We start from the raw sequence: 60,948 nt of genomic DNA on the forward strand, positions 1-60,948 counted from the left end.
ATATCTATCTATCTATCTATCTATCTATTTATTTATAACATTTATATGCTGCCCTAATCACCCCGATGGGGACTAAGAGTGGCTTACAAGATATATATACATACAATATATTATATTACTAGCCGTCCCCTGCCATGTGTTGCTATGGCCCAGTCTGTGTATATGTGTTTTGTGTGTGTGTGTATGTATGTATATATTTGTGTTTATATATGTACATGCATATTGTGTATATGTGTGTGCTTGTCTATATGCATATTTGTGTGTATATATGCATGTATGTGGATATGTATATGTGTGTGCATGTGTATATGTATATATGTATGTGTGCATGTATATGTACATGTGTATATATATATGTGTGTGAATGTATATGTATGTGTGTATATTTGTGTGTGTTTGTGCATATATATACGTGTGTGTGGGTATGAATGTGTGCATGTGCATATGTATATGAGTGCATGTGTATATGTATATATGGTGTATTTTTTGGGTTTTTAAGTCTGTTCTGCTAGGGTTTTGTGTGTGTGTGTGCGTTTATGTGTGATGGACACTCGTTGGACTGTTAGGTGCATTGTGTCCAAATTCCGTGTCAATTCGTTCAGTGGTTTTTGAGTTATGTTAATCCCACAAACGAACATTACATTTTTATTTATAGAGATTAACATAGTACAATATCAGTATTAAATATTACTATATTGTACTATACCATTGTATTGTAATGTTGATTTAATTACATTTAATCAACTACCAAACTCACAAATTTTGTATTTTGTCTGTTTGTTTGCTTTGTTCTGTTAGAAATGTAATATAACTGACTGGTTGCCCTGACACGACAAATAAATAAATTGTAGTGTAACATTATTAGTAATATTACATGTAATATAAATATATAATTATAATATAAAAGTATAAAATTATATATACATAATATATTATAATCTAATATAATTAAAATATATAACATATCTATCTATTTATATACACAGAGAGATAAATATAGACATAGCAAAATAAACTGGATTCTTTTGTAGGGATGGATCCTCCTGTCTTGTCCAGACAGGCAAAAGAAAAAGGAGGAAAGAGAAAGAGATGGATCCCTGCCCAGCAAAATGGCTGTCTCTAGGACCAAGAGACAAAAAGGCAGGGAGGAGAAAGAGAGGAAAGAGGCTGGGATCTCCTATTGAACCCAGATTCAGCCTCCTGCTGCTTTTCAGAGAGACCAACGCCTGAGATTCCCCCAGGGCTGGATCCCTCTGGGTTGGGGATAATGGGCAATGCAATCCTTTCCAGGCTGAGCAAAGCCTCCCTTTCCCTCTGCAGGGATTCTCTGGCTTTAAAATGGCGGTCTTTAGGACCAGGGAGGCGGCGGCTGCTGCTGCTGCTTGGCTGCAAAGAGCCCTGCAAGGAAGGGCCAGGTTCAGGGTGCATAGCTTCTACATCAGGTCAATACTTTTCCCAGGAAAGAGAAGGAGAGGAATCCCCGTCCGCCTTAGGAAATCTTGCCCCCCAGTTGCCTTTATTTCCCATTTTCTCTTACCTTCCTTTTCCTTTGTCTATTGGCTCTGCCTTTCTTCTGCCTCTCCATCGCAACTGGCGGGCGCTAGGACCCAGAAGGATTAATTCAGAATCCAATCCATGGTTTATTGCCAGGCGAAAGAGAAGAGCTCCTTGTCCAAATGGAACCCCGGGAGAGCTAAAGAAAGGGGCTGAATAAAAGGAGGGGAAGGGATTGAAGGACGGACCGGAAGTGTGGCAAAATCCCCCCTCGAAGGAAGGGTTTCACGGCTGCACAAACCGGAAGTGTGGCATTGTTTCACTGATATAAGCCGGCCTGGGTAGGAATGAATGGGAGAATGTGTCAATGTAGGATTATAACAGCAACATTGTTATAGATTGAGCATCCTATTACAGAGCTGGAAGGAAAGCGGGCTGTAAATGGAATAAATAGATCAATAATCCAAAATTGTCCACAGGGCTGGCTTTCAAATATATAACTATCTTTTTACTTATATTATTATACTAATAACATAATATAGTATATTGCATATACATATAATATTTATAACATTATAATGTAATACAATATAATACTAGTAATAATAATAATACAATATTATAATAATGATTATATATTTACTTTCAAATATTTAACTATCTTTTTACTTATATTATTATACTAATAATATTATATAGTATATTGTATATACACATAATATTTATAATATTATAATGTAATACAATATAATACTAGTAATAATAATACAATATTATAATTATATATTTACTGTCAAATATTTAGCTATCTTTTTACTTATATTATTATACTAATAATATAGTATATTGTATATGCATATAATATTTATGATATTATAATGTAATACAATATAATACTAGTAATAATAATACAATATTATAATTATATATTTACATTACATGTAATATTACTAATAATATTACAATATAATGGTATAGTGCAATATAGTAATATATAATACTGATATTTATTTATTTTATTTATTTCTCGTGTCAGAGCAGCCAGTCCATTATATTACATTTCTAACAGAACAAAGCAAACAAACAGAAAAATACACAACTTGTGAGTCTGGTAGCTGGTTAAATGTCCTTTGACCAGTATCTGGCCACTTGGAGTGCCTCTGGTGTTGCTATAAGAAGGCTCCATTGTGCATGCGGCAGGGCTCAGGTTGCATTGCAGCAGGTGGTCAGTGGTTTGTTCTTCTCCACACTCACATGTTGTGGATTCCACTTTGTATCCCCATTTCTTGAGGTTGGCTCTGCATCTCGTGGTGCCAGAGCGCAGTCTGTTCAGCGCCTTCCAAATCGCCCAGTCTTCTGTGTGCCCAGGAGGGAGTCTCTCATTTGGTATCAGCCATTGGTTGAGTTTCTGGGTTTGAGCCTGCCACTTTTGGACTCTCGCTTGCTGAGGTGTTCCAGCGAGTGTCTCTGTAGATCTTAGAAAACTATGTCTAGATTTAAGTCGTTGGCGTGCTGGCTGATACCCAAACAGGGGATGAGCTGGAGATGTCTCTGCCTTGGTCCTTTCACTATTGGCTGCTACTTCCCAGCGGATGTCAGGTGGTGCAATACTGGCTAAGCAGTGTAATTTCCCCAGTGGTGTAGGGCGCAGACACCCTGTGATAATGCGGCATGTCTCATTAAGAGCCACATCTACTGTTTTAGTGTGGTGAGATGTGTTCCACACTGGGCATGCATACTCAGCAGCAGAGTAGCCAAGCGCAAGGGCAGATGTTTTCACTGTGTCTGGTTGTGATCCCCAGGTTGTGCCAGTCAGCTTTCGTATGATGTTGTTTCTAGCGCCCACTTTTTGCTTGATGTTCAGGCAGTGCTTTTTGTAGGTCAGAGCACGGTCCAAAGTGACTCCCAGGTATTTGGGTGTGTTGCAATGCTCCAGTGGGATTCCTTCCCAGGTAATCCTCAGAGCTCAGGATGCTTGTCTGTTCTTAAGGTGAAAGGCGCATGTCTGTGTTTTAGATGGATTAGGGATCAGTTGGTTTTCCCTGTAATAGGCAGTAAGAGCACCTAGAGCTTTGAAGAGCTTCTTTTCAACCATCTCAAAGCTCCCTGCTTGAGCGGTAATGGCACGATCATCAGCATAGATGAAACTCTCTGTCCCTTCTGGCAGTGGCTGGTCATTTGTGTAGATGGTGAACATGGATGGAGCAAGCACGCTCCCCTGAGGTAGGCCGTTCTTCTGTTTCCGCCATCTGCTTCTCTGGCCCTGGAACTCAACAAAGAAGCTCCTGTTTTGTAGCAGGTTTCCTATGAGGCAGGTAAGGTGGTAGTCCTTTGTGATATTATACATTTTTCTCAGGAGGAGGTGGTGGTTCACAGTATCATAAGCCGCTGACAGTTCTATGAAGACAGCTCCTGTGATCTGCTGCCTTTCAAAGCCATCTTCTATGTGCTGAGTCAGGTTCAGCACTTGCGATGTGCAGCTTTTGCCTTTTCTGAAGCCAGCTTGCTGTGGGATCAGAAAGGGGTCTATAATATAATAATATAATATAATACTAGTATATTGTATATACATATAATATTTATAGTATTATAATGTAATACAATATAATACTAGTAATAATAATACAATATTATAATTCTATATTTACATTGCATGTAATATTATTAATAATATTAAAATATAATGGTATAGTGCAATATAGTAATATATAATACTGATATTGTACTATGTTAATAATATAATATATTTTATGAAAATATATATTGTAAGCCGCTCTGAGTCCCCTTCAGGGTGAGAAGGGTGTCATATAAATGCCGTAAATAAATAAATAACTTCTTACTTTTTCTCTCCCCGCGCCTTTTTTTTTTTTTGCATTGGTTATCTGTATGTATTCAGTTTATAATTAGATCTGTTTTTGAATCCAAAGCTTAATAAAAATTTATTTAAAAATATTTTAACTATCTTATCATTTATAGATAGATTACTTACTTCCTTACTTAGGCGATCCCTCATTGTCTGAGTAAGATTGTCCGTCAAGGTCGGTGTACTGGCGGTGGGTCCATAGGTGACTATGGAGCCCTATTTTTGACCTGCATGTTCTCCTGCAGTGAGGGCATCGGTTTCCAGGTGGAAGGTGGTCCCGGTCGGTGTTGGCTTCATGCGCCTTCCTCTTGGCATGTTTCTCTCTTTCGTCCTCCATTCGTGCCTCTTCAAATTCTACAGCACTGCTGATCACAGCTGACCTCCAGCTGAAGCGCTCAAGGGCCAGGGCTTCCCAATCCTCAGTATCTATGCCTGAGTTTTTAAGGTTGGCTTTGAGCCCATCTTTAAATCTCTTTTCCTGTCCTCTAACATTCCGTTTTCCATTCTTGAGTTCGGGGTAGAGCAACTACTTTGGAAGACGGTGGCCTCCGGACAATGTGGCCAGTCCAGCGGAGTTGATGGCGCAGGACCATCGCTTCAGTGCTGGTGGTTTTTGCTTCTTCCATTTGTCCACCTGTCTTCCCAAGAGATTTGCAGGATTTTTCGGAGGCAACGCTGATGGAATCGTTCTAGGAGTTGTATGTGATATCTATAGATAGTTCATGTTTCACGAGTTGGGAGGACAATAGCTTTATAAACAAGCACCTTGGTATCCTTACGGATGTCCTCAAACACTCTGGGCTTCATTTGGAAGAATGCTGCACATGCAGAGCTCAGGCAGTGTTGTATTTCAGTGTTAATGTTGACTTTTGTGGAGAGGTGGCTGCCAAGGTAGCGGAAATGGTCAACATTTTCTAATGTAACACCATTAAGCTGTATTTCTGGCATTGCAGACGGATTGGCTGGTGACTGCTGGAAGAGCACTTTAGTTTTCTCAATGTTCAATGAAAGACTGAGCTTCTCGCAAGCTTCTGTGAAGGTGTTTAGAGTGGCTTGTAGGTCTTCTTCTGAATGTGCACAGATGACTTTATCATCAGCATATTGGTTTTCTATAACAGATGTTGTAACTTGGTTTTGACTTTCAGCCTGCTGAGGTTGAATAGCTTGCCATCTGTCTGATAGATGATTTCCACTCTGGTGGGAAGCTTTCTATCAATAAGATGAAGTATCATAGCGTAAAATAAGGTTGGGGCAATAACACATCCCTGTTTGACAGCCGATTCCACCTTCAATGGGTCACTTTGGGAACCATTGCTGTCCAAGACTGTTGCCATCATGTCATCATGAAGAATGTTCACAAATTTGTCAGGGCACCCGATTTTTTGGAGGATGGTCCAGATAGCACTGCTATTTACTGTGTCGATAGATAGATAGATAGATAGATAGATAGATAGATAGATTAATTCTCTGTTTGTTTTGAGTGACGTCATAACTCAAAACCCACTGGACTACTTGCCTCCAAATTTGGCCACAAGACACCGACTAACCCAAGGAATAACTATAACTTAAAAATGATGTCATTTGGGAGTTGTAGTTGCTGGGATTTATAGTTTACCTACAATCAAAGAGCATTCTGAACTCCACCAACATTGGAATTGAACCAAACTTGGCACACAGAACTCCCATGGCCAACAGAAAATACTGGAAGCATTTGGTGGGCACTGACCTTGAGTTTTGGAGTTATAGTTCACTCACATCCAGAGAGCACTGTGGACTCAAACAATGAAGGATCAAGACCAAACTTGGCACGAATACTCCATATGCCCTTGATATTTGGCAGTTGTAGTTACTGGAATTTATAGTTCACCGACAATCAAAGAGCATTCTGAACACCACCATGACCAACAGAAAATACTGTCTTTTCTGGTGGTTTTTGGCGACCCTTCTGACATCCCCGCGTGACCCACCCACGGGTCCCGATAAATGCTGCCTTAAGGCCATCCAGTCCAACTCTCTTCACCAGAGCAAGAAAACATAATCAAAGCCCTCCTGACAAAGAGCCATCCAGCCATAGATATAGCTAGATATATATGATTCACACACATATATGTATATGACACATATAGTCTCATAGATTTGAAAGAGACCCCAAAAGAAGGACTTTTATATGTTGCATGTTCAAGAGTAAGTAAACCAGACGATGTCTACATCAACACTGACAAAGAAACAACAAGAAATACATACATATATTAGAAACCAACACTTTATCATTACTTTGTTTTCAAGATCACCAGACTGGGCCACAGCAACGCGTGGCAGGGGACGGCTAGTACTGAAATAAATAGCTCTACACCTATCGATATAAATGTTTGTTGTTCGGTCGTCTCCGACTCTTCGTGACCTCATGGACCAGCCCACGCCAGAGCTCCCTGTCGGCCGTCACCACCCCCAGCTCCTTCAAGGTCAGTCCAGTCACTTCAAGGATGCCATCCATCCATCTTGCCCTTGGTCGGCCCCTCTTCCTTTTGCCTTCCACTTTCCCCAGCATCATTGTCTTCTCTAGGCTTTGCTGTCTCCTCATGATGTGGCCAAAGTACTTCAACTTTGCCTCTAGTATCCTTCCCTCCAATGAGCAGTCGGGCTTTATTTCCTGGAGGATGGACTGGTTGGATCTTCTCGCAGTCCAAGGCACTCTCAGAACTTTCCTCCAACACCACAGCTCAAAAGCATCAATCTTCCTTCGCTCAGCCTTCCCTAAGGTCCAGCTCTCACATCCGTAGGTTACTACAGGGAATACCATGGCTTTGACTAGGCGGATCTTTGTTGCCAGTCTGATGTCTCTACTCTTCACTATTTTATCGAGACTGGACATTGCTCTCCTCCCAAGAAGGAAGCGTCTTCTGATTTCCTGGCCACAGTCTGCATCTGCAGTCATCTTTGCACCTAGAAATACAAAGTCTGTTACGGCCTCCACGTTTTCTCCCTCTATTTCCCAGTTGTCAATCATTCTTGTTGCCATAATCTTGGTTTTTTTTTTATGTTTAGCTGCAACCCGGCTTATAAATGTGCAATCTCCAAATCTCCAGAGGAAAAGCGTTTAGAAAGGGTGCGGAACTATACTTAGTGTGGAACTGTTGCTAGTGGGAAGAATATTTGGAGCGCTCCTTATGAGGCGATCATAGATTCACTCCAGTGGCTGTCAGTGTCCCTTATTGTTAGAACACAGCGGTGCCGCTCTAGCACTGGAGAACTCTATGGCGAATCGGCTCTATGTTTTGCATTGGGGAAAAGCAGTAGAGCAGTAGATCGGAAGTGCTGATAAAACATAGAGCTATACTAATAGAACGATTTCCGCTTTGAGTGAAAACAGGCTCCACGGGAAAAAATTGGCCCTCCAGGTGTTTTGGACTCCAACTCCCACAATTCCTAACAGCCTCAGGCCCTTTTCTTTTCCCCCTCAGCCGCTTAAGCGGCTGAGGGGGAAAAGAAAAGGGCCTGAGGCTGTTAGGAATTGTGGGAGTTGGAGGGGACCTCTTTGGGGCGTGACACCGGAAGTGAAGCCTCGTTGTGGCTGGAGGGGGAACGCTTTGGCGGGTGCGCATTTCCTGTTTCCTAGCAACAAAAGGAAGTATTTGTTGTTGCCCTGGTCTCTGGGACTTCTTCCAAGAGGGAGCCTCCTGCCTCGGAGAGGAAGGGCTTTGGGGGCCATTGAAGGCCCTCCTGGGAGTAGCAAGGGCCTGCTCGCTGCCTTGCCCTCCTTTGCCTCCAGCTGAGCGACCCCTTCTTCTCCAGGAAGAGAGCCGGTGTGTCTTCCCTCAAGAGGTGCCTCAGTCTCCCCTCTCTACCCCAGGGATGGAGCCTGAGTGGACTCTGGGGCTTCTTTCCCCAGGACTGGAGCCTCCCAGAAGTGGGACCACATGGCTTGAACTCTGAAGGAGACTTTGCTTTCCGTTTCTTCCTGAAGTCCATCGCTGCCCTACATCTACCTTGGATGGTTGTAGTCTGTCCTTGTGTCCATCTTCGTCTGCGTCCCTTCTGCATCTCTGACACCTCAGTGGAATACAGACACATCACAGACGATATCTGCTCCTTCTTAAGTTCATTTGGATCTCCAGGCCCCTTTCTTCCCCAGGACTGGAGCCCCTCAGAAGTGGAACCACATGGCTTGAACTCTGAAGGAGACTTTGCTTTCTGTTTCTTCCTGAAGTCCCATTGCTGCCCTACATCTACGTTGGATGGTCATAGTCTCTCTTTGTGTCCATCTTCGTCTGTGTCTGACACCTCAGTGGAATACAGACACATCTCAGACAATATCTGCCCCTTCTTAAGTTCCTTTGGATCTCCATGCCCCTTTCTTCCCCAGGACTGGAGCCTCCCAGAAGTGGGACCACATGGCTTGAACTCTAAAGGAGACTTTGCTTTCTGTTTCTTCCTGAAGTCCCATCGCTGCCCTACATCTACGTTGGATGGTCGTAGTCTCTCCTTGTGTCCATCTTCGTCTGTGTCTGACACCTCAGTGGAATACAGACACATCGCAGACAATATCTGCTCCTTCTTAAGTTCATTTGGATCTCCAACCCATCACAAAGCACTGCCTCTGCTGGAAGTCATGGTTCGAGCGCTTCCAAAATCATATTTTGATTTCTAAACCTGGGAACGTTGGTTTTTCAACTATCTCTTTTTCACAAAGTACCATTGATGGTCACTGCCTCTCCCTGACATCCAAATGTCTTTTGCATTGCTGGAGCCTCCCAGAAGTGGGACCACATGGCTTGAATTTTGAAGTAGACTTCGCTTTCTGTTTCTTACTGAAGTCCCATCGACGCCCTACATCTACCTTGGATGGTCATCTTCTCTCCTTGCACCCATTTTTGTTCAGGTTGCTTCTGCGTCTCGACACCTCAGTGGAGTACAGACAGATCACAGACAATACCTGCTCCTTCTTAAGTTCATTTGGCTCTCCAACCCATCACAAAGCACTGCCTCTGTTGGAAGTCACGGTTGGCGCTCCTACAAAATCATATTTTGATTTCTAAACCTGGAAACGCTGATTTTTCGACTTTCTCCTTTTCACGAAGTCCCATTGATGGTCACTGCCTCTCCCTGTGTCCTTCTACATCCAGTTGTCTTTTGCATTTCTGATACGTTCGTGGAAACATACACAGGTCACAGGTGATGCTTCCCAGATAATTTCGACCTCAAGTCCATCACAAAGCACTGCCTCTGTTGGAAGTCACAGTTTCTTATAACATCATATTTTGATTTCTACACTTGTGGGGCCTCCATTGCTTTCAACTGTTTGAGATGACAGTCTGGGTTTTCTACCTGTATTTTTAAGTTTTGTATTCAGGCCCATTGTGAAGCTTTGAAATCTGCCTTCCACTCTGCGCACTCAGGGATCTTGTGTGTTTTTCAGACTTGATTTTTTTAGACCATTACTTTTGTGACATTTTTGAACTGAAAGCGGAAAATTTTGGAGATCCTTTTTAAAATGGAAAATCCTGACTATGTTCACAATGACTTGAACTCTTGAAACTACCTGTTCAGATTTAGGACATTCACAATCCTCTGTTCCTCAATATATGTGTGTGTTACTAATGACTTCATATGCCTGCTTTTTGGAGAAGGAAATTTAAGTCAACTTCTGTTAGAGAAATTTTCTGTTTGCCAAGGATGCTCAGCATAATCTGAGAGGTAAGCAACCAACACTTCTTATAAATACCTTTAGAATCAAAAACCATAACCTCAGTGCTGTCTTTACCCATTTGTGCAGACACTGCTGGGTTTTTCCAACCCACCAAACAAATTCGTACAAAGAAAGGTAACATTAATTTCCAAATGCTTTGCTGGAATATTAGAAATGAAAAACAAACCCAGACCAAAATCACAAAGCCCTCTCCTCCTCTCATAAATGACAATAATGCTGTTAATCTTATCTCGGTTGTAGTAGTGTTAAAGTTGGCTATGTCTTCTGTTGTGCTAAAGTTCCCATCAGCCCTAGATAACATTGCAAACTTATTTATTTGCTGCATTTTTATACCACCCCTCTCAGCCCGCAGGCGACTCGAGGCAGTTCACAAGCAACAGTTCAATGCCAACAATATCATAAAAACATTTAAAAGCATTTACATATCAATTAAGACCATAACACATTAATAAAAGCAAATCATTTCGTCTCCAAGATAAAAACGTAATCCGATCTCATAGTCTGATTGTTCCATATTCCTATGTCCATTGCATTGCCATTTCAAACGCCTGCTCAAACAGCCAGGTTTTGACTTTTTTTTTGAAAGTCAAAAGGGAGGGAGCTGATCTAATGTCCCTAGGAAGGGCGTTCCATAGCCGAGAGGCCACCACTGAGAAGGCCCTGTCTCTCGTCCCCACCAGACCTATTTGTGACTCAGACGGAGTTGAGAGCAGGGCCTCCCCAGACGATCTTAACATCCTAGATGGTTCATAAGGGGAGTTGTGTTTGGACAAGTAAGTTGGACCAGAACCATTTAGGGCTTTATAGGCTAAAGCCAGCACTTTGAATTGTGCCCGGTAGCAAACTGGCAGCCAGTAGAGCTGGCACAACAGTGGAGTTGTATGCTCCCTGAGCGCCACTCCTGTTAGTAATCTGGCTGCCATCAGTTGGACCAATTGAAGCTTCTGAACAGTCTTCAAAGGTAACCCCATGTAGAGCACGTTGCAGTAGTCTATACGGGATGTAACCAGAGTGTAGACTACCGTGGCCAAGTCCCAAGGTATGGGCGCAGCTGGCGCACAAGTTTTAACTGTGCAAATGCTCCCCTAGTCACCGCCGAGACCTGGGGTTCCATGCTCAATGATGAGTCCAGGATCACATCCAAGCTGCAAACCTGTGTCTTCAGGGGGAGTGTAACCCCCATCCAACACAGGCTGTAACCCTATGCCCTGTTTGGCCTTGCGATTGACCAGGAGTACCTCTGTCTTGTCTGGATTCAATTTCAATTTGTTCTCCCTCATCTAGACAATCACAGTGGCCAAGCACCGGTTCAGGACCTGGACAGCCTCCTTAGTAGCAGGTGGGAAGGAGTGACAGAGTTGGACAAATGACAAGAAGTCATAGGAGTTGTCCAACAACATCTGGAGAGGCATAGATTGACTCCACCTAGTTGTAGGCATTAGAAAGAGAAACTTGTTAGAGAAATAGTGTTCACAAGGGTGATCTGTGAACTGATGACAGTCCTTTGGCTGCTGGACTGTAAGAGTTTTCAGAAAGGAAAGAGATGCCTGCTAATGCATCCCTTTACCAAGTCCTGGGCGTTTTTTTTGGGAATTGGTGGAATGCCATTCCCTCACACTGGAAAGTTTGAGGATTGCTGTGTTAGAGCACACTTAGGTAGAGATCAGACACACATGACTCCCAGTTGAAGATCTATCTAAATTTAGGCCCATTCTGGCCTACTCCCACTACACCATTAGACTAATTTCACCTCTCTCCTTCCAAAAGCATCTAAGCAAGTTAATATTGTCATCTTGTAGCAATGAATTCCATAATTTTGGTTGAATCTTGAGCAGCTTAATGAAGCACTAGCTGTGTCCTGCCACACGTTGCTGTGGCCTATAGTAAAACTTATCAAAGTTGAGGTAGATATCTGGACTATTATGAAAGAGAGGTCCCTACCTATTCTTTCCCCCTTTTCCTCCCCCTTTCTCTCCTTTCTTCCTTCTCTACCTCTTTCTTTCTTTCACTACTTGGTTTCATCCTTCTCTCTTTCCTTCATTCCCTCCCCCTTTCTTCCTTTGCCTTTCTTCCCTCCCTGTTTGCTTCCTTCTTTCACTTTTTATTTCCTTTTATTTTACCACCATCATAACAATAACAATAATGCAATGCATTGCCTCTGGGACCTGACACCTCTCCCATTCCCCCAGGGTCTCATAGGAACAATAGCATAATAATAATAGAAATAACCTTTACCCGTCACGTGTTGCTGTGGCCAATCTTCCCTCTTTCTCTCCTTCTTTCCCTCCTTCCTTCCTTCCTTCCCTCCCATCTTTCCTTCTCCTCTTCTTTCTCTATCTCTTTCCTTCCTTCCCCCTTTTTCTTTCTTTTCTGCTGTCTCTCTTTTCTTTCCCTCCATCTTTCCTTTTCTTTCCTTTTCTTCTTCCTTCTTTCTCTAACTTTCCTTCCTTCCCCCTTTTTCTTTACCTCCCTTTCTCTTTCTTCCTTCTTTCCTTCCTTCCTGTCTTTCCTAGATTTTGACAGGGCAGGAAGGGGCGGGGTGGGTTTTGGAGGTGGCGTGAAGTAAAAGGAGGTAAGATTGGGGCGGGGGAGTGATGGAGCATGGGGTTGCGTGTGTGTGTGCGGCGGCAGGGGGAGTGATGGAGCGTGGGGTTGCGTGTGTGTGTGCGGCGGCGGGGGGAGTGGGCTTGCGTGTGTGTGCGGCGGCGGGGGAGTGGGGTTGCATGTGTGCGTGCGGTGGCGGGGGGAGTGATGGAGCGTGGGGTTGCGTGTGTGTGTGCGGCGGCGGGGGGAGTGGGGTTGCATGTGTGCGTGCGGCAGCGGGGGAGTGATGGAGTGTGGGGTTGCGTGTGTGTGTGCGGCAGGGGGTGTGTGTGTGCGGGAAGCGGCGCAGCGGGGCTTGGAGTGGGCATGGTTTCCGCAGAGGGAACGTTGGCCGGAAGGCCATGTGCGCGCGTCAGGGAACTTGCGGCTGAGCGCCAATGCGCATGCTCAGTTGTTTTGCCGTTTTGTGAGTGTGTTGTTGTGTTGTTTTTCATTTTGAGTAGATATGTTTGTACCTTGTGGGTTGTGTTATGGGCATGGGAATTTTGGTTAAGTTTCGTTGGGGTTTTTTTGAGTTTTGTTTTTTTGCCGTTTTGAGTGTGTTGTTGTGTTGTTTTTCATTTTGAGTAGATATGTTTGTACCTTGTGGGTTGTGTTATGAGCATGGGAATTTTGGTTAAGTTTCGTTGGGGTTTTTTTGAGTTTTATTCTTTTGCCGTTTTGTGAGTGTGTTGTTGTGTTGTTTTTCATTTTGAGTAGATATGTTTGTACCTTGTGGGTTGTGTTATGAGCATGGGAATTTTGGTTAAGTTTCGTTGGGGTTTTTTTGAGTTTTGTTTTTTTACCGTTTTGAGTGTGTTGTTGTGTTGTTTTTCATTTTGAGTAGATATGTTTGTACCTTGTGGGTTGTGTTATGAGCATGGGAATTTTGGTTAAGTTTCGTTGGGGGTTTTTTGAGTTTTATTCTTTTGCCGTTTTGTGAGTGTGTTGTTGTGTTGTTTTTCATTTTGAGTAGATATGTTTATACCTTGTGGGTTGTGGTATGGACACGGGAATTTTGGTTAAGTTTTGTTGGGGGGTTTTTGAGTTTTGTTTCTTCGTTGGATGCCCCTAACAAATTTATATGTATAGATTGAACAAAGGTGCATCTAAGAAGCGTACAAGCAAGGCACAAAGTCAGTGGCATCTGCCCATTGTCCTTCTCCCCGAAAACAGCTAGTATTCATTGACATGCGGTGGTGGGAACACATGGCTCTCAAATTTTGTTTTGTTTTTGAACTGCAGTTCCCATAAACCCTAGTTAGCACAATCTGAGGTGAGGTGGAAATTAAGCAACATATGGAGACCACGTGTTCCCCACTTTTTGAAATTGTACACACCATTCATTTTAATAAAAGCCCTTTACTAAGAAGTTCAACTTCCACTTCTCTCATGGAGATTCGTTCTTGCAATGAGATCCATGGCAAGGCATATTTACAGAGTATCTATCCACACTGGGTCTATACTTGGAGCAGAGGCGGGTAGATTGAGCAAAACCAGAGTACCTTAGTGGCCTGTGTGTTTGCGAGGAGTGGGAATTTCATGAGCCTTACAGATATGGTCGGACTGTAACTCTCAGCCATTGTAGCCTGCAGAGCCTTTGATAAGGAATGCTGGGAGTTGCAGTTCAGCCACATCTGAAAGTCTACACAATTTCTGCACTTGATATAGGGCACTTTCTAGCTCAAATGTATATGCACAATCGCAGAACATAACCAATTCATATGTACTCTTGTGTGGAACAAGCAAAGCAAGCTAAAGGTCATAGAAGTTCAATCTGCAATGCATTTATACAGTCTTGAGTATTCTATGAGTCTCTAGTTTTTTGTTGTAATAGAGGAACACTGTTCTCTGAGAGATGTTACCATGAAATAAAGGTAAAGGTTTCCCCCTTGACATTAAATCTAGTCGTGTCCAATTCTGGGAGGTGGTGCTCATCTCCATTTCTCAGCCAAAGAGTCGGCGTTGTCCATAGGCACCTCTGAGGCCATGTGGCTGGCATGACTGCATTGAGCGCTGTTACCTTCCCACCGGAGCAGTACCTATTGATATACTCACATTTGCATGTTTTCGAACTGCTGGGTTGCAGAAGCTGGGGCTAATAGTGGGAGCTCACCCAGCTCCTGGATTCGAACCACCGACCTTTCGGTCAGCAAGTTCAGCAGCAGTTTTACCCAGGGGCTACATGGAAAAGATTGAGTATAATGCATAGAAGTCAGATGCTGAAATTTTACACAGTGAAAATCAGAAGTGAGCAGGTGGAACTGTGGATGGATGGGAGAAAAGAGCCTTTTGCAAGTGCTGTGTTCAAACCTGTCAAAAGAGTCATCTCTATTGTCTTAAGTCTGTTTGGCACGGAGGGAAAATGCCGAGAGACAGACGAGTTTGCTCCAGGCAATGTTTAACCCAATACACACAATCTATGTCAGTGGTTCCCAGTCTATGGTCCGTGGACCACCAGTGGTCCATAAGAACTAAAATATGGTCCGCGGCCTCACCATTACTACACTGTTGCAACGGGATCAACTGGTCTCGCAAAACCCTCTTATAGTGCCGAGGCTTATTAAATAAGGTTTCTGTGGGTAAGCAGATGATTACTACTGGGTGGAATATATTATATATCAAAAACTAGAACTGATGTGATCTATCCAATGCAGTTTTCTGAATCGGCAACCCAAATAACCAAAATGAATCTAAAGTTTACCAAAAACTGATCTGTAACACTTTTGGTGCTAATGTTGGAGAGTGGTCCCTGGGCAAAGTGGTTCCTGGTCAAATGGTCCCTGGTCAAAAAAAAGTTGGGAACCACTGATCTCCATGATAGATCCTCTCTTGAGGAAAGGGCTGTTGCTTCCCACACACCTCACTGATCCAGAGAGCCAGAGTCCAGGCACCCTATTTTGTCACATCATTTTCTGTCTGGTATTTTTTGATAGAGAGAGGCAGCATGGTTTGAGTGTTGGAACATGACTCTGGAGACCAGGGTTCAAATCACACCTTGGCTACAGAAACTTCCTGAATTATTTTGAAAAAGTCATATTCTCTCATGCTCAGAGGAAAATAAAAGGTAAAATGCCTCTGAACCAATCTTGTCAAGAAAATCTTGCCAAGAAAACCATCGCAGAGATTAAGATCCTCTGGGGAGGCCCTGCTTTCCGTCCCGCCATTGTCACAGGTGCGATTGGTGGGGACAAGAGACAGGGCCTTCTCTGTGATTGCTCCCTGCCTATGAAACTCCCTTCCTGGTGAGATCAGGTCGGCCCCCCTCTCTCCTGTCCTTTAGAAGGATAGTAAAAACTTGGTTGTGGGACCAAGCTTTCGGGACAGGGCAATAAAGCAGCAATAGGAAAGATTACCAGGCCAATTAGAATTGACGCTAATGACTAGGACAGTTTTAAATGGTGTATTTTAATATTGAGATAAATATTTTTAATGTTTATGTACGTGTATATGAATTTGTGTCCCGGCATTGAATGTTTGCCATATATATGCCGTGCTCCACCCTGAGTCCCCTTCGGAGTGAGAAGGGTGGAATATCAATGCTTTAAATAAATAAATAAATAAATCCCCGTGATAGGGTTGATATAAGGCAGATTTTTTTTTTATCGTGTCAGGAGCGTCCTGTTGTGAGAGAATTGGCTGTCTGCAAGTACGTTGCCCAGGGGACACCCGCATGATTTTGATGTTTTATCATCCTTGTTGGAGGCTTCTCTCATGTCCCCGCATGAGGAGCTGGAGCTGATAGAGGGAGCTCATCCGCCTCTCCCCGGATTCGAACCTGCGACCTGTTGGTCTTCAGTCCTGCCGGAACAGGGCTTTAACCCACTGCGCCACTGGGGGCTCCAAGGCAGAATTGACTTGAAGGCACACAACAACTAATTTAGGGGTATCAAACTCATTTTCACAGAGGGGCACACATATGGTCTAGTTTAAAAGCAAATTCATGGGCAGGACAGAGTTCTACCCATAGTGATACTCAGTCCTTCTATAAAACGTACTGATCTTTTTCTTTATTGTCCTTGTTTTGTGTCTGTAGGTCCTGCCATTAGAACATTTGCGGAAGAGGAAACAAGTGGGGTGGCATTCTGCCTCGGAATGACCCAAGCTTGCTCTTTGAAGAAGAGGGAGAGCAGAAAGGACATCTGATGTGAGCGATGGCCGAGGGGGACGCTGCCCTGGCCTCCGAACAGCCTGCTGGACAGGAGGAACGTCCCTACAAGTGTAAGCAGTGTCCACGCAGTTACCGCCATGCTGGGAGCCTGGTGAACCACAGGCACACCCATGAGGTGGGACTCTTCCACTGCCTGGTATGCCGTAAAGACTTCTCCAACCCCATGGCCCTCAAAAGCCATCTCCGCACCCATCTGGAGGAGAAGCGTCACAAATGTCTGGACTGTGGGCGGGGATTCCGGACTTCCTCCCAGCTGGCCAATCACCGCTGTTTGGCCCGTCTCAACCAGGAGCAGGAGGAGGAGGAAAGTAATGGAGACAGCTGTACCATCCAGAAGGTCCAGGACAAGTCTTCATCAGATGGCGACGCCTATTCTGGGATGGAAGGCAGCAGCAGAAGCCTGCTGACCAACCTGGAGAAGTACATTGCTGAGTCGGTGGTGCCTGCTGACTTTTCTCAGCTGGGATTTCCAATCAAGGTGGAAAAGGAGAAGGAGGAACAGCTCCCAGTGCACCAGAGTGAAGAAGAGGAGGCAGCCATGATTGGAGGGCTCAGAGCCACAGAGGAGGAACGGCGCTACAAATGCAACCAGTGTGACAAGGCATACAAGCATGCAGGCAGCCTGACCAATCACAAGCAGAGCCATACATTGGGCGTCTACCAGTGTGCCATGTGCTTCAAGGCCTTCTCCAACCTTATGGCACTCAAGAGTCACACTCGTCTCCATTCAGAGTATCGGCCCTACAAGTGTCGCTTTTGCCACAAGGCCTTCCGCCTCCCCTCGGAGCTGTTGAGCCACCAGAAGGCCCACAACCAGGATGAAAGCAAGATGACCGGCCTGCCAGCTTGGGAAGGCTCTGAACACAACATCTGGGAGGAGGACTCCATAGAGACCTTGGCCAAGCTGGACATTTATCAACCTCCCCCAGCAGGCACAAACCTAGGGGACAGTGCCCCATGCAGCCTCAAAGACACCTCCAAGGCAGGGGGTGGTGAACGCTGCAACCCAGATGGGGAGCTGTGTGTTCGCTGCGGTGGAACTTTTGCTGATGAGGAGGAGCTGAAGGAACATAGTTGTCTCTATCCAGAGGAGGCAGATGAAGAGGAGGAGGAAAGCAGTAGTCCCTCTCAACCAGCCCCTGGCTCCAATGGCACTTGGGAAGCAAGTCTGAAAGGAGAGGAAGGATATTCCTTATTGGAGGAGCGGCCATTCCGCTGTGAAGACTGTGGCAGGACTTACCGCCATGCTGGAAGTCTCATCAACCACAAAAAGAGCCACCAGATTGGAGTCTACAGTTGTACCGTCTGCTCGAAACAGCTCTACAACTTGGCTGCCTTGAAGAACCATTTGCGGGTCCACCTGAAGTCCAAGCTCAGCTCATCTACCATGGAGGAAGCATCCCAGCATCTTTCTGCTGTTTCAGACATGCATCAAGGTGAGGACAGCCCCGGAAATCACAGAGACTACTGTCCACAGCCACCAGATGTCTGGAGAGGAGTCTCCTGCCTGAAGGAAGAGGAGGAAAGAGACATTGAAGAGGAAGACCGGCCCTACAGGTGTGGGGATTGTGGCCGGAGTTACCGGCACCGCGGCAGTCTTGTGAACCACCGCCACACCCACCAGACAGGGATATTCCAGTGCTCCATCTGCCCCAAACAGTATTCCAACCTTATGGCGCTACGGAATCATGTGCGAGTACATTTGCGGGCTGCCCGTATGCGTGGCCGAGAACAAGGGGGCGGTCTCACATGCAGCAGATGTGGGGAGAGTTTTGAGGAGGAGGCTGAGTTCCAGCTCCATCAGCTGCGCCACCTGCCCTCAGCTGAGGACATGGAAGTGGCAACAGTTCCCAAACTCAGTGGCTTTCATCCACAAGAGGCAGATCTCCTCCAAGCTATCAAGCAGGATGTGGAAGCTCTAGAGAACGGAGAAGCTGTGGCCGAGGATGTCCTTCCTGACTCAAAGGTGGCCCATGTCTGCCACCAGTGTGGAATGACCTTTGCCAGTGCAGATGGCCTGCAGAGTCATGTCTTGCAGCATGGCAATGAAAGGGAACTGTCAGAAGGGATGGCTGAGAGGACTGAGTCCCCCAGTTCCCTCCAGCGGTTGTATGGTTGTGACCAGTGCGGCAAGTCTTATCGGCACTCAGGGAGTCTCATCAACCACAAACAGACACATCAGACAGGGGATTTCAGCTGCTCAGTTTGCGGTAAGCACTTCCAAAACGTAGCTTCACTTAAGAGCCACTTGCGTGGGCATCAGAGACCCAGGAGGACACAGTCTGAGACCACAATAGCTATGAACGAGGAAGAGGATGGTGAACTTGAAGATGGAGCTGCCTTCCCTGTGTTGCTGCCTTCAGGAGATGAGCTAAGTGACAGCTGTAATGTTTTGGAAGAAGATGCTGTCCCAAATGGTTGGCAGTCTCAAGCTCCCTCGCCTTTGTCAGGTGACACTGAAGTAACCCCCCATGTCTGTGACCAATGTGGGCTGGACTTTGACCAGGCCAGTAGTTTGGTGATCCATAAACAGACCCACCAACTTGGCATCTACCAGTGTTCCCTGTGCCCCAAAGAATATTCCAGTCTTACAGCTCTAAAAAACCATTTTCATGCGCATACCAGGGCCACGGCATCCTCTGAAGGCAGCCCCGGCATAGATGGCAGTGCCGAGGAGAAACCCTTCCTCTGCAGCTTCTGTGGCATGATATTTCCCAGCGAAGAGGACCTCCAGCAGCATCACAGTCTGTTGCATGAAGAGGGAGAAACCCAGGGAGATGAGCAGGATGTGGAGCTCAAAAAGGAGGCAGAGGAGCAGTTGGATGGTGGTGGGGAACGAGAAGAGGAGCAGCTCCTCTCACATATCTGTGGCTACTGTGGTCAGACATTCGATGATATGGCCAGCTTGGAGAAGCACAGCGAAGGACATCTGGAGGAGAAAGCTGCTGCCTTGGCCGACACTTCCATGCAGCTCCGACGAGCTTCCCGTGTAGAGGAGGACCAGCCACCACCACTTCCAGTGGAGGTGCCTGCTGCTCCCATGGAGCTCCTGGACAACCGGCCTTATGCCTGCAGCCAGTGTGGGAAAACCTACCGCCACGGTGGCAGCTTAGTCAACCATAAGAAAATCCACCAGATTGGAGATTACCAATGCAGTGTCTGTTGCCGTCCGTACCCCAACTTGTCAGCTTATAAGAACCACCTCCGCAACCATCCAAGATGCAAGCTAAGTGGCAGTGTGCCAATAAATCGGCAACCAGTCACTGTCGCAGCAGAAGACCCACCATTTTCTTATACAGTGCCTAAGGAAGAGCCTCTGGATCATAGGGTTACAGTGCTTCAAAACCAGGAAGATCTGCCGTACGCTAAGTCTCCAGTATTTCCTACTAGAGAGGAAAAATCAGGAAGACAACTGAAGGCTAGTCAGCCAGAGTGCAGGAAGGCCCAGCTGTTTGATATCTGTGGAGAGCTGTATGAGGGGAAAACAGTATTGGAAGCCCATTGGCCCCTGCATCTTGCTCAAGAAGACAAGAAGTTAGAAGAAGAGAAAGAAGTGATAGTTGGAGAAGAAAATTCCCCAGTTGCTGAAGAAGAGGACTCCTCGGAGCGCCCCTTCCAGTGTGATTTGTGTGAGCGCAGCTACAAGCATGCAGGCAGCCTGATCAACCACAAGCAGACCCACAAGACCGGCCTGTTCCATTGCAGCATCTGCCAGAAGCAGTTCTACAACCTCATGGCTCTGAAGAACCACAACCGCACTCACTATGAAACCAAACGCTACCGGTGTCCTGAGTGCCCCAAGGCCTTTCGGCTCCAGAAGCAGCTGGCCAGCCACCAGCGAGTGCACCGTGAGAGGAAGCGGGACTCCTCTGCCCATCCTTCCCGGAGATCTCTTCATGCCAAGCGGGCTGGGAAGACAGGGAATTCAGCCCAACCTCTAAATGCTGCCAAGCAATGCCCAGATCCCGAGGAGAGGCCTTACTGGTGCGGGGAGTGTGGGCGTACATACCGCCATGCTGGGAGCCTGCTCAATCACCAAAAGAGCCACAAGGTAGGACACTTCACCTGCTCCTTGTGCAGCAAAGCCTATCCCAACCTCATGTCCCTCAAAAACCACCAGCGGATCCACTATGAAGTCAAACGTCACCAGTGTCCGGATTGTGGCAAGAGCTTCAAGTGGCAACGGCAGCTACTGAAACACCAGCGCCGCCCCAATCCTTGTGGTGTTGGCAATAGCGGCAGCACCTCGCGGCAAGGATGGGACCGGAACAAATCCACTTCTGGAAGGGAGCAAGGGATCAGCTCCACGGAGGCTACGGCAGGCTCCTTTCCCTGCCATTTGTGCTCCAAACACTTTCCCAACCACATCGCTCTCAAGAACCACAGCCGCATACACTCAAAGAAACGCTACGAGTGCTCAGAGTGTGGTAAGAGTTACCGGGCCTCCAGGGATTTGATGCATCACCGGAGGAGGCATCAGAGGGAGGAGGCGGGTGACATTGCTGAGGAAGATGAGCTTTCCCCTCTTGGCACAGTCCCGACCAATCAGACACTGGAGGAGCGGCCTTACAAGTGTGACCGGTGCGAGCGGACATATCGCCACGCTGGTAGCCTCATCAACCACAAGCAGGCGCACGCCACTGGCCTCTACCGCTGCCCCACCTGCCAGAAGGAGTTCTACAACCGCCTGGCCCTTAAGAACCACCTTCATACCCACAAGGACAAGAAACGCCACCGGTGCCCCCATTGTAGCAGAATCTTCCGGACTGCCCGGCGCTTGGCTGCCCACACCAAGGCCTGCTGCAGGACGAAGGAGGAGGAGAACGCGACTTTAGTTTGCCCTGTGTGCTCCCAGACATTCTTTCAGCAGCTCAGCTTCCAGGAGCACCAGCTCTCGCATGCCAAGGACAATGGGCATCCAGTGGCTATGGAGTCAGGCAGCTGAGGGTTTTGGAGAGTGTATGCCAAGGATTGTCTGGCAGGGAGAGTAAACCCTAGGGAAATTTAGAATAGTTGAGTGGGGGGCCTTCTCCATGGAAAGAAATGTCCCTGCATTGGAAAAAAAGGAAGGGAAGGAGTATACATATAGGGGTCACGTGTGAGGCCAGGGGATATAAAGGGGCACAGCTTTGGGTGGAAATATGGGGAGGAAGGGGTAAAAGTATGGGGAAGATGGGAGTATGTGAACCTTCGTTCTCTATAGAACATTTGGTCAGTTAGTATTGGAGTGATTGAGCTCTTCCTTCATGGAACGTTATACTGAAACCTCCATCCATACCTTTGTGTCCCTTTAAAATGCCTCCCTACAGCAACATCTACCTTTTTTTTTGTCTTGGAGTCTATTTGAAGAACTGAAATTGAGAATCCTTGAAACCTTTTGAGCATGTGCTTCAAGCGCCCTACTGATTTGAAATTTAGAACTCTTTTTTTTTGGGTAATGTTTTTAAATACATTTGGAAAGTCGAATGAGTAGTAAGTCCATGTTTAAGTCACATATGGTATTTAAATTACTGTTTTTAGAGAGAAAATCACCGAAGTACTGTTTTGAAAGGAAAACAACATGCCGGTTTGGAGCTTCGTTTAGAACGAAGCTGAACAAGAACCTTTGGCGTGGAGTAATTCTTTTGGTTTCTACCTCTTTAACTGGAAAATAGTTGACATTTCCTTGGTGAGAAGGGGAGTTTTTGCTTTTCAAAAACATGTCCAGGATTCATACATTTTTGGTCTTCTTAAAAACAGGGTCTGGGAACGTTCGCTAAAAGAGGAATGTGTTAATTACAGTTGGTCCCCAGAGGTGACTGACTTAAAGCATGAATTCTGTGTGAGTAAACAAATTCTCTGCAAAATTAGAGCATACTTCACCAAAATGTTCTCCTGGGCCAGCTCTAGTGAAATAAGCAGGATCTGCTTAACAGCACGGTCGGTGAAATGTTTAATTCATTGTTGAAGGCTTTCATGACTGGATTGTTGTGTGTTTTCTGAGTTGTATGGCCATGTTCCAGAAGCATTCTCTCCTGACGTTTCACCTGCATCTCTGGCAGGCATCCTCTGAGGTTGTGAGGTCTGTAAGGATGCCTGCCATAGATGCAGGTGAAACGTCAGGAGAGAATGCTTTTGGAACATGGCCATACAGCCCAGAAAACACACAACAACTCGGTGAAATGTTTATTTTCCAATCCCAGTCAGACCAATCCCGTATAGATTTAAGCCTCGGGAACAGAGTTTTGGAGGTCATGGTTTCGCAGGGCAAACATCTGTCTGCTTTTTCTAGCTGCGTTCCCCAGTCTGGTGCCATTGAGATGTTTTAGACTGCAATGTCCATCACCGTTGTCCACACAACTTATTTGAGAGTTGTCTCCTCACACATGTGAAAGTCACCAGGCTGAGGCTTGTGACTGTATGCCATAGTGCACAAATCTTCAGATCTCTCTTGTTGTCGTCATCACATAACCACCCATGTAAATGTCCTTCTGAGACATAGAAAGAGGAAGCGAGAATATCAAATGTAGGAATAGAAGGAGAGTAGGGCACAGCAGCCAATGTATTGTCAAAGGTTTTCATGGCCAGAATCACTGAGTTGTTGTGAGTTTTCCGGGCTGTATGGCCATGTTCCAGAAGCATTCTCTCCTGACGTTTTGCCTGTATCTTTGGCAGGCATACCTCACAACCTCTGATGGTGCCTGCCATAGAGGCAGGCAAATTGTCAGGATAGTATGCTTCCGGAACATAGCTATACAGTCCGGAAAACTCAAACAACCCAGTCAATGTATTGCTCAAAGTTGTTGTTTTTTTTAAAAAAAAAATAGTATAATCCCTGACGTGATTCTTCAAATCACACATGCTTGGGCATTACACAAGGAAACCCAAATTTAATCAAACCCATGGTGTAAAGCAGGAATGAGGAAAGCACTTTCCCCATCACATTTTTTGAGTCCAGCATTTTTAATTCCTCTATCCCCTCTCAAAAAAAAAACAAAAACCCACATCTTGGAGACAGTTTTGGCAGTGGAGGTGGTGCTCTCTTTACCTCAAGAAAAAGACTTTTCCCCAAAGATAATTGACACAGAGGTTGGGACTGAGATGACCCTGTGAAGGCCAAAACAGTGTTAAAATTGGGGGAGGAATGTTTCACATTTTTGAAGGTTGCGCTAATGGCATGGCCCTCCAAGGTGCCAGAAATAGTTGCTTATCCCAGTTGAGAGGAAGGTCTCTTTAACCCAGTGTTTCTCAACCTGTGGGTCCCCAGATGTTTTGGCCTGCAAGTCCAAGAAATCCTAACAGCTGGTAAACTGGCTGGGATTTCTGGGAGTTGTAGGCCAAAACACCTGGGGACCCACAATCTGAGAACCACTGCTTTAACCTTCTGCCCCTGCTCCAGTTTGAACCAAAACGGACCCCACTGGCCTGCTGTTTTCAGTGGGTCAAAACTCATTGTTTAAAAAAATGATGACCACAGTCTCTTCTACTCTGACCCCGAATCTGCTATTATTTTGAGACACTGTAAAACAGTTGTTCTCAGCTGTTGGTCTAGATGGGTTTCTGGGTGATTAAACTAACAAATGTTGTGGGTAGCAGTGCTAAATGCGGAGGACCACTGTTGTGGAAAACGTATTTGTTTTCTTTTTGGAAGATGTGAATTGGAGCCAAATTCAGAATGTAGATGTCATCAAAGATGTTCAGATTTTCCCAAAATAATAGATGGTAGTGCCAAAGGATGGAAGCTAGAGCAGACATGGGCCAATTTTGACCCTCCAGGTGTTTTGGACTTCCACTCCCACCATTCCTAATAGCCTCAGGCCCTTTCTTTTTTTTCCCCTCAGCCACTTAAGCAGGAAGGGGCACGAAGCTGTTAAGAATGGTGGGAGTTGAAGTCCAAAACACCTGGAGGGCCCAAATTTGCCCATGCCTTGACTTGAGGGATCAAATGTTTCCTCCACTATGGTAGCCCTAGACCAGGCATGGGTGAACTTCAGCCTTCCAGCTATTTTGGACTTCAACTCCCACAATTCCTAACATTGGCTGTTAGGAATTGTGGGAGTTGGAGTCCCAAGTACCTGGAGGGCCAGAGGTTGCCCATGCTTGCTCTAGACAATATAGCCATTATTGGAGGATGATCATATTCCCAAACTCTTTGGCCCATAGGTTGCCAATTCCTATAAGTCCAGAATGAATTATTATCTTGAAAACTGGAATCATTTCCTGATCTCTTCATCTCCTTGTTCTAAGGACACATTTTGACTTCAGCCTTGAGGTTGACCTCGACCCAGCAGGGTTCTGTTGAGGTTGACCTCGACCCAGCAGGGTTCTGTTGGGGTTTACACTGCTTAATCGAAGAAGAGGATCTGAAGATTTGAACATTTCCCTGTTTTAACTCTTCCTTGCATTTCATAACCTAGTACATCAAGTTGGCCAGGAAGCAATGTTTTCAACCCATGTCATATAGGCATGACCTTCCCTCTCATTGTCTCAAATGGTACAGCCCTGGCAGGAGATTGCTCTAGAGCAGTGGTTCTCAACCTGTGGGTCCCCAGGTGTTTTGGTTTACAACTCCCAGAAATCCCAGCCAGTTTACCAGCTGTTAGGATTTCTGGGAGTTGTAGGCCAAAACATCTGGGGACCCACAGGTTGAGAACCACTGCTCTAGAGTCACAGAAGTGTTCTTACATGGTTTAACATTTCTAGAGGGAAGTTCTTGGCCGTGAGGATCACCTAGCTGTCGGGAATACTTTGAAAGCCTTGCTCAGTCTTTTTGAAACAGAACTAGAAACTAGACTGGCACCAGTCTTTCCTTTTCTGTGAATGGGTTGGCAAGGATAAAAAGATGTGTGGCTGTCTCCGAGGCCATCCCCATGTTTATCTCATCCAGGCAGGACTTTTTGACATATGTCGCAGATAAACCTGCGCTGGGTGCAAATGTCTTGCGTTGAAGCCATCCAAATTCTTCCCCCGATTCAGCTCAGCAGAAGTCCCCATTTATATGTAGTTGCAAATTCTCAGTTGTGAATGTTTTATAGAATTTCTAACATAGGTGAGTCATATTTTTTACTGGGGCGAGAGCGACATATATAAATATATGTGTGTTTATGTGCATTTGTTTATTTGGCCAGCTGAAATATGTCCCCTCTCTTCCATTTTTATTCTTACGTCACCGTTATGTACTACACGTTGACTCTCTGGTCCTGTCTTATGCTGCTGTTCTCAACAACTGACAACTTGGCTTCAGCAAAAGCCCTCCCAAGAAAGTCACAACAGCATTTCCAAGTGTTTGTTTGGGATTGCTTTCCTTACTCCCCTCTGCCTTCTTGAAACAGTTCTCTAAATATCACCATTGTACTTAGATGTACGTGTGAATATTTTTGGGTTGTTGGGATTTTTTTTAAGGGGTTGGGATGTCATGAATAATAGGCACTTCTCAAATGTTAAGTCATTCTCCTTTCTAACTCACTAGTTCTAACTCACTAGACCTAACTTACTAGTTCTCACTGCCCTTCCAGAGATGAGGAGGTAACTGGAGTTTTGATCCTCCTCGCTCTGCCCTATTAGATGCCCTTCACCCCAGGTTTTTTTTTCCTGGAACGTCGATCGCATGGGTATGTGGCACCTCCTGGTGGCCATGCCTGATATGTGAAACACTTTAAAACTGCAAATAAATTGTTCTTGGTTTCTAAAAAACAGTGTTTCTATATATATATTCTGTTCTGTCGCCGCTGGACCTGAAATTGGTTGGCTTTAAAAATAGGATGTGTAACTTTTGCCCAGCGGGAAGCCAGGGGCCTAAGGATAAGTTCTCAGAGGTTTCCACTACAAAGAATCTTCAGATGGCTTGAGAAGTACAACAAAGTCTTTTATTAATGAACAAACGGGAACTTCTCTTATCTTTAGCAAAATAAAGCAAATAATTCCAAGCTTCTAGGGAACTGGTGAATTCCTAAACTTGCCCACGGAGGACAGGCAACTATCTTCAGTAACTTCTTCTTTAAAGGAAAACCCCCTTTTTAACTTCTCCCAGGCTGACTGAAATCCAACCCTCACTGGTCTGGGCTCTGCTACCGGGCCGAACTGCTTCTCGGACGCCGAGTGGACCTACCAGCAAAACAGTGGATATTCTCCAGCTGGAGTTCTTTAGTCTTTAGGGCTGTTTTCTGGAAATTCCCAAAGCTGAGGGAATGCTTCCCTGGAGTTCCTTAGGAGTCTCTTAAAGCTGTTCTCCTCTGGATTTCTTTCCCTTCTGTTTCTGTTGGAATTTCTGTGACCCTGGAAATTCTTAAAGCTGGCTGAGACTGACTAACAAAATGGCTCACTTCCCCTCCCAATTACTCTGAGCAAGGGGCAGGATCAAAACTTAACAATGATGGACAGGTGGCTTGCCCTATAACTGCAACCAAAAGAAGCCGCCTATCTGCAGAGTCTCTGAAACTCAGGACTGCAAACAAACATTCAATGCAAAGCAAATAAAATTGGAGCTCCTGGTACAGCTGTACCTGCACATTTTTCCTCTTTGTTTTCTTTGTAAGATGAAATGCCCCTGGCTGGATACTTTAACACAGTGGTTTTCAACCTTCCTAATACCACGGCCCCTTAATAAAATTCCTTATGTTGTGGTGATCCCCAGTTGTGACGTTTAAAATAGCTCTTTCCCACAAAGCTCTTCCTGTGTCTTTCACAATCGAACAATTTAAGACAAGCATTTTTGGTTAAGATTGCCCCATTTTACTGTTACCCTCTGAATCAATGATAGCAATAGGCCAGGTCATCATGTCTTTACTTCATTAGGATTGCTACGTCATCAATGTCTGCTTGACTTCCAGAATTGCAACAAATAATCCTCACCACCACCTCCACCCCCCAAATTCTGGCAGAATAGTCATGAAGAAAACTAAGAAAGATACTGCCGTGGGAGAGCTGTCAAATTTGCAGATACCATATTTGGTTCCATGCTGAGATTCTTTCACTTGATTTCCCAATCATACCAGTGGCCATATGTTAGTTGGGGTGGAATGTTCAGATGGATTTCTACCAAGGTTAACTTTGTCTCGATCCAGTCCCAGGATGGTATAATATCACAATAACAAGTTCAAGTTCACTGTATTACGGTCAATGACCAGTTCGAGAGAAGTGGGACATAGTATCACAATAACATGCAGATATAAGATTTCCCATACATCAGTGGTTCTCAACCTTCCTAATGTCATGACCCCTTAATACAGTTCCTCATGTTGTGTGATCGCCAACCATAAGATTATTTTCGTTGCTACGCCATAACTAATTTTTCTACTGTTATGATTCATAATGTAAATATCTGAGATGCAGGATGTATGTTCATTCACTGGACCAAATTTGGCACAAATACTGATACGCCCAAATTTGAATACTGGTGGGGTTGGAGGAGGGGGATTGATTTGTCATTTGGGAGTTGTAGTTGCTGGGATTTATAGTTAACATACAATCAAAGAACATTCTGAACTTCACCAACGATGGAATTGAACCAAACTTGGCACACAAAACTCTCAAGACTAGCAGAAAATACTGGAAGGGCCTTGACCTTGAGTTTTGGAAATGTAGTTCACCTACATCCAAAGAATACTGTGGACTTAAACAATTATGGATCTGGACCAAACTTGGCGTGAATATTCAATATGCCCAAATGTGTACACTGGTGGAGTTCCGGGGAAAATAGACCTTGAGGTTGCGGTTGCTGAGATTTATAAATCACCTACAATCAAAGAGCATTCTGAACCCCACCAATGATAGAATTGGGCCAAACTTCCCACTCAGAACAACCATGACCAAATACTGTGTTTTCTGATGGTTTTGGCAACCCTTCTGACACCCCATGACCCCACAGGGGTCCCAACCCCCAAGTTGAGAAAGACTGCATTAACAAAATGGTAGAAAAGCCACACTCATTTAACTTGGATAGCCAGAGAGATGGCTAATAGCCAGAGAGATGGCTAACAGTTAATACAGTGGTAGACACAAAAGTCTTGGTACAGACAACTCCAATGCTTGGTTTATTCAGTGATTTTAATCATTTATATCCCGTATTTACAATTTTTCCCAAGGTATTTGAAGAAACAAATATGCAATAACAATAAATATACAGTGTCAGCATAGAAATATATATACACACACATATATTTAAAAAAACATAGTATTAAAACTGGAAAAAATAATTTAAGAATCTTTAAAAAAATCAATCATAAAATCCCTGTCTTAATAAAAGGTTTCAGCACTGGTTTTTAAATGATACTGGATCTTCCTAAAGATAAAATTAAACAAATGCAGGAGTATGTCTGCTCTCACACCTGCCAATCAACATATTTCCATATGAATAGCAATGTCAGTAATATCTGTTTAAGCATAGAAACCATCAGTTTATCCCTTGAGAACGTTTGCTCTCTTCACATGATTTGTGTGGTATCATGAAGTTCTGAGATCATTAAACCCATATGACTTTGTTCTCTTGGAGATCTCCTTCAGAGGATCTCCGTAAGTCCAAGTCAACTTGACCGCACATAACAAGAACAATCCATACAACTGTCAGTTTTATTATTTTCAAAATAATAGAAATCTGCCCGGACACAATTCATCGGAGGAAGCCTGGAAGATTCCAGGTCCCACCCATTCACATTTTGGATTCAAGGAGAACCGGAGTGGAACGTGGTCTAGAAATGGCCTACTCAGATGTGGAAAATCAAAGTTCAAATTTTGTCTCAGCTACAGGAACTTCTGGGCAAGTCATATTTACCACGTTTGATGGTTTTAAGGCTTTGGGTAACATTAAAGTGCTCTGAGCTTCATGAAGGAAGAAAATAAATGTTGCTATGTATACATTCTTTGGGCTCCCTGACAGCACAGCAGTTTAAACTGCTGAGCTGCTGAACTTGCTGACTGAAAGGTCAGCGGTTCAAATCCGGTGAGCGGGATGAGCTCCCGCTTTTAGGCCTAGCTCCTGCCAAGCGAGCAGGTTGAAAACATGCAAATGTCAGTAGATCAATAAGTACAGCTTTGGTGGGAAGGTAATGGCGCTCCATACAATCATGCCGGCCACATGACCTTGGAGGTGTCTACAGACAACGCCGGCTCTTTGGGTTAGAAATGGAGATGAGCACCACCGCCCAGAGTCGGACACAACTAGACTTAATGTCAAGGGGAAACCTTTACCTTTTACTATAAATTCTTTGCATTGAACAATATAGATATGTCTTAGTAAGTGGACTTAGTTTGCAGGAAATAGAACTGCATTCTGTTGTAGTGGTTTGAGTGTTGGACTATGACTCTGGAGACCAGGGTTTCTTCCAACTCTTTGATTCTTATAATAGCACATCTCCCAAGATTTGGTTGTATGATGGAAACTAGTAGTCATAATCCTAAAGGGCTTTCTTGAAAATAGAAAATGGGGTAAGAAGAATGAACTTTGTTATGTAGGCCTCTTCCATATCGAGTGTTGTCCCTTTGCTTGTGTTGTACATATAACCCGCTCCTGCAGAGAAAAAGGAAGGCAGAGCAAACTTACTAACTCATTTACTTCAGGAAAATAGAGCTATTAAAATAAAATAAAAATACACACAGGACATTAAAATTAATACCAACTAAACTTAGACTCATTCAATCCGTGCAATTTACTTAGGTGTTGACTTCCTGTCCCTAAATTCGTACAGTGGGTCTACTTATTTGGGATTAACCCAAAAGATTCACTTGTTTTAAAAATATTTCAGTAATTCCAAAACAATTCTTCTCCTTTATATTCCCTAAACTTTTCCATTTTCTTGGTCTTGAATTTTTTCCAGGCCTTGATATCTCTTGGTCAATGCATACAGATATATACATATGTGTATGTTTATGGACATGCATACATGCTTACACAATCATTCTGAGCTGGTCTGCCTCCCAAACCTTAAAATAGGGATGGTAGAGTTCAGGCCCTTAGGCAGACTGTGGCCCATTAGGCTTCCCTAAATTGCCACTCTGTTTGCCCCAAGACTCTCCTAGTTGCCTAATTTACCTGGAAGTTATATTTTCAGACAACTGTCTTCATCGCTGGCTGTTGGAAGAGGCGGCTTTGGCACGGCATAATATGCTGACCAGGCATTCTGCATGATCCACTCATCATAGGCCCTGACTGATGTGTAAACTCCTGGACGCATCACGGTCCCACAGCCCTTTCCAAAGCTGGAGATGCCTGCCAAGAACCACACCCCATTGTGGTTGCAAACCATAGGGTCTCCAATACCTGCCTATAGGTACAGAGAGAGAGAGAGAGAGAAAGGTAGGTTAATCCTTACAGTACAATAATTGAGGGGATGATAGGGTTGTACAATATTAAACAAATGATAAATATTTTAATGCCAGCACAGGATATCTGGAAGAATATTTAATACTAATACAGTCGTCTGTCCACATTTCAGTTTTGACTTTTGCAGATTTGATTAAAAAATGTACTCTTTAGGAATTTCTAGATCCTCCAGTGTGACCCTACAATCAACTTCTTCCAGTCATACTGGAAGTATGTGGTAATCTATAGGTCCTGATACAATTCTGTGATTAGCTTGCAGTAGAAGTTGACCATTGAGACATAGAATCATAGAATCAAAGAGTTGGAAGAGACCTCATGGGCCATCCAGTCCAACCCCCTGCCAAGAAGCAGGAATATTGCATTCAAATCACCCCTGACAGATGGCCATCCAGCCTCTGCTTAAAAGCTTCCAAAGAAGGAGCCTCCACCACACTCCAGGGCAGAGAGTTCCACTGCTGAACGGCTCTCACAGTCAGGAAGTTCTTCCTAATGACATGCTGTAAGACCTAGAAATTCCTAGAGAAATGTTCTCTCGGGCTAAAAAAAAGAGTGTTTTTCAATTTGGGGTTTTTCACTTTCACAGGGCTACCTAACCCCAGCAAATGTGGAGGACAGACTATACTAACCATCCCAACTATAGAGCTGTACTTAGATAATCTAAACATAAAATCAAACCAATTTTATATTTATCTGAAGGACTGTTTTATCTCATCATATGGGGCAGTTTGAGCTCTTTTGAGGTAGGGCCTTCTTTCAGTCCCACAAGCTTGCCAAGTATATTTGACCTTCTTGGTGGCTGCTCCCAGATTTTGGGGGCTTTCTCTTTGTTATCTTTCTGCAAATGGCAGTTTTCTTGCAGACAGGACTTCAATAAAGACTCCAACGAGCTTTCAATGTTGTGTTGTCCTGCTGGTTTGTGTTTACTGGACTTCTAATATATGGATATTGAGGATTTTAGCACCATTCAAGATTTTCAGTGCCTAAATTAGCTGCCTCCATTGTGAAATACTGTCTTTTGCCAAAGGTTTTGAACAGTCAGCCCTTCATATCCGTGAATTGTGCCATCCACAGCTTGAAAATAAAATTACAAAGCGCAATTCTTGATTTTGCCACAAGGGACACCATTTGACTATACCATTGTGTATACTGAGATTTGAGTATCCATAGATTTTGATATCTGCAGGGGGGAGGGGGTGGGATCCAAACCCCTGCCATTCCATGGACTTCTGGATATATATTTTTTAAAATGCCTCTATCTTTTTAAAATAATGTATATAAGATGCCTTCAGCCTTAGTATGCAGAAAAGGTTGAGAAGGAGAGGAGTACTGTAGCAGAAGTAGACAAGTGGTGCTGAAATACAAGCTCTGACAAGGAAACAGATTCTTTGATTTCAAAAACATAGGTGACAATTCAGTGCAGAATATCAGTGTGGGATCATATTTTGAATTACAGTATAAGAAGGACATTCTTGAGCTGGGTCTGATCTCCTTGTCTTCATGTGGCTTCTTCCTTGTAGATCAGTGGTTCCCAACCTTTTTACGACCAGGGACCACTTGACCAGGGACCACTCTCCAACAGTACCAAAAGGGTTACGAATCAGTTTTTGGTCAACTTTAGATTTGGTTTATTTGGGGTGCTGATTCAGAAAATTGCATTGGATAGACCACATCAGCTCTAGTTTCTGATTCAGAACATATGCCATCCAGTAGTTGCCAACTGCTCACCCACAGAAAACCAGATTTAATAAGCCTTGGCGCTGTAAGAGGATTTTGCAAGACCAGTTGCTCTTGTTGCAATGGTGTAGTAATGGTGAGGCCGCAGACCATATTTTAGTTCTTGTGGACCACTGGTGGTCAACAGACCACAGGTTGGGAACCATTGTTATAGATGGAAATTGATATAATAGCCAAGACCCCTAAGTACTGTGGCTGAGTGCCACTTGGGAATCAGCTCTCCTGTTTTCCTGGTTGCCTGAATGGAAATCTTACTAATGGCATTGAACATGTAATGTTGAGAGACAGAACAAGAGGTGAAAGAAAAGCCTATGAGTTTCTCAGTGAGAAGGGCAGAATTGTAGAGCATTGTGCCTTTTCAGATTTAAAGCAAGATAATAACCATATATGGATACATTTTCAGGGACAACTGTGTTGGTCATACAGCCAAATACAAAAGCCACAAGTCAGTGTTACCTTTATCGGACCAACCAAAATGCACAAAATATATGTGCTTCAAATATATATACGAGGATATAAATGTTTTGTAGATTTTAATCTATGGATATTGAGGATTTTCGCACCATATCAAATATGGATAGCTTCATGGAACTAAAGCTCCATCCCTTTATTTCCTTTTTCTGGTCAGTTTGAACATATGCAACCACAAGAACTACATGTTTCTTTGCACACCCGAAATGGGAAAGAGGCAGAGCTTGGAATAATTACTTTTTTTGGATAACAGATCCATCTAATTGAATTGTGCCCCATGTCAGAAATTGGAAGAGGTCCTCATTTGGATTTTCAGTCTCAAGTGTTTTTAAAAACCTTGACATATTAATCTAGCACCACAACCCCAGCTTTGTCCCAAGTATTTGTGTGAAAGCCCATGATCTAAAAGGTGGCGACGCCTTACCTCACAGCGCATAGTTGATTTATAGGGTGTGGCACACAACATCTCAGAGGTGATGGGAATCTCTTCTCCATAGTCGCTGGTCTTGTAGTAGGTACAGTTACATGCCTTGGGACCAAGGAGTTTCACCTCTACGCCGCCCGGAGGACTCAACCGCCCCTTCCCCTCTGGAGAAAGTTAGAAAGGTATAATTAAGGCAGGAGACTTTTGACTTTTGGAAATGGGGATGGGATCAGTCTTGATCACTATCCCCATCTCCTCTCAAAGCAGCCCTGCAGGAATAATAAAATCAAAGAGCCAAGAAGCAGCCCCATTTTCCTGCTCAGTGCAGGATCTCCACCTGCAGCAGTGTTTCTGAACCTTCCTAATGCCATGATCCTTTAATACAGTTCCTCATGTTGTGGTGACCACAATCATAAAATTATTTTCATTGCTACTTCATAAATGTAATTTTGCTATTGTTATGAATCGTAATGTAAATATCTGGTATGCAGGATGTATTTTTATTCACTGGACCAAATTTGGCACAAATATCCGATACATCTAAATTTGAATATTAGTAGGGTTGCTGGGGGGTGGGTGGGCAGAGAATTGTATTTGTCATTTGGGAGTTATAGTTGCTGGGATTTATAGTTCACCTACAATCAAAGAGCATTCTGAACTCCACCAATGATGGAACTGAACAGAACTCCCATGACCAACAGAAAATACTGGAAGGTCGAGGCTTTCATGGCTGGAATCACTCAGTTCTTGTGGGTTTTTTTGGGCTATATGGCCATGTTCTAGAGGCATTTCTCCTGACGTTTCGCCTGCATCTATAGCAAGCCTCCTCAGAGGTGACCTCACCTCTGAGGATGCTTGCCATAGATGCAGGCGAAACGTCAGGAGAAATGCCTCTAGAACATGGCCATATAGCCCGAAAAAACCCACAAGAACTGAATACTGGAAGGGTTTGGTGGGCATTTACCTTGAGTTTTGGAGTTGTAGTTCACCTACATCCAGAGAGCACTGTGGATTCAAACAATGATGAATCTGGACCAAACTTGGCACGAATACTCAATGTGCCTAAATGCGAACTCTGGTGGTATTTGGGGAAAATAGACCTTGACATTTGGGGGTTGTAGATGCTGGAATTTATAGTTCACCTACAATCAAAGAACATTCTGAACCCCATCAATGATAGAATTGGGCCAAACCTGACACATAGAACCCCCTGACCAAAAGAAAATACTGTGTTTGCTGATGGTCTTTGGTCTCTGACAGCCCTTCGTTACCCCCCCCCCCCCAGGGGTTCTGACCTCCAGGTTGAGGATGGCCGATCAACAATATCGCAGAAGGTAGTTGTGTGAGCTCCGGGTCATTTAACAATTTTTAAATAGATTAGGGCTTCCTTTTTTCAAATTAAACCAATTGATTCCCTGAACTGTAGTACCTCTGCACTTACTAAGGAAGGGTTATTCTTGACTCTGTGTCTAGAGAACACAATATGGAATTTGCTTTACCCCTTAAGTCACTATTTTGCAAGTGACTTCATCTTTCCCTTGCTGCCAATTTGCACCTGTTTCTGCAAAGAAGGAGGATGGATGGGTCTTGGTCTAGAGTCAAAGTACATCTCACAAGCCTGAACTACGCCTATGCCTTCCACTAGAAGAGAAATCTCAGCATACCAATACTCCGTCCGCGAGTCCAGCAAGTGGAGCCCAATGGAAACTGGTGTTTGGCGTATGGGGCGCAAATGGGCCGGATGCTGTCACTGAAGTCCACGGGACGGCTCAGCCTGGCTATTGCAATGTCGTAGCCCTCTTTTGCCTCGATGTAGGCACCATGAACCTCAATGCTCTGAAGGGTCCTATTCTGCTGCCATTTTTGTTTCCCACCTTCTTGTTGTTCACCAAGCAAAATCTCCCAGCCTTCTGTTTCCTGGCGCCTGAAAAAAATGGTACAGAAGGAATTATATGGAAGACAAATACCCTCAGTCCTTCATGTTTGTTGGGGTTACTGGAAGCCAGATAGGAAGCTCTACCCAAAAATCCCCCACTCACCCAATGAAACACTGTGCAGCTGTCAAAATCCTGTCCTCAGCTATCAAAGTGCCTCCACAGACGTGTTCCCCCTCATACCGTAAGTTCACATACCAGGGCCAGGGCCCTTTGCCAGTCATGTTCTTTTTCATCACTCCACAACCTAGAAGCCAGAAATGGGATATGAAATGGTGCCCACATTCTCATCACTTCCACAGACATTAAGACTTGCCCAAAGTCACCCAGGGTGTTTATGTGGCTAAGTAAAGGATTCACACAATGGTCTCACCGGGTTCTAATCCAACATTTAAACCACAACACCACATTACTTTGATACCATCTATCACAGTGGTTCCACTCTTTGGCCTTCCAGCCGTTTTGGACTTCAGCTCCCAGGATCCCTATCTAGCTTGGCCAACTTTGGGAGCCAAAATCTAAAACATCTGGAGAATCAAAGATTGGGAAACACTGATCTATCACCAAAAATATTCAATTCTGATTATTATTATTATTATTGTTATTGTTATTTATACCCCACTTTTTCTCTTCAGAAGGAGACTTAACGTTGCAAAAAGACTTTCATTTCCCTTGCCTAATTGCTGGCAATCAAAGTTTTGGAGGAACTGAGGTTCATGATCACATTTGGTTCAAATTACAAATCCCATGAAAAATAGTTTGGTATTGACAGTTTGTTATGAAGGAAAGGGGAATGACATATGCAGATCATAATCTTCTTTTAGATTGATAGGTCATAAAACTGTACTTCAACAATTGTCCTAGATAAGGAACCTCACCTGTGCACATGTAGCTGTCTGTGGTATTAGGCAAGGGCCTAATCTGGTTGGCAAAGGTGCCCGCGGTGACGTGATTCTGGATCCAGCTGACGTAGGATTTTATCTCGGTCAGGAAGGTGGGTCCGTAGAACTGGCCACAGCCCATGGAGAAACTCATAATCCCTGCCTGGAACCAATAGCCATTCTCCAAGCAAACCAGAGGACCGCCTGAATCACCCTGAGGTTGAAAGAAAAACTTTATATTATTATGTGCACCATCTATTTTGTCTCTACCAGTCACTGATCTTTATGGGGCAGGTCCTTGTCCATAAGTAAACCAAGAGACTTCAAATATGGTTCATTAATGAGAAAGAATGGTTTGAAACAGACTCCTGCTCAAGGGTTGGATTAAAATACTTTGGGCTCCAAAACATTTCCACAAAGAGGAACCCTTTCTGTACAATCCTACAAATGATGCCACAGAGATTAATTATACAATATAATAAAATAATAATAAACAAATTAGAAATTATATTCAAATCACAATTCAGTGGGCCATTAGTATCTGCTCAGATTAGGTTCCAAGATCCCCTGTGGATATTAAAATCCATGGAAATCCCATTATATACAATGACTTAGTAAAATGATGTCCATTGTATAAAATGATGAACAACTCAAAACAGGTTTTAGAGAGAGCCTAATGATCTATGAAATGACAGGAGGCTAAAGCATGGAATATCTTAAAATCAGTGTAATGCAAAATCAAGGAGCCCCCCAGTGGCACAATGGGTTAAACCCTTGAGGCTGCAGGACTGAAGACAGGTAGGAGGTTTGAATTCGGGGAGAGTGCAGATGAGCTCCTGTCTGTCAGCTCCAGCTCCCCATGCGGGGACATGAGAGAAGCCTCCCACAAGGATAGTAAAACCTCAAAACATCCAGGCATCCCCTGGGCAACCTCCTTGCAGACAGCCAATTCTCTCAAACCAGAAGTGACTTGCAGTTTCTCAGGTCACTCCTGACTCGAAAAGAAAGCAAAATCAGGGTTTGCTTTTTGAATTTTTTTTCCCTGAATAATTTTGAGCCATGATTGGTTAAGCCTGTATATGCAGAACCCATTAATAAGGAAGGCCACCTGTACCCACCAGCAGAGAAAATGTTCACACCTGAGCCCATTTTCAACTCTGCAGCTTCCAGGATGGGACCTTTGTTTTCAAAAGCAAATTGAAGAAGCAATATAGTATTTTAGGAAGCTCCAGCAATTACCCAAACCTATTAATTTGAGTCTTTCACATGCTTTTTTTCACTGACCTTGCAAGGACCTCTCTGCCTGTCAGGAGTCATGGCACAAACCATGCCGGGCAAGGCTGGGTTGACAATCCTCCGGTTCCTCAGGTTGCTGTAAATGCAGTTGCAGGTGTCGACAGTCATCAGGTCCATCCCCATCTCTTGGAGGGCCATGGGGTTTGGCAGGCTGACTGGAAGGCAAGAAGGAATGAGATGACATGTTTTAGGAGCACAGGTCCCAAACAACTTAAAAAGGTAACTTTTTATATCACACTAAGGCTGAGATGAAATCCTGTTAGTGAATTGTGAAGAGGCATATCATGGCACTGGCAAATAATCCAGTGCACAGTGGGCATTTCTAATGCGCATTGGGCACTCCTGTTTTGCTTCAGCACTTCCTAGAAAGGGGTCAAGATGTGCATCTAGAAGAACCCTGGTGTGCTACTGCGCATTAGACTATAATGAATCAGGCACTCCACATTGTGCAACAAATGTCCATATGTGGTAATAGCACAGCAGCCCCTAGGTGGAGGCAGACATTGTGAAACTGCTTGGTTCTCTTTCATGTGCATGGAGGTCCAGTTCTGAAGATGTACATCCTTTACTGAGTTCCAGCCAGAGGTTCTATCAGACTGCAATACGTAAAAAGGAAAGATCCCTGCCAGATCACCTCAAATGTCCATTGTAGCTGGAGATTGTGTCACTCCCTAGTGTCTATCATCATCATAATCGAATCATAGACTCATAGTTGGAAGAGACCTCATGGGCCATCCAGTCCAACCCCCTGCCAAGAAACAGGAGTACTGCATTCAAAGCACCCCTGACAGATGGCCATCCAGCCTCTGTTTAAAAGCTTCCAAAGAAGGAGCCTCCATCACACTCCAGGGCAGAGAGTTCCACTGCTGAACGGCTCTCACAGTCAGGAAGTTCTTCCTCATGTTCCTCATCATCACATTCAATAGCCAATATCCTTTCTAAAGCCACTAAGTTTGTGGAACAATATATTACCTTCAGCAAAGCATGGCAAAGTTGTTTTTTCTGGATTCCTAGAATGCCTTAGGCAGCAAACTAAAGAATTCAAACAACTGTATTCTGTGTGTCCTAAAAATGGAATATTTACAGGTTCTGAGCCTAAGATGAGGTTGGTCCTAGGAATAACAGGTCAGCAACTGTTCCATTTCCTTCTCTGGCTAAGTATTACTAATCTGCATTTATATTGAAGCTGGAACCTCTTAGAAGTAGGTGGCCAGGTAGAGGACGATGAACTGATAGATCACGAATATCTATTAGGTATTGCTGCCACCCTGATCATTTAACAATAGGAACACCAAAAAGATGAAGGCTAAAATCCAGTGGGTGTGTCTTATGAATGCATGCATTTCCCTATGGAAGTTGGACATTTTGTTTCTGATGTCGAATGCCCATGTTCAGGTCAAATCTAGAGGAGAACAATTGTCCAGCTAGTACCATTGTGCATGCATACATACAAATATACACACCAATATATATATACATCCAGCTGAACCACAGTGCTTTTCAATAATGAGTTGTATAGCAATACGTCACTCCACATGCAGAGAAATAGTGGCTCCCATGTCAGTTGGGCAGTGAATCCATTCCAGGTTTTTACTAGCTGTAAAGGAGTTCTCCAATATGTTGAACACATTGAGGAACAGTAATCAGTACCTTGGAGAGCTCATTTAAAGCATCAAAATCCTACACTGCAATTGCATACATTTTCACACAGTTCTGCTGATTCTTCCCGTGTGAGTAGGATAGTTAATTCACTCCGTGTTTTAAATCTTGGATTAAATTATAGAATGGATCCATCACCCCACTGACATGGAAACCACCATCCACCATGGTATGAAGATTTATATAGACCGTTGGTCATTGTTTCTCCTGTAATAGCAGGTGGGATTTGGGGAAGAGGGAATTATCTTTCTCATTCACCATTTGTGGCGACGTCTCCCCAGCCACTCAACCAGCACTGCGTTCCAAAGGCAAAGCGGTGGTCAGCTTTCGGTAAGCAGACAGGCGATATATCCCTGTTGTAGTTGACAGGCCTTCTCAGGCGCACCAGTGCAATGTCTTTGCCTTTCTCAAAGTTAGTGTAGTTCTCATGGTGGATGATGATGCTGACGTTGCTTTCCAAACCCCGTGTCTCCCTGCCTGTCAGTTTCAGACGGCCCAGCACCACTTTCCAGTCGGCTGGGTTGATTGGGGTTCCAACCCTGTAAGAGAAGTAAGATACAGAGATGGTGAGACAAAAATAATTACAAAAGTAATTACTTTTCTTCCACACAAGTTGGGATGTCTAAAGAGAATCCACAGAGCAGATGAGAACCATTACTGCAGGTGAGTTTTACTGCCTCCAGGAACGAAATGGAACAGGAAATGGCTGGGAGCCCACTTTAGGTTTTGAAAAACTGGTATTTTTGTTCAAGTTAAGCAATACAAGGGAAAAGGCAAGCTCTTTGTTTTTGTTATGTGCCTCCATGTAATTTCTGACTTACAGTCACTCAAAGGGGAAGCTATAATTAATGCCATTCCAAGGGTGATTTTTTCCTGCCTTAACTTACTCAAAAAAACAATGTGCAGCTGTCATGATCCATTCGTTGCTGATGAGGCTTCCACCACAGATGTGTTGGCCATGGTACTGGAGGCTGACTTGCCAGGGCCACTCTCCGCGGTTGGCATTTATCCCCCCTGCCATCCGGGGAACCAGCTTTTGGCGGCCACAGCTCAGTGCTGGAGAGGAAATAAGGAGGTTAAACACACCACTATTATCCTCATAATCCTTAGACAGTTTGGCTAATGCTCAGGTATTATGGGACTTGTATTCCAATCACATCTGGACCTACAACGAAACGTCAGGAGAGAATGCCTCTAGACCATGGCCATATAGCCCGAAAAAACCTACAACAACCCAGTTATTCCGGCCATGAAAGCCTTCAACAATACCTTAAATATTACCATATATTTCAGATTAAACCATTTTTGGTAAGACAAGAAATCCCATCACCACCAACTAATATGAATCTACTAGTACAAGGAAAATTATGAAACCTGTGGACACCATAATGGTTTAATCTGAAATATATGGTAATATTTAAGGTATTGTTGAAGGCTTTCATGGCCGGAATCACTGGGTTGTTGTAGGTTTTTTCGGGCTATATGGCCATGGTCTAGAGGCATTCTCTCCTGACGTTTCGCATGCATCTATGGCAAGCATCCTCAGAGGATGCTTGCCATACCTCTGAGGATGCTCACTACCTCTGAGGATGCTTGCTATAGATGCAGGCGAAACGTCAGGAGAGATTGCCTCTAGACCATGGCCATATAGCCCGAAAAAACCTACAACAACCCAATATAGTATTTAGTTCATCAAGAAATGTAAGATGTTATTAGCCTGTCTTACTACAAACCAACCTATATGCATTAAAAAAGACTTACAAATATTGTGAGTAACAAACATTTTAAATATCTATCCAATCAGCCCCACTCAATGGACATCTTAAATGTAAAGTAGTTACATTTTTGGACTAGAAGTCCATTGGCCATCTTGGCCAGGACATTCTGAACCCTACTTCAAAAAAGTAACTTCTCTGATTTCTTATTCGAAACCATTTTCTTTGTAACTGTTTGTCCAAAGAAGAGGTAGCCTCACTGTGCTGATAGATTTCACTGCAACTATTCTGAGTAAATTGCTTTGGGGGTCATGGTGGCACAGCGGGCTCAACTGCTAAGCTGCTGAACTTGCTGACTGGAAGGTCAGCAGTTCTAATCTGCGGGCCAGCATGAGCTCCTGTTGTTAGTCCCAGCTTCTGCCAACCTAGCAGTTTGAAAACATGCAAATATGAGTAGATCAATAGGTACCACTTTGGAAGGCAGGTAACGGCGCTCCATGCAGTCATGATGGCTACATGACCTAGGAGATGTCTACAGACAACGCCGGCTCTTCAGCTTAGTCAAACTTGACTAGACATAATGTCAAGGGGAAACCTTTACCTTTACTTTAAAATGCTTAGCTAAATATTTATTTGTTTGTTTGTTTGTTTATTTCGTATATTTCTACCCCGCCCTTTTCAACCTCCGAGGGGGGACTCAGGGCGGCTTACAAAAGGCACAATTTGATGCCTACACAAACAGTCAAAAAATAAACATATATAACCAGCAATTAAAACAATTATAAACAATCAAAACAATCAATTATACGTCACACTCAATAAAACCAATCTCATGCTCAACGTTTGTCAGCTCAGAATCCATGAATTCATTCCATATTGTCAGTTCTAAATACCTTTTGAAAGATTGTAGTACATACCTGGTGCAGATGATATCTGATGGAAACCTAGGAAAAAGACAAAAACAAAAAAACCACTTATAATTCTTAAATTTTCCCATGTCAACATCACCAAAAGCCAGCAAAAATTATTATAATAACAGATAATGATGATAGTTGTACAAGTAGAAAGTAGTGGCAGATAAGTTTCCAGTCCTCCTTATTTTAGTATTCCTTATAGTGTTGCTGCCTGTATCCTATAGTGGTTTGAGTATTGTATTACAACCCTGGGAAAACAAGGTTCTAATCATAGCTTTGCCATAGAAACTAATTAGTTAGCCTTGGGCAAGCAACTCTCTCTCAACCTTAGAGGAAGGCAGTTGCAAACCAAAGGCAAAGCGGTGGTCAGATTTCAGTAAGCAGACGGGCGATATATCTCTGTTATAGTTGACAGGCCTGGCCAGGTGAACCAGTGCAATGTCTTTGCCTTTCTCAAAGTGAGTGTAGTTCTCATGGGGGATGATGGTGTTGACAGTGCTTTCCAAACCCTTTGTCTCCCTGACTGTCTGAATGAATCTTGCCAAGAAACCGTCATGATAGGCTCAGTCTAGGACTGTCATAAGCCAAAAAAGACCTGAAGACACACAACAGTAAGTAACAGCCACAGTAAGTAATAGCAACCATCGCCACCACTACTTATCTCCACCCCCTTCCCTGCATGCCAGCCTATATAGGATTAGTTTTACTTAATGAGAATCCATCAATATAAACATTCTAGTGTACATCTATACTGTAGAATTAATGCAGTTTGAAACCAATTTTGCCATGACTCAAAGTTATTGAATGATAGAAGTTGTAGTTTCACAAGATCTTTAGGCTTTTCTGCCAAAGAGTACCAATGTGTACTTAAACTACACATCCCAGGATTCCCTAGCATTGAGCCACGGCAATGGAGCCCCCAGTGGCTCAATGGGTTAAGAACGACAGGTCGGAGGTTTGAATTCAGAGAGAGCGCAGATGAGCTCCCCCTGTCAGCTTCAATAGGAGCATAGTGTCTAGATCTAGGGAAGTAATGCTACCCCTCTATTCTGCTTTGGTTAGACCACACCTGGAATATTGTGTCCAATTCTGGGCACCACAATTCAAAAGAGATGTTGACAAGCTGGAATGTGTCCAGAGGAGGGCGACTAAAATGATCAAGGGTCTGCAGAACAAGCCCTATGAGGAGCGGCTTAAGGAGCTGGGCATGTTTAGCCTGAAGAAGAGAAGGCTGAGAGGAGATATGATTGATAGCCATGTATAAATATGTGAGAGGAAGCCACAGGGAGGAGGAAGTAAGCTTGTTTTCTGCTTCCCTGGAGACTAGGACATGGAACAATGGCTTCAAACTACAAGAGAGGAGATTCCATCTGAACATTAGGAAGAACTTCCTGACTGTGAGAGCCATTCAGCAGTGGAACTCTCTGCCCCGGAGTGTGGTGGAGGCTCCTTCTTTGGAAGCTTTTAAACAGATGCTGGATGGCCATCTGTCAGGGGTGATTTGAATGTAATATTCCTGCTTCTTGGCAGGGGGTTGGACTGGATGGCCCATGAGGTCTCTTCCAACTCTTTGATTCTATGATTCAGCTCCCCATGCGGTGACATGAGAGAAGCCTCCTATAGGATGGTAAAACAACAAAATATCCGGGCGTCCCCTGGGCAACGTCCTTGCAGATGGCTAATTCTCTCACACCAGAAGCGACTTGCAGTTTCTCAAGTCGCTCCTGACACACACAAAAAAGCCATGGCAATTAAAGTGGTGTCAAATAGCATACATATTACAGTGTAGATGCACCCAATGATAACCCAGTAAATATAGACATTTTAGCTTCCGGTATGTGCTATTTTCAGTGTCTCACTGTCTGCAAGGCTAAATCTGTGGTGACAGGAGATAAAGTTCATGGAGGAGGAAAATGTCATTTGGTGGTGCAATGTTCTCGTGTTGTAACTCTTCCTGCAGCTAACCACAAATATAGGAAGGTAACAGTTCTCTCTTCCGTGGAAAATACTCTTTTTCCTGGAGCGTCTAAATTATGGGGGTTGTTTTTGCCTCATCAAGGGTGAAAGTCCTGATTAGCGTCTTTCTCTAACAAACAGTGACTCAAGCCGCATCCCTGCCGGGCCAGTCCCTAAGCCAGGAAAGAGGAAACGGCTGCAACCGCATCAATTTCTGAATGGACTCACAGTTACTTGCCACATGCATAAGGCTCAACATCCAATATCCTGAACAGAATGGTTACATCCTGGTTTCATATCTGGACTAGTTTATACAGACATAATAAACGAGACAGGTCAGATCTTGAGATTGCAGAACAAAATGCACATGGGGCAATGTCTAATTGGGGCAAGTGGAGTGCTATTCTTTGAAGTAAAAGAACAATACTGTTCCATGTATATACAAAATTGATTTCTCCTGATGCAATCAAGCCCTGTCCACCCTCTACTAGGGATTTAATTATTTGCTTAGAACAAAGGAGGCAACAAGTACTTTTTCCTGCTGCAAAAAAGTTGTTGAAAGCCTCAGTTTTCAAAGTCTGATCTCAGTTTATGACTTCTTGCTGTGTGCCTTCAAGAAATTTCCAACTTATCATGACTCTCATGGGGTTTCCTTGCTAGATTTGTTCAGACGAGATTTGGCATTGTCTTTCTCTGAGGCTGAGAGAGTGTGACACAGTGGCTATTCATGGCTGTGTGAGCATTTGAATCCTTGTCTCGAGTGTCCTGGTCCAAACATCCAACCATTACATCATAAGGTAAAGGTAAAGGTTTCCCCTTGACTTTAAGTCTAGTCGTGTCTGACTCTAGGTGTGGTGCTCATCTCCATTTCTAAGCAGAAGAGTCGGCGTTGTCCTTAGACACCTCCAAGGTCATGTGGCTGGCATGACCGCATGGAGTGCCGTTACCTTCCCACCGGCGTGGTACCTATTGATCTACATACATTTGCATGTTTTTGAACTGCAAGGTTGGCAGAAGCTGGGGCTAACAGTGGGAGCTCACCCCGCTCCCCAGATTCGAACCACCAACCTTCTGGTCGGCAGGTTCAGCAGCTCAACGGTTTAACCCATTGGGTCATCCGGGGGCTCTGATCCATTACACCATTCTGGATACTAAATCAGGATTTATCTGCACAAAATTAACATGTACAATTTTTGCACAGGAAATAAGGTTCTGCACAGAAATATCACTCTCTGTTCCAAATTAGGATGAGCCTATCATGAGGGTTTCTTGGCAAGATTCATTCAGAAACTGAATTATATGGATCTACACTGCCATATAATTTAGTTTCTGAATCCAGATTATCTGCTTTGAATAGGATTATGTGAGTCCAAACTACCATATAATCCACTTCAAAACTGATAATCTGGATTCAGAAACTGGATTATATGGCAGAGTAGAAGGGGCCTTATGCTATATAAGATGTCCATTTAAAGAGGTGCAATACCCTCATAGGTGAATTTTACACAGTATCCATCTTGTCAGTCCTGTTAAAATAGTTTTAAATAATTTAACATCATCCCTTTGGAGGGATTTGTACAAAACCTCCAAAAGTTCAAGTCTTCATTGAGCCATGAGGCTCCCTATGTAACTTTGTATTAGTTGAGTCCTATACTGGGAGAAAGATGGGATATAAATAAAATAGGGAGAGACCACAAAGGCCATCCAGTCTGACTCTGTTCTGCCATTCAAGAATCAAAGCACACCAGACAGACAGGATGTAGTATAACTATTGAAAACAAGCAAAAATGCAAGCAAACATATTGGATCATTCAAATCTCTGTCCAACTTCCTAACTATTTTAATACACTGACAGTCTTCCTGCTGACGTCGTGTGTTTGGTTTCCTATGTTATTTTCATTTTGCTGGCAGGGTTCCTCCATCTTTCATCATTGACCTGAACTGGGAGATAAAACTAGGACAATCACAATGACTGGGGCAAGCATTTCTCCTCCACCGATACTTCTTCTATAGATCTTTTGGAGTTGTGCCAAAGGTTTAATTGAAGTCAAAAAAGAATGGAGGAACTTTAGAGCACCCTGTTCTTGATCACAGAAACAGAACAAAGGTATAATGGTACAGGAGGGCAGACGGTTGGCGCCTTTGGTCACACCCAATTGCCATTCTGGAAACAAAATCCTACACTAATTGCTATATTTTGGCTTGCGAAAAGGTTTGGCTACACCGAGGAGAAGAATAGATAATGATGCTGCGACTATACCTTTATTATTATCTGTTACCTGTATCCGGGCCCTGTTTACCCTGCTAGCCCATTAATACCTTTGCAAATAATTAACTGATATACCCCACAATGAGCCCTGGGTTAAGCAGTGGGTTAAACCGCTGAGCTGCTGAACTTGCTAACCAAAAGTTTGCAGGTTTGAATTCAAGGAGCGGCATAAGCTCCTGCTGTTAGCCCTAGCTTCTGCCAACCTAGCAGTTCGAAAACATGCGAATGTGAGTAGATCAATAGGTACCACTCCGGCGAGATGGTAACAGTGCTCCATGCAGTCATGCCGGCCACATGACCTTGGAGGTGTCTACAGACAATGCCGGTTCTTCGGCTTAGAAATTGAGATGAGCGCAAACTCCCAGAGTTGGACACGACTGGACTTAATGTTAGGGGAAAACCTTTACCTTTACCTACCCCCAGTAAACTCTGTCGGCTCTGGCAAATTGATGCTTCTGTTTGATGCCTTGTTTTATGTTGATATAATTTATTTGATAGGTTATATCTTTTCTGTTATGTTATAATTTGTATTTATATGTTGGGTTATTATTTTTTTGCCATTATGTGTGTATTGGTTGTTGTATTCAGGCGTTGAATGTTTGCCTTTTTGTGATTCGAATCCGCCTCGAGTCTCTTCGGGAAGATAGAACGGAATATAAATAAAGTATTATTATTATTATTATTATTATTATTATTATTATCATATGGGTCACATGAACTTTTCAGGGCAAGTGCTGACTTTGTGGCTGAAATTTAAAGCAACCCGGGTGCCTGAATATCATTCCCCGTAATGCAATGATGATGGATGATAGTGACAAGGAGGAATTTCCAAAACTCATACAATTTTCAAAATACATACAAGTGCCCTATATTTATTTCAGAAACTTTTCTTTTTATGAGGATTTCCCACATTGCGAGGGTGAGCTTTGGAATTTAGAACAGGTTGTACGGCTGAGCCACAGGGGAACCTTTCTGGCCTCGTGACCTTTTCCAAGGAGGAAGGCCGGACTCTCTTTTATGAAAAATAAACAGTTACATTCCTTCGGCAGAAAAACTACAGGTGAAATGTTTGGACTTGGACTATCTAAACAGAAATTCAAATGAGTGAATGGGAAGAGACTGCAGGTGTACATATGTCTCCGTCTTGCCTGTTGACTTGTGGTGACCCCATGGATTTTCATAGGTTTGCTTAGGCAAGAAATATTCAAAGTTGGTTTGGGAAGATATTAAAGGATATCATATGTAAATAGCTGGAGATCAAGACCTCTTTTATGCCACACATTTATAGCCCCCGGTGGCGCACTGGGTTAAACCTCTGTGCCAGCAGGTTCGAATCCGGGGAGAGGCAGATGAGCTCCCTCTATCAGCTCCAGCTCCTCATGCGGGGACATGAGAGAAGCCTCCCACAAGGATGAAAAACATCAAAATCATCGTGCGTCCCCTGGGCAACGTCCTTGCAGATGGCCAATTCTCTCACAGCAGAAGCAACTTGCAGTTTCTCAGGTCACTCTTGACATGACAAAAAAAAAAGTTGCCTTATCTACATTCTATGGATGCTTGGGATTTGAAGTTTGAGGAGGTACTAGAATCCATGGCTGAGAGTTCTAAAGATTTCTCTCTATATTCCAAATCCCAAGACAGTAGGCCCTTCGTATTTGCTGGGTTTAGTTCCAGAACCCCCTATGAATACAAAAATCCATGCATGCTCTCTATATACAATGGTGTTCTTTGTATAAAATGGAAATATCAAGGGTTGCTTTTGGGAATTTTTGTTAATATTTTCAAACCATGGAGGTGGAATCCATAGGTGCAGAACCCTTGGGCACAAAGAACCAATCGTATTCCACAGAATGAAATGGTGGCCAGTGAAAGTGTATCAATAGCCATCACGAAATGGTGAGAGGAGAATGAAAAGGTGCAACTAAGCAGGAAAAAACTCCACCTTCTCAAACTGAGGGTTGGCACCCCTGGGGGGGGGGGGCTGGCGAGGGGGTTGCCAAAGACCAGCTGATAACAGTATTTTCCGTTTGTCATGGGAGTTCTGTGTGGGAAGTTTGGCCCAATTCTCTCATTAGTGGGTTTCAGAATGGTCTTTGATTGTAGGTGAAATATAAATCCCAGCAACTACAACTTCCAAATGTCAAGGTCTATTTTCTCCAAACTCCACCAATGTTCACATTTGGGCATATTGAGTATTCGTGCCAAGATCCATCATTGTTTGAGTCCACAGTGCTCTCTGCATATAGTGATCTACAACTCCAAAACTCAAGGTCAATGCCCACCAAACCCTTCCAGTATTTTCTGTTGGCCATGGGAGTTTTGTGTGCCAAGTTTGGTTCAATTCCATCGTTGGTGGAGTTCAGAATCCTCTTTGATTGTACGTGAACTACAAATCCCAGCAACTACAGCTCCTAAATGACAAAATCACCCCACCAGTATTCAAATTTGGGTGAATTGGGTATTTGTGCCAAATTTGGTCCAGTGAATGAAAACACATCCTGCATATCAGATATTTACATTGCGATTCATAACAGTAGCGAAATTACAGTTATGAAATAGCAACAAAAATAATGTTATGGTTGGGGGTCACCACAGCATTAGAAATTGTATTAAGGGGTCATGGCATAAGGAAGGTTAGGAACCACTAATCTATGGGAAATCTTATATCTGCATTTTATTGTGATACTATGTTCTGCTTCTCTCAAAACTGGTCATTGACTGTCATACAGTGAACTTGAACTTGTTATTGTGATATTATATCATCCTGGAACTGGATCGAGACAAAGCAAACCTTGGTAGAAATCCATGTGAACATTCCACCCCAACTAATATTTGGGCCAAAAGTCCCATTGCTATGATTGGGAAATCAACTGAAACAATCTCAGCTTGGAACCAAATATGGTATCTGCAAATTTGACAGCCCTCCCATTGCAGCATCTTTCTCAGTTTTCTTCATAACTGTTTTGCCAGAATTTTGGAGTGGGGGGGAGGTATTTGTTGCAATTCTGGAAGTCAAGCAGACATTGATGACGTAGCAATCCTAATGAAGTAAAGAAATGATGACCTGGCCTACTCCTATCATTGATTCAGAGGGTAACAGTAAAATGGGGCAATCTTAACCAAAACGCTTGTCTTAAATCATTCGATTGTGACAGACACAGGAAGAGCTTTGTGGGAAAGAGCCATTTTAAACGTCACAAGTTTCAGTAGTCCCTCCACGTCCAAGCTTTCCCATCCAACAATTCTCTGGCTGGGGCACTGGGCAACCTGCAGTCCAAAAAGGGAACTTCTCACCCCTCTGCTATTGTTCTATTTGTCTCACGTCCATAGATGAATCAGAGGATGAATACTCTCCCACATACAGAAATCTGCAAAGGCATCAATTGTCCTAACTCTTGTTATGCAACCAAGATTGGAAGAAGTACTTCCATCTTCCATGCCTTCCCAGGTTTGCACATTTCATGGGAATTGAAGTGTGGTAAGAACTAAAGGCTTTGTTGTTGTTCATTTGTTCAGTCATCTCCGACTCTTCGTGACCTCATGGACCAGCCCACGCCAGAGCTCCCTGTCGGCCGTCACCACTAAAGGCTAAAGAAGGGCAAAGACTTTCTAAAATGATAATTCCCAGTATTCTATAATACTGAGCCATAGCAGTTAAAGTGGTGTTGATTCCACAGTGCAGGTGCACACTAAGTGACAACAATTCCCATCATCCCTTAGCCTGGCATTGAAACTCTCCCTCTATTGTTGTTATTTCCTTTATATCACACTATTTCCATGGTACTGGCCCTCAAAATGGCTTATGAATTATTGATACCAACACAGGCATTACATACAAAAACATTGGCACAAATCCTATCGAAGTCTTTTTTAAACACATAGAATTAACACCAGTTAAAATCCATTCAGAGGATGAAAACTAATAAGGCAGCACATTGTTAAAATCCTGTTGTGGTCACTTAGCATTGGAAAGTTTACTTGCCAACAGAATCATAGAGTGGCTGCAATGTCAGCAAGGCATGTGGATCCTCTCTGGGTTTTAGTCTGAAGTTTAAAGGAGGTCTTCTGTGTTTAAACTCCAGCATCTTTCATGTCATGAATGAGACATTGCATTTGTACCAACCTACCTGTGTAATGTTTTCTCTTTGCTCATCCATTCATCCATCAATCCAGTTATCATTTCCTGGCTTCTCTATCTCTTTTTAAAGGATGAATGCAGTTTCATAGAATCATAGAATCAAAGAGTTGGAAGAGACCTCATGGGCCATCCAGTCCAACCCCCTGCCAAGAAGCAGGAATATTGCATTCAAATCACCCCTGACAAATGGCCATCCAGCCTCTGCTTAAAAGCTTCCAAAGAAGGAGCCTCCACCACACTCCGGGGCAGAGAGTTCCACTGCTGAACGGCTCTCACAGTCAGGAAGTTCTTCCTAATGTTCAGATGGAAGCAGTTAACACATTAACTGCTAGGGCTCAATGCTATGGAATCCTGGGATTTATAGTTTGGTGAGGCACCAGCCGTCTTTGGCAGAGAAGGCTTCTAAAACTACAACTTTCGTGATTCCATAGCATTGAGTCCTGGAAGTTAGTGGGGTCAAACTGCATTAATCCCACAGTGTGTAGATGGACCCTATGTTTTCTGTAACATCTTAAAGATATCCTGGAAATATATTCAGTGGTGTCTCTGTTGACCATTTCATAAAGTACAACAAACCTCAAAATCCACCAAAGAGCAATGTCTGTATTGCCAAACAAATGTGTGCACATTGAGTAGCCAAGAGTAACACTCTTTTGTGGTCATGGATTTTGCGGCAATTTAGGATCTCATCAGATGGCTGTTGGCTGCTGAATGATGGCAGCTGGCAGTGGCAGAACAAATTATGCCATCCAGATATTGTGCATCTTTAAAAGAGCCAAAGCTTTCATAGATGAGTGTTCACTTTTATCTGCCTACTGATCTAGCCTCTATTGTAATTTTTGGCTTCCAGTATTTGGCTCTCTCTCTCTCTCTCTCTCTTCCCCCCTCCCCCCCTCTCTCTCTCACACACACACACACTCTAAGGGTTAACTGGACCATCTCCCAAAATGTACTTTAATTATTGTTAACTTTCATTACATTGTTTTTGCTCTTTGTGGGAGCATGGTTATGGTTTCTGTTTAGCATCTTTGGTGTCTGTTGCTCCGAGGATACTATCGTGTGCATGTGATGCTTTATGTTTGGCCTTGGGCCCATACAATAAACTATTTTGATGATGATAAAATTCAATTAAAATTCTGTCGTCCCAGACTTTTTACTGCCAATTCCCAATACCAGGTGCAATATTTTATTCCCAACCTTGAATTTGTTATCAGTTTGAAGTAATTCTCATAACAATATGCCAACTTCTTTGGCTGAGTTTGTTATCAGTTCTAAGTATGTGCTACCTTCTCTTCACTTCTCCTTCATTAATTAATTGATTGATTTCTCTCTTTGAATTATTATGAAGTAGTATGAAATAGTACTGTTGCACTATAATGCTTTAAGTAAAATTTATTTCTGAGAGGAGAACATTTACTAGTCAAACCATCAGAACATCTCAGATAAACATACTCTCCATGAAATTGCTAAAAACAGGCCCCCAAAAATTGAATATGTGGGATAAAAGTGGGACATAATTTAAATAAACTCGCAACATCCAAAGAGCAGTATATCAAGACAACTCTCATTTGATAAAATCAATCTGCGATAAACTCAAGATATCACAGAGACCTCTTCTTCCCCACTTTAGTCTCACAATGGTTTTGTGAGGTAGGGTCAAGCAAGCTGAAAGGATAGTTGATCCAAGCTCTTTAGAGACTTGAGCAGAGGTCTCCCAAATTCAGGCCTAATGCTCTGTCCAATGCACCACATACATTCTCACCCATCCATCTATGCACACTGTAGGTTTGAATAAACGAATGGTTCAGTGCTATGTAATGATAGAAGTTGCAGTTGTACAAGCTCTTTAGCCTTCTTTGCCAAAAGGTGCTTATGCCTCACCAAACTACAACTCCCAGGATTCCATAGCATTGAGTCATAGAAGATAAAGTGGTGCCATGCTGCATTCATTCTGCAGTGTAGATGCACCCAAGCCTCCATCAATGTATCTTTCCTCACAAAGACTGCCTGTCAGGACTCACCCATGAGGACCAGCAGCACGAGCAGCCCAGTGCTGACAAATCTTCTCTCCAATCCTGCCATCCTTGCAGATCTTCCTCTTGTAACTATCTGCTCCCTGCAGGTCTTGAGTTTTATAGGCATCCGTGGCCCATGGCAGGAGGAGGCAGCCTGGGTCACCCCGCCCTTCCACACCCCATCAGTCTTACACAATGTGGCATTTTTCTGGATGTGTAAGTTAGAGGCACAGTTAGTCATCTTGATTTATTTGGAACTTAAAAGGCTTTCACAGTTTGATTTGATAACATTGACCTTGCTGACCTAGCAGAAAAGCAAAAAAAAAAAAAGGAACTCCTGATAATTTAGCTGGTTTGATCCTTGCCGTGTTAATAAGGAGTAAAGATTGCAAGGGAAAAAGATTGTAAATATTAATTTATTACATTCCAAAAATCTTCGGTCTGATTAGACCAAAAAGACACAATTATCCCTAACCCCAACACTAACTCTATCCCTGCCCAGATATTTGGATCATTTTGGATGAAAAGATGGAGCCATGACGTCTAAAATAATATCAAAGTGGTGTATTTGTACAATGCGGATAACCACTTAAGGACAAGTGAAGGAATGCTTCCAGCTTTCTGCTCTTTCCTCCTGTTTACTGTCCTTTGGTCTATTACTCTAAGCTAACATAACTCATGTATAAGTTGAGAGCAGGTTTATGGTCAAAATTATGGATTGTAATATGATAAGTCAAGAGGGGAAAGCACTGCTGTTGACATCATTTTTCCACACAGACATTCAAAAATATCAGAAATAGGATCACAATAGAGAGAATAGAAGGGGTCGGTGCTTCTTTTAGATTCTCATCGGATTGACTAAGCTCTCACCTCTCACCACTCTGAGATGCTTCTATTTTAAAAAGAATTAAGGCAGAGCAATTATATTGACCCGTGGATAAGTAAGCCCATATTTTTTGGGTAAATTTTAACTAATTTTCTATTTATTTATTATTTATTTATTTCATTCACTTATACCCCGCCCTTCTCACCCCGGGGGGGACTCAGGGCGGCTTACAGGGGAGGGCACAATTAGATGCCCGAACACATAACAAGTAATACAAAAAATAACAGTTCAATACTCAAATTAAAACATCAGTACATAATAAAATCCTAAAAACCTAAAACAATCTCATGTCAGGGTCCATATGTCAAAGTCCATAAGTCCGATTCTATTCCGTTTGTCTTTGTCTATTCCCAGGTCCTTGATTTAATTGTCAGGGTGACCAAAAGCTTGGTCCCACATCCAGGTCTTTAGTTTTTTCCTAAATGTTAGGAGGGAAGTCGCCGATCTGATCTCCCCAGGGAGTGAGTTCCACAGGCGGGGGGCCGCCACCGAGAAGGCCCTGCTCCTCGTCCCCGCCAGCCTCGCTTGAGAGACTGGCGGGGTCGAGAGCAGGGCCTCCCCAGAAGATCTTAAACTTCGAGGTGGGATGTAGAGGGAGATCCGTTCGGACAAATACACTGGGCCGGAACCGTATAGGGTTTTATAGGTCAAGACCAGCACTTTAAATTCTGCTCGGAATTGGATTGGCAGCCAGTGGAGCTGACGTAACAGGGGGGTGGTGTGCTCCCTATACGTTGCTCCGGTGAGCAACCTGGCTGCTTCTCGTTGGACTAGTTGTAATTTCCGAGCAGTCTTTAATGGCAACCCCACGTAGAGTGCGTTGCAGTAATCCAGCCGGGATGTGACAAGAGCGTGGACCACCGTGGCCAGATCCGACTTCCCAAGGTACGGGCGCAGCTGGCGCACAAGTTTTAATTGTGCGAAAGCTCTCCCGGCCACCGCTGAGACCTGGGGTTCCAGGCTCAGCGGTGAGTCCAGGATCACTCCCAAGCTGCGAACCTGCGTCTTCAGGGGGAGTGTAACCCCGTCTAACACAGGCTGTAACCCTATACCCTGTTCGGCCTTCCGACTGACCAGTAGGACCTCTGTCTTGTCTGGATTCAATTTCAATTTGTTAGCTCTCATCCAGTCCGACACAGCGGCTAAACACCGGTTCAAGGTCTGGACAGCCTCCTTGGTGACAGGTGAGAAGGAGTGACAGATTTGGACGTCATCTGCATAGAGATAGCATCTTAGTCCGAAACTCCGAATGATCTCTCCCAACGGCTTCATGTAGATGTTAAATAACATCGGGGACAAGATTGAACCCTGTGGGACTCCACACAACAACGGTTGTGGGGCCGAACAGGTGTCACCCAATAACACCTTCTGGGTCCGTCCCTCAAGGAAGGATCGGAGCCACCGCAAGGCAGTGCCTCCGAGCCCCATATCCATGAGGCGGCCCAGAAGGATACCGTGATCGACGGTATCGAAGGCCGCTGAGAGGTCCAGCAGAACCAACAGGGACACACTCCCCCTGTCTAGTTCCCTGCGCAGATCATCTACCAAGGCGACCAAGGCTGTCTCAGTTCCATGTCCCGGCCTAAAGCCAGACTGTGCCGGATCAAGATAATCAGTGTCTACCAGAAACCCCTGGAGTTGTGTTGCCACCACACGTTCCATGACTTTGCCCAAATAGGGGAGATTGGAAACTGGCCGATAGTTGTCAAATTGAGTGGGGTCCAGTGATGGTTTCTTCAACAGCGGTTTTATAATAGCTTGCTTTAAGCTCGCTGGAAACTCTCCTTTCTGTAAGGAGGTATTAACCATCACCTTCACCCACCCTGCCAAACCCCCTCTGGCTTCCTTGATCAGCCAGGAAGGGCAGGGGTCTAGGATGCATGTGGTGGGTCGCACCTCTCCAAGGATCCTGTCCACATCCTCAAGCTGAACCAATTGAAATGAATCCAACAAAACTGGACAAGCAGATGCTCTCGTTACATCCCCGGAGACTGCCGTTAACATGACGTCGAAGCCAGACCGAATCCGCTCAATTTTATCCGCGAAGGATCGAGCAAATGCTTCACAGCGAGCCACCGAGTTATCCGGGGCCTCGCTTTTCGGCGGATTTAACAGGCCCCTGACAACTCGGAAAAGCTCAGCTGGACGATTCTTCGCTGATGCAATATTGGCTGTGATGAATGTTTTCTGAGCTGCCTCTATTGCCACACCATAGGACCTTAAAAAGGCATTCAGGTGTGTTTGAGCTAGATTGGTGGGATTCTGGCGCCACACGCACTCTAGCCTCCTCTTCTTTCGCTTCATTGCTGCCAGCTCCTCAGTAAACCAAGAAGCTGGTTTAGCTCGGTTACTCGAGAGGGGGCGTTCCGGAGCGATAGTGTCAATTGCCCTGGTCAACTCCCTGTTCCAGCCAGAGACCAGAGCATCGACAGTATCGCTAGCCAATTTTAACTAATTTTCTAGATGTATAAATAAGTATATACAGTACTTCTTTTGTTTCTTCCATGCATATACTGCCTGCCCTTGCCCTTTTGACCAGGGCAGACGGATAGGAAGAATAAGGGCGGCTGTCACCCTACTGATAGATCCTTCCAAGTTGGGTTATGAATATCAACCATGGCTGAGAAGGGCTTCATTTTTCTTTAATACAGTGGTTCCCAGCTTGTGGTCCGTGGACCGCCAGTGGTCCCCAAAAATGAAAATATGGTCTTGGCCTCACCGTTACTACACTGTTGCCTCAAAACCAAGTGGCATTGAGAGCAACTGGTCTCACGAAACCCTCTGATAGTGTCGAGGCAACAGGGATGTGGGAGAGGCTGACTACCCACAAAAGGTTACTACTACCACATCAGCTCTAGATTATTAAATATGGTTGTCTGTAGGCGAGCAGATGGCGACGACTGGATGGCATATGTTCTGTATCAGAAACTAGACCTGATGTGATCTATCAAATGTAATTTTCTGAATCAGCAGCCCAAATAACCAAACTGAATCTAAAGTTGACCAAAAAATGATTTGTAATCCTTTTGGTACTAATATTGGAGAGTGGTTCCTGGTCAAAGTGGTCCTTGTTCAAGTGGTCCCTGGTCAAAAAAGGTTGAGAATAATTGCTTTAAGAAAATACATAGAAAGCAAGCACAATCAAATTTTAAATCGAGTTGCATGTTCCCAGAGGCGGCCCTAGGTAATTTTCAATGGTAAGCAAACAGTATTTTGGCACCCCCCCCCCCCCAACCAATCACCAATATTTTCTGTTTGTCGTGGGAGTTCTGTGTGCCATATTGGTTCAATTCCATCATTGGTGGAGTTCAGAATGCTCCTTGATTGTAGGTGAACTATACATCCCAGTAACTACAACTCGCATATGTCAAGGTCTATTTTCCCCCCAAGAGCGCCTCAAGAGCTCCCCTGGGCAAAATCAACTATACTGCAAATGCTTACTTTGCGTAATGCGTTGAGTCGCCCCTGCATGTTCCTCACATACCTTAAAGAAAAATGCAGTCTTTTTTCCAGTCACAATAATGTCACAGTGGCCATGGTGGCAAAAGTTATTAATGAAAGAACACACAAGCTAGGAGAAGATGCAGCAGTGTCCTTTTACTTGAGCTTACTGGGAAGACCAATATTATGGGGCTCTCGCTAGCTTGTGAACCAAAGCATGATGGCATTGTGTCTGGCAACTCCTCTCCTGCTCAAAGGACAAAGTTTTTAATTTATTTAAGATGTAAGAAGCAGTTAAAAATATTAATGAGACCTCATTACATACACTCGTGTTCCAATAGAACAAAAGCAGGAAACTCAAACCACAAGAAGAGGAAAATAACACGTTAGTCATATATTTCTATAAAAGCTGACGAAATGTTAAAATATGTCCAAGTATAGATCCATTTGTACTTTTTTTTCTTTTTAAATTATTTCAAATGTTTCAAATGTTGCTAAATCTTGTATCGCAGATGGAGAAAATTTATCTTCTCAGTCACAAAACATCAATTTTGTCAGTCAACAGGATATGAAAAATCCACTACTGTGACCAATTTCCATGAGATGTAAATGCCATATTTATTTGATTCTAAGACACACTCCCCCTCCCAAACAGCTCTAAAAATAGGGTAGTACTTAAAATAATCTGTGTTTGTGTGTGTGTGTATCTATATATCTATATCTAATATTTCTGTTGGTGGTATTAAAATTAGTGTGCGTCTTACGATCAATGGCACCTTATAATTAAAAAACTATAATTAAAATACAAAACCTACATATAAAGATACAAAGTTAAATATACTTTTCTAGAACAAAAAAGAACATATTACTATTACATTCAAAGCCTCAGAAAAACATTAACTACACACAATCTACATCCAATCTAAGGGCTTTATATTCTCTGTTTGATGGTTATGGTCTCGCCCATTAAATGAACAATTGATACATCCATTCCCCACATAATAACACTCTAGTCCAAAAAAAAAAAGTCAGTGATAGAGATCTGATCTCACCTTTGCTGGAGGAACACAATGACCAGCTTTAAGACTGGGACCCATTCAACAATACGTATATCTCTGAAGATCATGGAAGTTATTGAAACCAAAGCATTTAAACAGAATTGCTAAACCAGATGAAGAATGTCTCAAGAAGCCTGTCAGTTTCAAGACACAGTGTAGTTATTCAATTTTTAACTCCTGAACACATTTTCTGTCGCAAAAAGAAGAAACAAAATCAATGGGAAACGCTGGAGTTTGGGTCCATCTGTTCCGCAATAAATATTTTGTAAACGAAATTGAGTGATTGCCCAATAAAAGGCTTGGCTTGAAGCATTTCATGATAGTAAGAAGATACCAGGGTTTCTGAAATGCAGATCATGCTCCATTATTAATTAATTAATGGGGTTTCTTGGGGTTCAGAACAAGGCCCCAAATGATACTCATCAACGTCTTGACACATAAGGAGCATAGTCACCTAGCTATGGAATGCAACCTTTCATCCAAGGCCCCTCCCTTGTGATGGATCATTGATTTATGTTTCTTTCTTTATCATACTTGATGATGGCACACTTGTTCAGACTGCCCCCCTCCCCTCAGGGGGTCATAGGGAAGCCAGTTTCTTGCAAGTATGCAGTTTGGCTGCCAGCTTTAATGGTATTGCACCAGTGAACAATACACTGTGATTGAGTGACGGCTGCCAGATAAGGAAATTTCATTGGGATTCGTGGAAAAAGAGGGAGGAGACTCACGTGCGTGGTGTGATGACGACTGGGTGAATTGTTCCCCTGGTGATCGAGGAAAACACCTGTCTTGGCTTGCAAGAAAGCCAAGCTGCAAGGCAAGAAGGAGATGCCAACTTCCAAAAACCATGGTCATAGTTGGTGATTGTGACTCCAGGCTCACATTTAATGGCGCCCCTCCCAAGTTTATTTTTAATTTGGTGTTTTCATAGCTCTGGAATTTAATGGATTACAGACATTTGGAGGATGGAAACGAGGTGGTTCTCAACTCAACATCAACTCAAGAAGTGGTTCTTGTGTACCTTCAAATCATTTTGGACTAGGTGAACCTATATTTTCTTGGCAATATTTCTTCAGATGCGGTTGTCCTTGCCATCCTTGAAGACTTAAAGAGTGTGACTTGTCCAAGGTCACTAATTTGGCCCTCCTGGATGAGCGGAGATTTGAGTCCTAGACTCCCAAATTCCCAGTCCAGCCATCAGACCGCAACACCATGCTGGTTCTCCCAAGTTAGCAATATCATGTTGTTGTTGTTCATTCGTTCAGTCGTCTCCGACTCTTCGTGACCTCATGGACCAGCCCACGCCAGAGCTCCCTGTCGGCCGTTACCACCCCCAGCTCCCTCAAGGTCAGTCCAGTCCAATAATATCATGTTACAGTATTATTATGATATTATTTGTGGCATAATATAAAATAAACCATGTGTAGCTCACATTGAATCAGTCCACACACTGCCTTGCCAGGGAAAGAAAAGATGCCATGCAGGTGAACAGTAAAGAACAAGTAGTTTACTCTTCTTAATTCAAAACAACATATGCACAATACGATCAGTTGCATCAACTTACTAAATGTCCTTTCAAGGAGATTTAAAATAGTATCTCTTTGCCCATATGAGAGAGTTTCTTTTCAGCAGCCAAGAAGCAAATCAGTCTGTCTCTCTCTTCTTCTCTCTTCTCTATGCATCTGCATAGCTCAAGCCTGAACAAAAATGCAACAGTATTCAAAAGTCCCAGGCTTATTCATCTCCGTGGACATTACCCGATCAATCACTTCCATGCATCTTATTTTATAGTTGACACACACACACTGATTCCTTGGTTCAACATTATTATTGAAGATATGATGGGGAGAACATTCACAGTTGGAAGCCAAGTATTGGAAGTGCTTCCTAGCCATGAGTTCACTGCTGACCCTTTATAGCAGAACAGAAATGAGGGCTGTATTTTGTTTTTGATAAACCAAGGGAATTGGATATTGGGTCAGTTTAGTGCAGTGGCTCTCAAGTTTGGTCGTATTAGATGATTCAGATTTTAATAGAATCCCTGACCTTTGGTCATGCTGGCTGAAGCTTCTGGGAATTGAAGTGAAGAACATATTTAGTGTTTCAAAGGGTAAGGACTCCCATAAGGCTTCCTATATGTTTCTGCCAACCCTAGCCAACATGATACTGAGAAATCGGAACCACAAATTATGATATGTATAACGAAATGCATCCAAGTATGAAATGGAAGCCGCTGCTCTGCCAGACCCATTGGGGGTATGCCTGTGCCTCACCTAAAATCTTTGTTAGGATTTGCTTTTGGAATGTTGCCTGGTTGCACCCAAAACCTCTTCCTTTAATTTCCATAATCTCCTCACAATGAACTGCCCCATCAACCTTCATCTATTGGGATGCGGATTTACTCAGGATGCGGATTCTAGCTGGATAGTTTTTCAGTCAATCAGGAGCTGGCGTGGGTTTTGAACAGTGGTCAAAAGAAATAAAAATGCTCTGTGTTTACTATTGCAGTATGTCAGTACTTTGGAGTGTTTTCTTCGCAGAATAAACATCTGCTTTTGCCTTCTACTGTGTCTGATTTGGCCTTCTGGATTAGCTAGACATGCCGTGCTTCGGAAACCATGGTCCTTGTGATAGCTAAAATCATTCAACAAACATAGCCTATGGCTAGTGATAGAAATTGCAGTTTAGCATGTAGAGAGCCAAACATTCAAGCCTGGCCAGCTTTTTTTCTAACAGGTCTTGAAGCAAAAGGATATACTGGCAGTCCTTAAATTACAAACATCCAACTGACAAACAACTCATAGTTAAGAACAAGAAGTGAGAGAACTCTACCCCTAGGAAGGGAAATCCACTCCTGGAAGAGTTATTATCATGGGGAAAGTGGGTCTCCAATGGAGCTTTAGCACCATTCCTTGTTTCACAGCAAGCCACATTTTTCAAAATACAGTGACCACAGGGACAAAAAGTGAGTAGAAATCTCCTGAACAGGGGGACAGACAGAACAAACACCGCATGCGTATTGACTCTTCCCTATGCTGTCCAA

The 60,948-nt window shown here is 43.7% G+C and overlaps 3 protein-coding genes across 4 annotated transcripts in view; 1 reads left to right on the plus strand and 2 right to left on the minus strand.

The window, feature by feature from the left end:
- The window catches only part of ZNF668 (zinc finger protein 668), a 10,249-nt gene extending 8,516 nt beyond the window's left edge, over window positions 1-1,733 (minus strand). For both annotated transcript variants that reach the window (XM_060780176.2, XM_060780175.2), the window contains exon 1: window positions 1,538-1,733. Coding sequence is in view for 1 of the 2 variants with exons in the window: in XM_060780175.2 (XP_060636158.2) it covers window positions 1,538-1,585 (48 nt within the window). In the remaining variant the exon portion in view is untranslated. The remainder of the gene's footprint in view (window positions 1-1,537) is intronic.
- A 6,161-nt stretch (window positions 1,734-7,894) lies between these two features.
- On the plus strand, window positions 7,895-26,490 carry ZNF646 (zinc finger protein 646). Its single transcript, XM_060780178.2, has 2 exons — window positions 7,895-10,051; window positions 16,684-26,490. The coding sequence occupies exon 2, from the start codon at window positions 16,802-16,804 to the stop codon at window positions 21,761-21,763; it is 4,962 nt and encodes a 1,653-aa protein (XP_060636161.2). The 5' UTR covers window positions 7,895-10,051; window positions 16,684-16,801; the 3' UTR covers window positions 21,764-26,490.
- Window positions 26,491-30,649: 4,159 nt separating this feature from the next.
- On the minus strand, window positions 30,650-52,662 carry LOC132779350 (serine protease 53-like). The gene is made up of 10 exons (XM_060783041.2): window positions 52,527-52,662; window positions 42,146-42,172; window positions 40,401-40,569; window positions 39,772-40,052; window positions 37,843-38,009; window positions 36,556-36,772; window positions 35,783-35,924; window positions 35,408-35,667; window positions 33,744-33,907; window positions 30,650-31,055 (listed from the first exon to the last, which is right to left on the minus strand). The coding sequence occupies exons 1-10, from the start codon at window positions 52,645-52,647 to the stop codon at window positions 30,831-30,833; spliced, it is 1,773 nt and encodes a 590-aa protein (XP_060639024.2). The 5' UTR covers window positions 52,648-52,662; the 3' UTR covers window positions 30,650-30,830.
- Window positions 52,663-60,948: the final 8,286 nt, after the last annotated feature.

The sequence above is a fragment of the Anolis sagrei genome, chromosome 6 (genome assembly GCF_037176765.1).
Source record: "Anolis sagrei isolate rAnoSag1 chromosome 6, rAnoSag1.mat, whole genome shotgun sequence".
Taxonomy (NCBI): Eukaryota; Metazoa; Chordata; class Lepidosauria; order Squamata; family Dactyloidae; genus Anolis; species Anolis sagrei.

Bases quoted from the DNA above. Each gene is read 5' to 3' on its own strand.
- ZNF646 (XM_060780178.2), top strand. From the start codon at position 16,802: ATGGCCGAGGGGGACGCTGCCCTGGCCTCCGAACAGCCTGCTGGACAG.
- LOC132779350 (XM_060783041.2), bottom strand. From the start codon at position 52,647: ATGCCTATAAAACTCAAGACCTGCAGGGAGCAGATAGTTACAAGAGGA. The intron at 40,053-40,400 runs GTAAGTTAAGGC...CTTCTCTTACAG, and splicing joins GCTGCACATTGTTTTTTTGA to GGTTGGAACCCCAATCAACC. The intron at 33,908-35,407 runs GTATGCTGAGAT...AACTTTCTCCAG, and splicing joins GACTCGCGGACGGAGTATTG to AGGGGAAGGGGCGGTTGAGT.